This window comes from Cannabis sativa, chromosome X (assembly GCF_029168945.1).
Source record: "Cannabis sativa cultivar Pink pepper isolate KNU-18-1 chromosome X, ASM2916894v1, whole genome shotgun sequence".
In the NCBI taxonomy this organism is placed as follows: domain Eukaryota; kingdom Viridiplantae; phylum Streptophyta; class Magnoliopsida; order Rosales; family Cannabaceae; genus Cannabis; species Cannabis sativa.
In genome coordinates, this window is record NC_083610.1 from 6,826,520 (window position 1) to 6,898,608 (window position 72,089).

Consider the following 72,089-nt stretch of genomic DNA (forward strand, 5'->3'; position numbering starts at 1 on the left):
TTTTCATGTAGACTTCTTCATGAAGATCACCATGAAGAAATGCATTGTTGATGTCAACTTGATGGATATCCCAATTGTACATGGCAGCGAGAGCAAGGAATATTTTAAGAGTATTGAACTTAGCTACGGGGGCATAAGTTTGGATTTGAGCCTCAGTTTCATCATCCATGGCTTTGAGCCAATGAGTGAACTGTGATGCCTCGGAATATGAACGAGGTTCAACATGAGAATAGGCTGCAAGAGCAGCGGCACGGAATTGTGGACTAAGTTTAGCATAGGAGATGAACTTTTTGATTGGAAAAGCGGTGGAGGCAGTGTGGCAAATATAGTCCTTGAAATGTGATGGTTTATTGATGATTTGACCACTTTTGGACTGGTTTTTGATTAAGACCAGGTGTGGTAATTGTGAGATTGTTAATGCTCACATCAGGTTTTTTAGTGCTCATATCAGGTGGGGAATCAACTAGGATGTCAATTGATATATCAGATTGGCACTTGTTTGGGTTATTAACAACAATAGGTGCTGTAGTAATGTTGAATGGAGGGGCTGAAAAAGTATCAGCAACCACGGGATCTGGTGTGGTTTTGGAAGCAGCTGGTGTGGCACCAGGTGCTAATTTGGCAAGCGGAAATGCTGCTGTTGTGGGAGAATGGCCAGAACCACGATCTGTTGGGGTGTGTTGTTGGGATATACCAATTTTTTCTGATGTATTTTGTGTGTCTAGCCGTGGTAAAGATTGAGAGATAGGTAGACATGGTGTGTGGAAAAAATTATGAATGTGAGAATGAGATGTGTGACCAATTAGAGGAAAAATTTATTCATAAAATACAACATCTCGAGAATGATATATTTATTTTGTCTCAATATCAAGAAGGGTATATGCTTTCATTCCTTGGGGGTAACCAATGAAAATTGAAGCACGACTTCTAGGTGAAAATTTGTGCCTAGTAGACGGGAGAGTAAACACATAAGCTAGACATCCAAAACACCTTAGATGGTCATATTGAGGTGATTTGTTATGGAGTTTCTCATATGAGGTGCAACCTTGAAATATAGTAGAAGGAGTTCTATTCATTAAGTATGTTGCGGTATAAATGAGATATGACCAATAAGGAAGGGGTAAGTTGGATTGATAACAAAGAGTTCTAGCTATATTCAAAATGTGCTGGTATTTTCGTTCCACAACGGAATTTTGTTGTGGTCTTTCCACACAAGAATGGTAATGAACAATGCCTTTGGTAGCATAAAAAGAGTGCATATTGAGTTCTTTGGCATTGTCGGATCTAATAGCTTTTATGGATTTTGAATATTGTGTGCAAATCATGTTATAAAATGTGGGAATGATAGATTGGACATCAGATTTATTTTTAAGCATAAAAGTCCATGTAAAACGAGATTTGTCATCAACAATGGTGAGAAAATACTTATATCCTTCAATGCTTATGACATTGAAAGGTCCCCAAATATCCATATGGACAAGATCAAATATATCATTAGCAAAGTTATGGTTTGATATGAATGGCAACCTTTTTTGTTTTGCAATGTGACATATATGACAATGCTGATTTTTGGAAGCATTTGAACTAGAAAGAAACTTTTTATTGGTTGTATTTGAAAGATACATTGAGGGATGACCAAGGCATTTGTGCCATTGGTCTCCATTATTTGAAGAAAATAAAAAACAAGTAGAACTTGCAATAGGTATGAAATCTTGGAGAAGAACATAGAGCTTTCCAAGTCTTTTAGCAGTCCCAATCACCACATTCGGGGAAAGAGCCTGTAGAGTGCAAAAATCAGGGTGAAAATAGACCTTATTAGTCATATCACTAAGGAGAAATGTGGGAATAGACAATAGATTGATGTTAAAGGTTGGAACAAATAATACATCATAAAGAGTGAGATGTGAGTTTATTTGAACGGTTCCAATCCCTTTAACAGGTATTTTATTGCCATTAGGAAGAGTCACATATGAGGGAAAATCTTTGTTAGAAAAAGATAGAAAGAAAGATCTTGTAAAACACATATGGTGAGTAGCACCACTATCAATTATCCAAGAGTGAGTATAAAGAAAAGACTTTTTACCAGCCCTGTTAGAAGCGGCAGCAGCTGTATTAGGGTCCTCACGGGTCTGTCCTTGGCTTAATTGTTGGCTAAGGAGAGATATGAGTTGTTGGCATTGAGTGGAAAGGTCAATGGAGTTGTTGTTGGTTTCGGATGTGTTGACAGTAGCATTATTGGCAGCACTCTTTCCTTTTTCAGACTTCTTTTTATCGTCATATCCCGGAGGAAAACCATGAAGGAAATAGCATTTGTCAACATAGTGTCCCGGTTTACCACAATTTGTACAAGAAGGTCTTGGTTTCTTTGAACGATTGGGATTTGTAGATGATGAAGGGCGAGCGGATGCAGCCATGGAGGACAAATTCGAGGATGATGAACCAAGGATTCTTTGTCTCTCTTCTTGAACAATCATAACAAAAACCCGAGAGAGGTTGGGAATTGGTTCATAGAGAATAATTTGAGCCCTAACTGAGGAATAAGACTCATTTAGACCTGTGAGAAATTGTAAGACTTGATTTTGATTGTAGTAATCAAGAAATACTTTCATTGCACCACAAGAACAAGTGGTGTTGGGTTGAAATTCCTTAAGCTCATCCCATATAGACTTGAGCTTTGTGAAATATGTGGTGACAGATTGATCACCTTGCTGCAAACGAGTGAGTTGCGTTTGCAGCTGAAAGATTCTAGGGCCATTAGCCTCATTGAATCGTTCTTGAAGATCATGCCACATATCCGTGGCAAGATCGAAGTACATAATGCTCCGTGCAATCTCAGGAGACACAAAATTTACCAACTAAGACATTACCATGTTATTACATCTATTCCAAGAATTAAGCAAGGGATTACCAGAAATCGGCCGAAGAAGTGTGCCATCGATGAAGGCTGATTTGTTCTTGGCTGTCAACGCCATGGTGATGCCTCTCTTCCAAAATTGGTAGTTTGCACCGTTGAGCACAGTGGAGACAAGAACAAGCCCTGGGTGATCTTCCGTGCTGAGGAAAAAAGGGCTTGAAACATCCTCATGAGCTAGGCGATCAATGGAGGGTCTGCGAAGTGGAACAGTAGGAGGAGGAACGGGTTGGACAGGGGATGGCAAATCAGGATCGATGGTGGCTTCAACCTGGGGCGGACGGGATCTGGAAGTTGGAGCTCGACGAGTAGCCATGGACAGGTTGATGTTTTGCGCGGAAGTGGAGTCGGGATTGGACTCCGAGGTAGTCTGCTCTGCTGTGGGCGGCGGAAGACCGTCTTGCGAGCGAGTGGAGGGCCTTGCCATTGAAGCTTGAACAAGGTCTTCGTCTGATACCATATGAGGAGGAGCAACCTGAATCGGTTTGCAGATAGAAAAGAGAAGAACTCTGTTTTATTTGAAATGTTCTGAAATGTTCAATACAATAAGGAAAAGATACAGCAAGGTTTATATACCCAATAATAAGGGTGAAATAGTCAGAATAACTAATCAAGAATTAGTTATAACTAATATAGCCTAAATAACCACTTAACAACCTTAACTAATCTCCTAATCTTAATAGTTAGTGGTTAACTTTGGTTAACATGTTTTCAAGTCTTTACTGATTTTGGTTAGTGTATTGGCTAAGTGCCTTTGGTTCTTGTACTATATAAGTCTTGTATCAAGTGTGCTTAATCAATGAAGAGTTCTTTCTCTCTTTCTTCCTCTTTTTCTCTGTTCTTCTTTCTTTCTCTTTCTGTTACTTTCTCAATGCTTCAATGTTTAGAAGACTTAACCAATCCAACACAGTTGATTTTGATCTTTTTATATATTATATTATATTTCCATGCATTAGCAATGTGAAACTTTTTAACATTCTAATATAATTTTAATATTTTTTTTTTCTTAAAAAAAACAGATTTTTTTATTTGACTAATGTCATTATTTTAGTAACTGTAACATACAATATATTCACGTGATTTGCATGCGAAACTATTACATTAATTATATATATACACCATATGCCATGTATCATATTCTTCTCCTATATGTATGTATTATGTAACAGCCCATTGTTTAGTCCACAATAACAAAAAGTGTAAATATTAGATAAAAAAGAAACAAAAACTAAATTATTTTAAAAAAATATATTTATATATAAGTAAATTATTTTTAAAAAATCAGTAAATTGTAAGTGAATGGAAATATTTCCAACGATTTGTTTAATTCGAGGAAAATTTTGCAACAAAAAAAAAATTAAAGGACAAAATTCTATAGTTTAAAAAACAAAAATCATATTTAATCTTAAAATAAATTTCATTAATTATATATATTTTTTCAATATAAATGCGTATTATTAATTAGTATAATTTAATATTAAATCACATATATATTAGTATCATATAAATAGTTAATAATGCTAAAAATGCACTAGCACTGCCTAATAGTGTTTCCAATTTTTTAATATAATAACTATTAATATTATAACTACTCATAAGATACTTCCCTATGATGATATTGTTGGACATTCTTGATATCTAATAAATTTTAAATTAATTTTTAACACCAAATGAATGGTCATATTATTATATATTAGTGAAATTAGTTTTACATATTTTAATTTAATATGTAATAAAAAAAAAAACTAATGAAACACTCACTCATAAAGTTTCATTTTATGTTGTGTTACTTTTAAATACTTTAAATAACTTAAATTTTTAAATTAAAATATATGAGATACCATATTAAAATACAGTAAAATATATACCATGTACAGTGACACGGTTTTAAACAAATATTGACACGTTTCAATAATATTTAACGGAAAAATACCCTTTTATCACACATACCTAATTAAATTTATGTATAAATAATAGTACAAAGAAGACGAGAAAAGCACACTAAAAAGAGGAAAAAATATTTGGTAAGGAAGGTGAGGGAGTTGGTGAGGTTGTTGGCTGTAGTTGTGGTTATTCCCTTTGACGGTGGGGTGAATCATATTCTAAAGAAGTTCAGTAAGATTTCGAAGATGGAGCAAAATAACAAGATGGTGAACCAAGAAGCTTTCTCTAGAAAAAGGATCAAAGTAGAGAGTGAGCAAGTGAAAAAGCTGAGGAAAGAGAATCGCGAGAAGGAGTTAACCCAACTCATGTACTTCAATTTATCGGGTAAGGCTAATCTTGTTGGCTTATCTACTACAGATTTAAATGATCTCGTTTGTATCATTGACAAGAATTTGGAAGAAATTAATAAGTGGATAGATATTATTGCTGCCAAGAATAATAGTACCAACTCAACCACTCAAATGGTGGTTGCGGCTAAGGTTGAGGCTTCTACAACGAATGAGAATTTCAACGATGAAGATGTGAAAGTTAATGTCGTTAATGACAATAATACTAAAAACTAAGTGTTAATGGCATAATTTTGCAAAATGGGAACAAGATCTCCTTTAGATTTATGTCGTGATGAAATTTTAAGTTTTTATTAGTTTTAACTAAATAAAGTCGGTATTTTAATTTATCTTCTGTCATAATTATGTTTAAAATAATTTGGAGTATTAGATTTTATGGTTAAGAAATTGGATTTTGTTTTGTGTTTGGTTCAATAAAAATATCGAAAAATTGAGTAGTTCTAATATATTTTAAGGGTTTTTTTTTTAATCTTTTTACGGGGTAATATTTCAATTTTTTTCCAAAAAAAATCAAATAATTAGATATTTCGGTGGAAAAGTGACTTAAAAGCCACAAAATTTTAATCGGTACTTGAGTATAAATATTTTATACATTTGAAAAAAAAATACATTACTCATGTAAACTCTCCAAACGATGTTTAGTATTCATAAATTGTCTTTAAATTTTAAAATAATTTTAAACTTCATAGAATTTTTTTTATTACCCAAATATATATGATATTTATAATTTTTTTAAATATTTGTGGATATCGAAAATATTTCGACTATTTCCATAAATTTATAGTACCAAATATTTTCATTAACATTAATATTTTATTTATTTTGAGTGCCTCACTATAATAAACTTTCAAAGCACCAATTACTATAGTGAAAAAAATATATTACTTTTGCAAGTAATAATTATGATATATGGTTAAAATATAAAATTAGATAATAATAAAAAAATATATAGTAATTATAACTCTATACAGCTATGATACACATGGTAATCATGATAATAATAAAAATTATACAGTAAGCACCAGCTGTATTAGTCAAATATAGTCATATATCATAATTAATAAATATTTGTATATATTTAGGATAGTCTTTAGCTAAATAATTAATGATTTATTTTTATGTAGATATCTCTTTAAAAATGTAAATTCTATTCCTCTTATAACTGATAATATAATGCAATAAAAATGGCCAAAAAAAGATAATAGGGTTTGGATTTTCTTCTATTTGTGGACCAATTCCACTCTACACTTTAATTTTATTTGATTTTTTTTTTTTATATTTGACTCTTTTTTTTTCTCTCCTTTTTCTTTTTTTGCTTCTCCAAGATTTCTATTTGTTTTTCATATTTATTATGTAACGTTATACAAATATCTTTTATTACTTTTCTCTAAAAACCAATTGACCATTAATGTCTTATTATTCTAAATTTTGAAACATATGTTCTAACCGTTCTCATATAACCCATTAATAATAAAAAAGAAATTTAACTATTTACCATATATTAAACCCTAATACCACATTCCTCTATGAAATTTGTGAATAAATAGTACCACAAAGTGAACTAAGGAAGAGCACAAAATATTATTTGGGATATGTTGTCTCCCATTTTGCACACTAGCTAGTTTTTCTCCTTAGCTCTCGTTTTTTTTTTTTTCTTTGACTCAACAAGCCAAAATTATGACCAGAAAGAAGGTGAAGTTAGCTTACATCAACAACGACGCCTCTCGAAAAGCCACTTATAAGAAGAGAAAGAAAGGTCTGATAAAAAAAGTGAGCGAGCTGAGCACCTTGTGTGGTGTAGATGCGTGTGCAATCATCTATAGCCCTTACAACACTCAGCCTGAGGTGTACCCTTCTCCAGGAGGAGTACATCGTATAGTGAAAAAGTTCAAGAAAATGCCTGAGATCGAGCAGAGCAAGAAGATGATGAACCAAGAAGTTTTCCTAAAACAAAAAATTGGAAAGGTGAGTGAGCAGATGAAGAGGCTGAAGAAAGAGAATCGTGACAGAGAGCTGAATCGACTCTTGTATGGAAATCTCTCTGGTAAGATGAACCTTCAAGGCTTGACTGTTAAAGATTTAAATGATCTCACCTCGCTTATTGACCAAAATTTAAAGAATATTAATAAGAGAATGGAAGAAATAGCGAAAAAAACTAAGATTGCTCGAATGACAGCAGCTACTGCAGCAAAAGTGCCTCCATTCATAAATGGGGAAGTAAACGCTGCTTCCGCTACTACTATGGCGTATGACAATGATCGTGGCAGGGGCATAAGGAGGGATTTAAACGCTCAAAATTAAGCTAATAACAATAATTTGATGAAATTTGGGAAATCAGATGTGATGTTTTCATTGGGGAACAACAACATGAACTTTAATTAAATATTGTTTAGTTATGGCGATTATTCATGTTTATGAGTTATTTGTGTTAGTATGGTATTTTATTTTATTCTCTTGTTGTTGTTGGTCGAAATCATTGTTAATTTTATTTTATGTTGTTTTAATTAAGTAATATGAGTGTTATTGGTGTCGTTATGATGTAGTTTTCATTTCAATAAAGTTTTATTTTAGTTATTTATTGTTTTATGTTGTTGCTTGGGAATAATGAGGAATTTTGTTTAAATTTTATGGTTTTATTATTCTATTATAAACTTTTATAGGGTTATTTTTTACCATGTGTTTTATAAAAGTTGTTGATTAGATCTCTTATTTTATTAAATGATAAAATAAATCTTATAGGGTTCGTTTTGTACGTCGTATTGTATTGTACTGTGTTAAATTGTATTGTATTAGTATTATTTAATACAATACTATATTCGGTATTGACTTGTATTAATAGATTGTGTAAAGTTATAATATATTTTCAATACACTTGACCCCAACACCAACTATATGGGTTCGGGTCGCGGGTCTCAGGTCTAGGGTCCAAGTCATAGGTCTGGGTCCGGGTTCAGGTTTGGGTTTGGGTCCGGGTCTAGGTATACGACCCTTATACGGCATACTAAACGAGCCCATATTTTCTAAAATAGTACAAATAGGACCCTAAACTCAATTTTCGATAATTTTTTTAATATAACCAACTTAAAGATAGTTCCTAGTACGAACAAATGTAGAAAATATAACCAATTTTATCATAACACATCTAGATTGGGTTATTATTTAGTTTTATTTTGATAAAAAAAAATTAGTTTATAATAATATCTAGTACTACTTTGAAAGATACCGAGTCAGATTTATTATTTAATATAATAAATTGTTCAATCAATAAATTTTACAAAATATAGGTCTACAATAATATAAGCATATTTTTATATGAAATCAAATTTAACCACAATGTCATTATAAAAAATTAAATAAATAAAAATATTCTCTTTAATATTGATATCAATATACAAGAAATTTCGAGGAAGCACACTTTAAAAATTAATTTTTTCATTTTAAAATAATTAACATAATTATAATAATTAGATAAATGAATACATTTTAATACACATATATAATAACAACGTCAACATACTCACAATATATGGTAATTTTAAATTAGAAGTTATACCTATTTAATTGATTTTGTTAAATGTAAGATTAATTACGCTGTGACATATTATATTTTATCAAAATTTTAATAGATTTAATTGCTAATTCTTGTAACGGATTATATATTAAATAATTCATTGTTTAAGATTGTTATATGTATAGTTCATTGTTTATGATTGTTAAATAATTCAGAGGTGTGCCACATAAGCAGCTTCCGAAAGTAAGGCCATCCTAGATACTCTTTTAGGTTCGAGTCCAGGATGACCCCTAAAGGCATCCTCGTTAAGTTCCAACATTTCTTATCTCTTGGGTGAGAGATCAAAGATGACCTATCCTTTCGGAAACTCCAAAGACCCATAAGATAGAGTAGGATCCAAACATCTTGAGCACTAGATGGGTTGTGAGAGATCATATGTCATCTATTCTCAAAATAGATATAACAATATGATATATTTATCTTATTAATATGACCAATTTACGTATTAATAGTCTTAAATTGATTCTTTAAGTTATTGATTAGTGTGATTTTAATTGTTTATGATATTTTAAAGACTAATCATGCAATTAGAGTCATTTGGAGAGATAAATAGTGAAAGTCGGCAAGCTCGGTTTTACAAGGCGGAGCTTAATTACAAATTTTGACAACCTTAGAAGCAGAACTGGACTTAGAGCTCAACATGAAAGCTGTTTTAGATCCCGTTCTTAGTTTTCAGAACATCTTGAATCGTCTAATTCCGAGCTGTATTGAAGAATTTATGGCCAAAATACTAATCAGTAGCCCCGTACTTATTTTATTTTTTTTTTAAAAAAAAAAAAAATCCTATAATTCTAGAGGATTCATTTATCTTTTCAAGCACTATTTATAGAACATTTTAGGCTGTGAATTTCAAAATCCTAGAGCTACAAAATTGAGATATAAACTTAGAGAGAGAGCAAGGAAGAGATGGAGATCGCGACTTCGAATTGTTCTTCATCATAGTCTTTTCTTCTCCTTAAACTCTTACTATTTATTATTATTATCGTTATAATGTCTAATTCTAAGTAATTTCATTTTAGTAAAGATTATTTCAAAACCCGAGACATGAATTCTTAATTCTATTATTGAATGTTAATTTTTAATTTTCATTATATATCAAATTGTTTCTATTCTTCTACGTTATGATTATTGTTTTAATTTTATTTAGACGACCGCTAAATTAGATTTTACTTTAATATATCATCATCTTAGGATTACTATTCACCTAATAGTCTAGGATTCTAAGTGTTTGTGATAAATTGCAATTTTTACTATTGGCAAAGGTATTTTAATTGTGATGAAGAATATAACTTAGGTTAAATAAATTAGGCTAATTAGGATTTTTGCCCCTGAACTTTGACATGTACCAAATAATGCCCCCTGAACTTTTAAGGTCATTGAAAATGCCCCCTGAACTATTGAGATTGTTGGATTTAAGGACTTTTTTCTAATTTTAGTAAAAAAGTCTAAAATGGATGAAAGTTGAGGGAGCATAATTTAGTGCATGTCAAAGTTCGAAGGGCATGATTTGGTAGATATCAAAGTCTGAGGAACATGGTTTAGTACATAAACAATCATTGAAATAGTAAAATTGAATAAAATTAGACAAAAGTCCTTAAATCCAACAATCTCAATAGTTCAGGGGGCATTTTCAATGGCCTTAAAAGTTCAGGGGGCATGATTTGGTACATGTCAAAGTTCAGGGGGTAAAAATCCTAATTAGTCAATAAATTATATACTTCACTAATTTGCCGCCTATATTAATCTATCTTCATAAATCTTAAAGCTTTATCTAAGTTAAATATCTTACACGCTTCGTGAATTTACTACATAGGCAAAACAGTTAATTATTTAGCGCTTCGCCTTGATTACATGTAATAGATAGATTGAGATAATTGATTGCTTCAGCTTTATTTACGAGATTAAAAGTTTGATTGGGAATTGAAATTACATTCATTAATAGAAATTAAGAACGATTATTGAGTGTGACGAATAATCTTTAACTAGTTTCTCATATCGTAATCTCACTTTTAATTTGTTTTTATTTTATTTATGCTATTTTCTTCTAAACATAAAAACCTTTTGTTCTAACTTTTGTCACTAATTTTTAAGTAATTAATTAAATATAATCCTCATAAAATCGGATTTTACTTACAATTATACTAAAATAATTAGAGGTATTAAAAATAAATATTTACAAATTTATTGTAGCTTACAACAAACATCACAAAATAATATATATTTACATATGTATAAATTATATGATGTTAAAAACCCCAACCAAAAAAAAAAAAAAAAAGAAAAGAAAACGACCAACAACACTCTCAATCTTCCTAGGTAATAAATTACATATTTATTCTTTGATTCAAAGATAAACAATTTACACTTGAAAATAGTTACTAATATATTGTTTAGTTAGAGGTAATGAAATGGAACAAAAAAGAAATAATTTTTATTTTATTCTTTTATTTAGTTACATTTTAAAGTATTGAAATGTCATTCTAATAGAATGGTCTTTCTACCATTTAATGGAATGATTATTCCATTTTAAAATGAAAAGAAAGACCATTCAAATACAAGATTTAAAAAAATTAATAATTTTTTTTTATCAATTTTTTTAGGACATTTTACAATGCTGTATACATTATTTTAATTAATTACAAAATATGTGCAAAAAAACTTTTTGTTGACTTCGCTTTTAGCCAACGACAATGAGTCTTTTTGATAAGCGATAAACGATATGTCGTAATAAGAATTTGTAGTAAAGCAATAATAAGACACAAAAATTTTATAGAGGTTCAGCCCCGAGCAGTTCGGTAATAGCATAATCCTCGTTAGTTGTATTGACTTAAGAATAAGGAAGAAGATTCATTTTCTTATAGCTCTTACAATAATATCTCTGAATATATAATTCTTAGATAGCCTTAGCTTATAGCGTTTCGACGTATAATTTCTCGCTCTCTTGCCTAGTGAACATTCCTCACTATTTATAAGGCTGGAAACTTGAGGAGGAAGAGTTTCCTCTCTCGTTACCATGCACATAAACAGAAAGATCGTGTGATCAATGCTAAATGCAAGGATCGTGGGATTGAGACTGCATACACCGATGGTGGGATCGTGTGTATTCCACATCCACGTAAGTTGATCCCTGAGTTATAGGGATTGAGCTGGTGACTCACGATGCATTTAGTTGAATTCGCTAAGTGTTGCTCATTCTGCACGGCTCGTTGAGTATTCCATTTTGGATATGCCAGCGAGGCATCCTGCTCGGCATGTTGATCCGAACAGATACTCTAAGTAGAGTCCACGTATCACCATTCTCGTGATGCCACGTCAGAGTGCCAAATTTGGGATAACACTTATTATCATTTTCTCATACATTTTTATATATAACTAAAAACTTTTTTTCAATTTTTTTTGTAATATATATATATGATAATAATTATTGATTATTATATATATAGTAATATATTTTTTTTTTTGACAAAGTGATTTAAATCACTCATGAATTTACGACGCCCATGTCCGCCACCGGCGCTGGAACCTCCTCGAACCAGGATAGCTCATCGTCTAACCGCAGAGCATGCTTTGCCAACCATTGGCCGCTAAAATCTTAGAGCGAGACCCATGTGACAAAACTGCCGCCGGAAATTTAGACAATAAAGCTATAACATCTTCAAACAACGCTCCTCACTCAATAAATACTGAAGTTCCACCTGAAAAAAAAATATCAAAAAACAGCATAAAACTTTAATTAGAAAACTATTCAAATTGAAGAGAATCAACCAACCACCAAGACTAAGCAACTAGATCTCCCTATAAAATACTAGAACTAGCCAAAGGGTTACCCTTTGGCTAGTGACAACTAAATTATAGCATTCTACTTCATAACCTTCATAGGATCCTTATTCCTTACTCTTACTCTTTTAAAATCAAACATAAATAAAATTTTCCTTTTAATATCCATTATTCCTTAAATATTCAAAATATTATATACTAATTATTTCATTTTATCTCTTAAAAATATGACTTATTTAAAGAATAAAACATGTCAAAATTCTTTAGTAAGTCAAATTATTTATTATTTTATTTATAGCGTAAAACATGGTATTTATAATCTTTATTCAACCTAAATTAAACTAAAATTGTATTAATATCCTTAAAACTTAAGATTGCACTTTTCACATTCAAAAGTACCATTTTCCTAATACCACTTCATCATACATTTAATTAATAATATTAAATTAATATTAATTAATCCAATTCGGTATTATGACATAATGCTTCCTTATTTATTATTTAAATAGATAACCTCCTAATTATTATACCATTCAAATTATTATAAAACTATTCATATTAGTATCTTCCTATACAACTAATAAGGCAATAATCTCAATCTTCATTAGCATTTACTTCCTATTTATTTCGATATCTTCCCAAAAATAAAAAATAAAAAAAAAAACAAAGTATACTCAATTCACAATTAATGTCCCTACCTCTAATTTATTACAAAATCCCATATTTATAATTTTTTTTTTTTGAAAAGTCCCACATTTATAATTTATATACCAAATTAATATTATGTTATCTATAATAAATTCATATTTATAATTTATATACCCAAAATTAATATTATGTTATCTATAATAAACTAATAAGGCAATAATCTCATAATTATATACCATAATTGTTAGCTATTAAATTTTATAATATTTTTACAATTCATGATATCTTGTAATTTTAACCAATTACCCTAAATAATTAGGGATCAGCCATAAATCATGCGTGAAAACCTTAAAAGGCACCAAATCCATAAACAGTGGCGCAGCTCATCCATCAAATTTGTACTTCCATTTCTTCCATCAAAAAACTAATACCACTCATCCAGAATTTCTTTAAAAACACAAATAAATATAATAATTTTGGTACATTCCCAAAATATTGACAACAAACCAAATTTTTATAATAATTTGACTTCCCAAATATATCTGAACCAATATATTCTCATTAGACCATTAGTGTTTCCACCTCCCTTTATTACAAGATCCTCAAGATTCTTTTTCTTCAATTTACTTAATTAATTATAATATTAGAATCTCAATACTAAAATTCTAAACACTTTCCTTTTATGCTGAAAATTCCTAAAAAAATATAAACCAAAAGATAGCTAATAGGAATTAGCGTTTAAAGTAAACACTCTTAAACATTATTTCAATTAAAAATATTCTTTAAAACATACCTTAACGAAAATAATCCTTTTATTCCGACTAATAAATCTGTATAGTGCATAACTTATTAACTTTAAAATATTAATGTGTCAAAATTTTCTTATACATTCAATACCGAAAAACGTAAAAATGTAAACAAACTACCCTAAATAATTAGGGGCCCAACCATATAATAGGTGCTAAAGCCTTGTAAGGCGCCAAAGCCGTAAATAATGGCGCAAAATAGAACAAAATCAATATAAAACAAACCTATAACAAAAAAAAATATTGAACAAAGAAAGAATAAAGAAGGAGTTGTGAAACAAAAGAAAGAATAAAAAAAGAGTTGTGAAACAAAAGAAAGAAAAACATTGAACTCATTTACAGCAACAAACGATAGGCAAAGAAAATTGAAATAGAAAACTCTTAAGGTAACTTGAACAATGAATCTGATCAAGAGGTATTAAACTACAGAAAAGTTGCTTCAAAATCGTGATCACTGGTCCTTAATATAACCAATTCTTTCACGAATCACACAGATTATATCCAACAGTATATACACCAACTAAAACACTATCACAATTCACATAATATCGAAATACAGCTATATAAAATTGAATGAATTAAGTCTACGAAAAAGAAAATTAGAAATCAGAGAGAGATATTTACCGTGATAGTTTGTTGGAGGATCAAAACGATGGAGAAACAAGTACTGGGGATGCGATCACGAACAACGATGAAGAAATAGGAAGGTTGAAGTGTTGTGAGAGGTAAGAGTAATAAGAAGAGAGAGGAGAGTGGACTATATATATAGTAATATTGGCTATGTTTATTTTTATGTTTACAATTATAATAAACATACCAATAATAGAAAATATTTTATATATGTGTTTATTTTATTTTCTATTAATTACATACTAATTTAATAAACAAAGTAATAATATTCACATAGGTTTATTATATCACTCTATGTGTGTTATGTTTATTTTCTAGTAATCTTTTAAAAAATAAATAATATATATATAAAAATTGTTTATCTTTATCTTTTTCTTTGTTTATGGTGTCATGTTTATTTTTTCTAATTAAATAATTTTTGGAGTTTATAAAGTTATGTTTGTTTTTTTTTTTTTTTTTTTTTTTTTTTGATGTAAGAATTATATTTCAATAGAAAATTGGTTCACTAACTCATTAAAAAATAATTAATATATAAAAACAAGGCTAATTAGTAATTTTTTTCCCCGAACTTTGACATGTACTAAATTGCGCCCCCTGAACTTTTTTAGTTGTTAGAAATTGTTACGAAAATTCTGTTTATTACGCAAGTGTACGTATCAAGTAGTATCCCACGCAAGTGAGGTCGAACCATAGGGAATTGGACTAAGTACTACTAAACTATACTTATGATTCTATTCGGTAAAATAACAAGATTGCAATTTAAAAGTAAATAACTCAGAAATTAAAGAGAAAATAAACGAAGATTAATCACGATGAGAGATTAGGGAGGTGAATCCTGTTGATAAGCTACCTGTGTTAATACCTAATTGCTATCCTTATCTCAATGTGAAAGACAGATTATAAATTAACCTAACTCTTTTCAGATCTTTTAGGTTCTAAATAATATGTTCTCTAATTAACTTCTTAACTAGATCAACACAAAATCAGCATTAAGCAATAATCTATTAGTCACTAAGGCTATGTAAATACTTTCGTTTTACATCAAAACCTAGACTATCCAAATTTTAGCATTCTCAATTCTCACTTTTCAGATTTCGAATTGAGATCATTAAACATGTAAAAGGTGATCAAGCTTGCACATGGAATTAAACACAAATAAAGATAGTATTCACACACAAGATGAAGGAATGGCAATTATTTATTAACTAGGCATAAACTTAAACATCAATCATCATCCTCCCTTATTGGGAAATTTAGTTCATAATAACTCTAAAAACATCCATGATTAATTCAGAAATAAAAACAAACATAAAGAAGAATAAAAAGGGTAAAATAAAGAAACTAGAAGGTGGTATCGCTCCGGGTCTTCAAGATAGCTTCCTCTCCACTTGCCTCCACTATTAGGTCTGTTTTTGCTTTGTTCTGACCTTCAATGTCGTATTCATTATATAGGGATGAGTGGTGTGCCTCCAATTGAGTGAAAAATCAAAATTAGGTCAAATCTGCGATTTCCGTACCTAGTCGCGACCAGCATTTAAGCTGGTCGCGACTACAGGCAAAACTCGAAAAACCGAGTTTCTGCCAAACTCACGAAGTCGCGACTAGGTCGCGACTACTAATGCATTTGGAGCCGAATTTTCCAAGTTTGTCCCAGTTTTTCGCCATTTGACTGAATTCGAACTTTAACACCCCGGGAACCTGAAATAATGAAAATCAAGCGTAAAACTGCTCCAAAAGACACCAATAGACGAGATAATGCTAACTTTAAAGACCCGAAATATAAGTTAATTATAACCTAACAGAAATTCCCCCCGAACTATTGAGATTGTTAAATTTAAGGATGTTTGTCTAATTTCATTCAATTTTACTGTTTCAGTGATTGTTTATGTACAAAATCATGCTCCCCAGACTTTGATATCTACCAAATCACGCCCCTCAAATTTTAATATGTACTAAATCATGCCCCTTAAATTTTCATCCATGTTAAAATTTTTTACTAAAATTAGATAAAAGTCCTTAAATTTAACAATCTCAATAATTCGAGGGGAATTTTTAACAGCCAAAAAAGTTCAGGGGGCACGATTTAGTACATGTCAAAGTTCGGGGGGAAAAATTACTAATTAGCCTAAAAACAATAGAAAAAAATATACTTATTTTAGTATAGTATAATTTGGCTATATCTATTTTTATGTTTACAATTATAATAAACATACTAATAATATAAAATACTTTGTATATATATTTTTATTTTGTTTTCTATATACTAAACATATTAATTTAATAAACAAAATAATAATATTCACATATGTTTATTATATCACTCTATGTGTCATATTTATTTTTAGTAATTTTAAATATTAATTTATATTTATATACATTAGTGTTTATAATTTTAATATTGTATTTTATTAAAAAAAATCTTATTAAATTATAATAATTCATACTAAAATAGATAATAAATATTTATCTTTTAATAAAAAAATATTTAATTTGTTTATTTTTATAAAAATGTTTAATTAATTTTACGAAATTGTTTATTTTGAGTTTTAATAAACATATTTTATTATTTAATGATTAAAATTAATGTATGGTTTCATGTAATAAGTTTTCAAAATGTATAAGTTTTTAAAATAATTTTTTTTGCACATTTTTTATAATTATGTTATTTTTATTGTACATTTATGAAAAAAAACCTATTTTTTATGCATTTTAAATATTATTCTATTCCATTCTTATTTCAATTCCCATATTCATTCTTATTCTTATATTTTCATTCATTCCAACCTGAACACCACCTAAGAAATTTAAAATTAAATAAGTTTATAATAATATTCCAATAATATATAATACAACGATCCTAATTAAAAATTATAATGTTATCTAACTTAAAAATTAGCTTCTTTTTTTTTTCATATCCATTAATTAATTAATTGTATCTTTGAATTTGATTAATAATGTTGTGGTTGATACTAATTCTTTGGTTGTTGTTGTTGTTGGATTGGTTTCTTTTGTTGAGCTCAGCATACATTTCTTCAATCATTGGTTTCCATAGCCTAACTCTGGCATTTATAAACCAGTTTGATACCTGTTTAAACAAAAACGACAACCAATAAACCCCATTTACACATCAAAACGACAACAAACACAAAAAACGACAATCAAAATTGATAGAAAAACATACTTACTTGATTTTTTGTCAATCCACTCTTCATTGCTAGCACTTGCTTTTCTGTATCTTTAGGATATCTGAAAAAATAATCAAAACCCATCAAAGATACATATATTACTATTGTTATTATTATTATTAATCTTAATAATACTACTTATTTGAGATAAAAGGTCACACTCTCCATCTTCATTAGTTGGAAATTACAAATATACCTTTTTAATATATTATTATTAAAAAGTTTTGAATAAGAATAATATAATAATTTTATTAATAAATATTCTCTATCCATCTTTTTTATCAAACAACTTAATATATCTTTTAAATAATTTCAGATATATATTTTATAATACATAGTTTAGTAATTTTATTTTTCTTTTAATTTATTTAGTTTGGTAAATTTAATATTAAACTTCATACTTTTCACCAACATCAATATGTATATTTTAGAAAAATTATTAATTTACCATAACATTTTAACTAACTAGATTGGTTGGGAATCTGCATAAATTATTGTTTAATACTTTTGTAGATTCTCGACCAATAATTGTAGCTCGAAATTACTCGCTCAATTAAAATTTGTTATTTAAACATAATTTAATCAAGTTTAATAACAATAAAAAAAAAATATTTGCAATTCTATTAACATTTATAATTGTTACACATATTATACTATTCAAAAAAATACCGAGAATATATTTTATCTTATAATTTTATTACAGTTATACTCTTTTGTAATTGTTCAGTGACAATTAAATCCGTTAAGTAACAACTCAAAAACACGTAAAGATATATTTATTTAGTATATTTAATTACATAATCTAATAATATATCGTTACATGTTTTTGAGTTGACACTTAATGACTAAAAAATATATATCTGCAATAAAATTATAAAATAAAGTTTAAGTAGATAATATATATAACAAATTATAAATGTTAAAGAAATTTAGCCGCAAATATTCCTAATGAAAAAACAAAAATTAAGAAAGGGTTTATGTTTCTTACGGATGAAGGAAGTTCTGAAACATCCAAGCTTTAAGAACAGACACAGATCTCTCTGGTAAACCTCTTTGAGGTCTCCATAGAAGTTCCTTCTTCTTCTTCACTTCTTCAACTCCCCATTCATTCTCCGTAACACAACACTTGTTCTTCTCCATATCCATTTCCATGGCTACCCAATGCTTGCTTATCCTTTCTCTTAATCCTTTGTACAGTACAGACATTGTTTGCAGAGCAAAACGAGCGTGTATTTGGGGGTCTAACTCTGTTGCTGCGTGGAAAGCTGATACCACTGTGTGAATCTCATCCATACATTGGTTATAACGCTCATCAACCTGGTAAGTTCAGAATGAACTCTATGTATTTGTTAAAATGATTATGAGAGATATACTTGTTAGCTTAACAATTTACATTGCTTTTTGTAAATTTAATGAGATTTATTTTGTAAAAATTCATTCTATAGAGACAAAGAACTACTTACCATTTGGAGACCTTTAAGTGTTTGTTAAAATGACTATGGGAGATATACTTGTTAGCTAAACAAACTATATGGATTTTCAACAATTTCTAGAAAATCCCATCTCAAAAAAAGATTGCTTTTTGTAAATTCAATGAGGTTACTTTATAAAAACTCTTTCTTTAGTGTCAAAAAACTACTTACCATTTGGAGAGCTCTAAGTGTTTTTGTTAAAATGACTTTGAGAGAGATACTGGTTAGTAAAACAATCTATATGGCTTTTCAACAAAATCTAGAAAATTCCATCCCAAATAATATTGCTTTTTGTAAACTCAATGACTTTATTTTGTAAAAGTTCATTCTTTAGAGTACAAAAACTACTTGCCATTTGGAGACCATTAAGTGTTTTAAAATGACTATTAGAGAAATACTTGTTAGCTTAACAATCTATTATATGGATTTTCAACGATTTCTTGAAAATCCCATCTCAAAAAATATTGCTTTTTGTAAATTCAATGAGTTTATTTTGTAAGAAATTCATTATTTAGAGTCAAAAAACTACTTACCATTTGGAGTAAAGACAGCAACTTTGCTCTCTTTGTTTCGGTTACTCTTCTGCGAGTTTCGGATTCAGTTTCTCCTTCAAGTATGCTGCCACCATCAGATGTTGAATCCATTGGTGACATTGTTGAGAATGAGCAAGAGTTCATCAAGTAATTACCACTCAAATAATGATGATCATAACTGATGTTTTCGAGCGAAAAGCTTGCAATGTGAGCAAGTATTTCTTGAGCTGCAGACAGATATCTTGATCCTAATATCACTTGTGAGAGTTGCAGTGGTCTGTAAGAGCCGAAACTCGGCGAAAGATTTTCACCTCTGTTGTTACTACAAGAAGCTTGTTCAGAAACCAGCATTGTTTCGGTAGTGTTTCCAGTAGGCATAGCAGATGCAGAGCATTGGCCTGGAATTGTAGTAGTCATCCCTGTGATGACAGAGGGCTGAGATGTGGCCAGAGATAGAGAGAGTTCATTACTGAATTCTGAAGAACCAATGTGATTATTATTTCTATTACTATTCCATACATTTTGATCAAATGTTTGATGAAATGCTGAAGTCTGATCATTATAAGTAACATAACCATTGTTGTTGTTGTTGTAGTTTTCAGTGGAAACAAAACCAGACAAGACACCATTTGAGGAATACATTTGATGAGGAACCGAAATGGCTAAGTTGTTGAGATTTTCTTGAAGGCCATGATTATGGCCAGTGCTATTATTACATATGGCACTTGAACTATTGCCAACCCCACCAAGTGAGGAGGCCTCATCTGAGTCATCTCTTGTGTAATACTGAAGATCATATAGATAAGACTGAAGATCAAGGGAGGAGGAGTTTATGGCTGAAGAATGAGGTGAAATCCCATCTGTGAGCAGAGAGTTTCGGCTTGTCATGATCATTTGCTGTGGTATATTAAAGGTTTGATTATTATTACTCTCCATATCAGAAAGGAAAAAAAAAAACTCAGCCTTGAAACACTGTCATTGAATCAAACCCTTCACTCAAAACAAACAAAGTTGTTCACTTTTGACATATATACACCTGAAAAAGAAGTTGAAATGGTCAGAATCATCATGAACTAAGTGTTTTCAGGTAAAACCAAAGAAGAAGAGGAAGAATGATAGGCTCACTCACCTTTGTGTTTATAGAAGAATCAAACTGAGCTGACCCCCACAAAGGCAAAAAATGATGATGGAGATGGAGAGAGTTGGGAATGTTCAATGAAGGGAAGATTCATGGGATTGTCCCAAATCAGACCCTTGGAAAATTTCCAATCTTTCAAAAGATAAAGTGTTCTGTTTTTTGAGATACTACAGATTGACAACACAGTCATATAATAATAGATATAATGTATTTTGCTTTCTTTTGGGTACCAAAAATAGGTAAAATAAGCAGCACAAAGTTCAGACTTCAGAAGGTTATGCTTTGATTTATCTTTGTACGCAAAAGAAATAAATAAATAAATAAGTGATCTTTTTCAAAAAATTCAAAAAATAAAAATTCTTACTTTTAACCCCCCTCATGCATTATTATTCCCCACCTTACTCAAACTCATAACACCCAATCCAACCCAACTCAGAAAATCATGTAATAATACTAAAAACCATACAAGTAAACTTATTACTAATAGAGATTATGAAGAAGAAGATGATGATGAAATAAATGGGGTTTTAAAAGAAAGGAAAATTGAAAAAGAGAAAGTGAAGTGTGTTGCAGAGGCTGAGGCAGTGGCAGTGGCAGCACTCATTTGTGTTGCAGGCTTTAAATAGGGGCCCATGCCTTTGTCCTTGTTCTATATTTTATCTGTTTTTTCACTGCAATAAAATCATCATAAATAAATATATATCTGGGATTTTTATGCCAGGTCTCTTCACCATCATTTTACCAGACAAATTATGTTATATTTATATATATATATTGTAGAAAAAAATTAAAATAAAAAAAAGTACAAAGACAAGAAGAGAGAACAAATTAATAAAAGAGTAAAATCTTGCGAATCTAAAAGCCATTTAAAGAGCTTTAAAAGCTGATTCAATAGAACAAGAGAGAGTACTGTTGTGAACAGTATTTATTGTACTACTACTTCTACTACTACTACTACTAACTCTGTACTCTTCTGTGCTCACTTCTCATATAGAAAAATAAATAATTAAAATGAAAAAGAAAAAGGGGTTTTGTTTTGTTTTGATGATCAAGTTGTGAAGATGATGATGCAAGCACCTACTAAATACTTTCTCACTCATACCTAATGTCTACAAGTTAAAACAAATAAATAAAAGTAAAGTAAATCCTATGGACAAAAGAAATCTTATTTAGATTATCATCCAACTTTTTTAAAACCAAAAAAAAAATCTAAAATAATTTATAGTGTTACAATATGTTTATTTTGAAAATTTACATTATTATGTAAAGTTTTAAAATATTGTCGTTTTAGTTCTCTTGAGAGTTGAGACGACGTGCTCGGAAGATGAATTAGGTGTCATTTTAGTCTGCTCGAGAGTTAAGTTTATTGTCGTTTTAGCCCTCTTGAGATGACATGCTTGGAAAATGAGTTAGTCGTCATTTTTATCCACTCGGGAGGTAAGTTCATTTTCGTTTTAGCCATCTCGAGACAACAAGCCTGGGAGGTAAGTTCACTGTCGTTTTAGTTTTCTTGGGACGACAAACTCGAAAAGCAACCTTAAGGTTGGCCTTCGATATACTTGTTAGGCTTCGAATAAATTTTTCAAAGGCTTTAACTTTTGAAGAAAATTTCCTACTAGATGTCGTGCAGCGAGACCTACGGGAACACAAGCACATCACTAACTAATGGTTGTAGAGATTGTGTTGTTGGGTGTACATTCGCTATAAGACTATGCCTAAGACAATACAAAATTATGGGACCCTTAATATTATATAAACCTCGTTTTACATTTAATATTAAATAAAATTAATTTAATACAATGGTAAAAGTTTTAAACCTCCACCATTAGATTAGGGTTCAATTCTTGTTGTCGAAACTTTTTATTTTATATTAAACAATAAAAATTGATATAGAAAGTTAAGTATAAATGTCTATTATTTATTTATTACGTTATATTTGAAATAAAAGAATCTTTTTCGGGGCCTAGTAGGACGAGGGTCCTAGACATGAACTTATTCTGCCTCTTTTACACACCTTTTATGTAAAGGATAAGCGACCATTCTCCTCCAATTCTAACAACCGCGAGAAGCTATACAACGTACACTCTCGTGGACCACACAACTAAACTTACATCCAATTTATTGTAAGCTCTCAATTAGTGTGAATGGATTAGACTAATTAATGTGTTTTAAGGTTTAATTCATTAGATAAATAGAATTGAGGATCTGATTTTTGGTGTTTGCTAAAATGGTGTAAAAATTTATGCTTAATTAATAGAGTGGTCAAACTGAAAAGATATAACAAATAAATTAGAAGAGGCCGCAATTAAAAGTTACAATGTAGCATAGCTAGCTTTTTATTTTTTATAATTATTATTGTTATTATTACTACTTTGAATATTAGATTGAATCTCCAAATCCAATCATCATTATTATTTTACAATATCCACTTTCATTATTCTTATTTTCATTAACATTATTATTACTTATTGTTTTATCATTACTATTTTTTTTATTATTATTTGATATCTAAAATCTTCAATTAATTAACCTCTTTCTTGTCCCCCAATTCGGCAGGACACGTGTTACCATCGTAGAGGTGGCACTTGCGTGACGTGGCCAATAACAGACTTAAAATTTTTATTATGTGAGGGTGTAATTATCATAAAAAAAAAAACATTTAAGTCTATGTAATTTATTTAATTTTGTAGAAGTTATTTTACTTATTTTAGTATAATTATCAAAGGGAAATTTCAATTTTTGACCCTAATAAAATACCCCATTTCAAAATATATACCCTCCACTAATTTATACAAATTAATTCCACTATTACTCATTTGTACCCAAAATACCCCTCAAATTTAATTTTCCTATTCACACTCTCTTTCCGTCTTTCCCTCTCTTTCACTCTCTCTCTCTCTCTCTCTCTCTCTCTCTCTGTCGTTCCATCTCTCTCTCTGTCGTTCCCTATCCCTCTTCGACATCGACCCAACATCACGACCCACTCCGGCCATCCACCCACGTCCCCGACCCACTCCGGCCATCCACCCACGACCCCGACCCAACCACGAACCAGCACGGACCACCACCACGACCCAGTGACCACCACGAACCACCACGAACCACCACGGACCACAAAACGTCGCCACCACCACCACCCGTGATCGTCGACACCGAACAGAGGCCTTCGCCACCACGAGCAGCATGAGCAGTACCCGTCGCCACCACCACCCGTGATCATTAAAAGGTAATGTTTATGTTTTGAGAAAAAAATACATTTTTCATAGATTTGGATGCCAATTATTGCATGTTGTTGAGATTAGTGGATTTTGTGTAGCATTTGTGATCTTTAGGTGTAGTGTTTGAATGAGATCTGTGTAAATTACAGGGTTATCGATGACATGTCAATAGGTTATCGATAGGATGTCGATAGATTGAGTGTCTGTCTGAATGTTACTGTAATTTGTATGTCGATAGGATATCGCTTGTATGTCGATAGGATGTCGACTGGCATTTTAAAAGTATTTCTGCCCTATATTGTCGACTACTTATCGACAGTATGTCGATGGTATGTCGATTAAATGAACATGTTGATTGTTAGGTTGTATTGTCGACTGAATGTCGACTGTATGTCGACAGTATGTCGATATATTGTGTAATTGTTATTTGTTTGAATTGTCGACTACTTATCGACACTATGTCGATGGTATGTCGATTAAATGAACATGTTGATTGTTAGGTTGTATTGTCGATTGAATGTCGACTGTATGTCGACAGTATGTCGATATATTGTGTAATTGTTATTTGTTTGAATTGTCGACTGAATGTCGACAGGATGTCGACATTTTGTCGACATGAAAGTGTTTTCTCTGCTTTTGATAATGTCGACATAATGTCGAGGGTATGTCGACATAATGTCGACATGTTTGTGTTGAAATTTTTGTGTGCTTACTGTTAGAAAATGTCGACTGAATATCGACATGATGTCGATGTTATGTCGACAATTTTAAATTTTTTTAGCAGCTTTATTTATTTGTTTTTTTGTTTTTTCAGATGGCTCCCAGACTCATTATTCCAGCACCCGAGCATTTCACTGGCCGCGTCACATATAGGGGCACTGGAATTTTTGCAAAAATTAAAGCTCGGTTTGAGGAGTTCAACCTTAATAACACGGCGAAGGAAAGCCGTTTCGGGAGCTTCTGGAATGTCGTACCACTGACATTCTCCTCGGTGTTATTTCACCAGCTGATGCTCCACAAAATGAAAGTGGATGCTCAGGAGGAGTTGAGGATGAGGTTTTATGTTGGTCGGAAGGAGGTCCGATTCGGGGTGCTGGAGTTTGCACTCATTACGGGTTTGGACTTCTCCTCGGGGCAAACAGAAGAGGAGAAGGCTGCGCAGGTCGCGCGCTCGGGGTCAGACCGATTGATCAACAAATATTTCAACCGGTCTGATAGTGTGAAGACAGAAGCACTCCAACTTCAGTTCACAAACTGCCAGAACCCGGAAGACTTGTACAAGCTCGGCTTGTGCTTGTTTGTGGAGTCAGTGCTTCTGGGCCGCGAGGCCAACGCGCTGATCACGCCTCACATCATTAGATATGTGGAAGACCTCGAGTTCTTCTTCCGGATTCCTTGGGGGAAGCACTCATTCGCCAGACTCATGCACTCGCTTCAGAAAGACATGTTGAAACAGAAGGCCAACTACGAGAAGAAGCTGAGTTCGGATGTTCAGCACGAGTGCAAATACACAGCATATTGCTTCGCACCTGCAGTCCAATATTGGGCGTACGAGGCCATTTTGGAGGTTGGCAAGAGGTATGGCACGAACCACGGGATTCGGTTCCCCAGGATGCTTAGCTGGACGAGCAAAGGCGATATTGGGAAGAAAGACGTCAGCGCATTATTTTCTAGACGGGTATGATTTTCACTTATGTTCTGAATAATTATTTAACATAAATGCTTGTAATAAATGCTAAATGGTTTTATTTTGATATTTGTTAAACCATAAACGTAACTGGAAGTGGTGAAGGGGCTACTTCCACGGACAGAGGAGGAGGCATTTGTGAGGACAATATCTTACGATGGTGTGGAGAACCTGGTTGATGATGCTGTGGATGACACAGAGGCTGAGGCAGGTAGTCAGGTACCAGAGACTCAGGTCCCAGACACTCAGGAAAGAGACACTCAGGTACCAATTTCTGGAACTTTTTTTTATGTCTTTATTTTTTTTTTTTGATTTTTTTTTTTATATAAAGTGAGTGGTATATCGTATGCTTACCGTATTTTTTTGATATATATTTTTTCAGGCCACTGCTTCAGAACCTCAGCCCAGTGCACCATCTGCATCAGGCGTTCGGGGTGCCGAGTACACTGATTTAGTGGCTCGGTTGGATAGGATCGAGGGTGACACTCGTAGTACGTATGCGCTCATGTCGAGCTGAAGAAGGCATACGAGACCAGCCATGTAGAGCTGAAGGGTGGTCAGAACGTAATTATGGAGCAGCTCAGAGACATATTGGCCATGTTGAATCGTCCGCCAACGACAGCTTCAGCACCGGAGGCCCCAGCAGATCCATCTACCCCACCACCAGCTGCTTCACCCCCAGTAGAAGAGGATGAGGTCTTCCCCGACGATTACGATCCTTATGAGGGAGCTCCAGCGACTCCGATCGAGGCACAACCTCTTATCCATGTACATGACACCGAGTCGCAGGGTGAGATTCTGTCCATAGAGGCACAACCTGCAGTGGTTAAGAGTCGGAAGAGGAAGAGAAAGCCTCCTGTATGGTTCGGTGACTATACGGAGATGAAGAGGAGACATAGGCCATCTTCGACTTTTGATCCCCTGGAGCCACCGGATGAGAAATTGTTAACCACTTTCCGAAAGTGGTGTGTTGGACTCATTCCGAACCACCGACCTCGGGATTTGAGAAGTGGTGATTACGGTCCAGGATTCTTTTGGATAATGCTCACACCAAAGGAATGGCTTACAGATGACGTAAGTAAAGTATTTTATAATATTACTTCACTTTACAACTTTATGTGCAATTAATATATTTTTTTGTGTAACTGACATTTCCGTTTATATGCAGCATATAGATGCAGCAATGCATATGCTGAGGAGGCGACGCACCGACTATCCACTGACATTTCCTCAGAAGGGTATCATTCTCTCCACATTCGTGACCGCCATGATCAGCAGTGCATGGACGAGCCACAAGGGTCCGAGGAAAAACTTTAAATGGGAGGAATATATCCCGGACTATCGCACAGGGTTTCATAAGGTATTGTTTTAGTAATATTTTAAATGTTAATTGTTTGGGAAGATTATTATGGTTTGTTAATTGTTTCGTTGTTCTCTGTAATTACAGTCCCAAGTCTTTGAGAGATGGAGGGGTAACGAGTTTATTTACTTCGTTCTGCACCTTCCCACGGCAAGACACTGGGTCACAGTTGAAGTGGACATAGAGCTGTGGAAAATTAATGTCTACGACTGTGATTCCAGCGTCTGTCATTGGACCGCCATGGAACCCATCTTGAAGGTTTGGTCAGAACTGCTGCCCTCGCTAATCCTTGCAACCGGGGAATTTCCACATAACAACCGGATCATGGCGTTAGCTAACGGTGACATCACGGTGCTTCCAAAAATGCACGCGAGTCGAGCCACTCACGACTTAGTTCCGAAGTCGGCAAACTGTGTACATAGCGATAAAAAAGTACTATAGTATTAAAATATGTTTTACGTTAGACCGACTTTACATTTTATTTTGCATTTAGTGGTGATTGTGGCGTGTATTGCATTGAGTATGTGGAGCATCTCATGATGCGGCGTGGATTGACCGATGTGACGCTGCACCAGGATAGCCATGTTTCGTCAACGGTGGTGTGTCGATTTATTTTACCAAAATATCTACCGATTATATGTGTAATTATTGGGACATTGTATATTTTGTGTAATTAACATTACAGTTATGTATATATAGATTTTCTTTTCGTTCAAATTTTGATAATTATACGTGGTTTCAAATATAAAATATCAACATTATTCAACAAAAATAACTATTAAACCTAAAAATAATTAAAATATTTGAAAAATATTCAACCTCAACAAAAATAACTATGACAAAATATGCATCATTACAATATATCAAATTTCCCAACGAATACGTACAAGACGCCTCAGATGCGGGCTTTGCATGTTGCTCTGTTGTGGCTCGAAGCACCACGGCGGTGCGGTTTCGTGGTACGTAACCTTTTTTATCACTCGGACGGAAACGGTTCTCCCGTCTTCTTCCAGCGTTGCTTTTTCTTGGACGACCTACAGGCTTCTTTTCCACAGGTACCCCAACTTTCATATTCTTGATGTGTTCTGGGAGAACCCAATCATCCTCGTCACCAGCGAGATTGATGGTATCATCGTAAATCTTCCTCCACGTTTCTTTTGAATAATAAGGTGAGCAAAGCGTGTACACACTTGTGTTCGTTTTCAATGCCGCGCACATGCATGAAGGCAAGGGAGTTTCAATAACGTGAACACGCCGCAGTGCATGTTTTTTCAACTAGATTCACATCACCACCTCTTTCACCGTTAGGTCCCCTACCAACGTTATACAAATTGGCTCCATTTCGTTGGACGCGCCCGTACCTTGCATTTTCATGAATTTTTGCCAAGTTTTTTCGAAGAGCGTGGCCAAAGGGGTAGCACATTTGTCGGCATTTTCGAGGCGATCGCCGAACCACGATTGGAGTGTGAACCCGATAAATTCAACCAAAGTAGTTATTGGATATTTCCCGAACTCTTCGTGACACTATTGAAGCTTTCAGCAGCGTTGCTCGTCGTGATGTTGTATCTATCGCCCAAACAATAAGGGTGAGCCCACTTCTCAAACCCTATACTCTCCACATATGCAGCGATGGCCGGATTCATCTTTCTAAGCTTCTCGAACTCTCTATCGCATCTCGCCTTCGACCATGCGTAAGCAACATTATATATTTGGTTGTGAAAAGCATCAGTCTTGAATTTGGCGTTAACGTTCATAACAATGTGGTGATAGCATGCACAGTGGACTGCTTCGGGAAAAACGAGTTCAACAGCATGATCAATGCTTTGATGCCTATCTGACACAAACACTAAGTTCTCAACCACGCCAATTGCTACCCTCAACTTCTGTAAGAAATACGTCCAGAGTCGTTATTCTCACCGTCAACGATACCATAAGCAACCGGCAACAATTGGTTGTTCGCATCGTATGCCACGCAACTAACATTATACCGCCGTACTTCGTCTTCAAGAAGGTGCCATCGATACTCAAAACAGACGACAAAAAGAAAAGCCCCTTCTACATGCACCGAGTGATATAAAACAAAGATTTCGAACCGCTCATCCTCTAAGTACAAGTCGGTAATGGTACCCGGATTCTTCGTTCCGCATGTACAAGTACCCGGGAAGCTTCATGTATGAAAACTCGTGCGTACCCCTAGCATACGTAAGTCCCATCTCCCCGCACCTCCACGCCTTCACATAACTCATACCGATACCGTAGTTGTCAAACATGTCCCTCTCGTATGTCTGTAGCCTTGGACTTAGTTCCGTCTTGGGTGTACGTCCCCTTAATAAGGGGGCCAACTACCCATGGTGCTGCTTGACGGTGATCCGAACGTCTCGCATTCAAGTTACATGTGTGTTCATTGTGAAATACGGTGACCTCAAAGTTGTCGAATGCATCTTCTTCCTCCCCTCAATCTCCATTTACAATGCGGAGCCTTGCATGTAACGTACAACACATCGGGGGATGACTTCTTCACCATCCACTCGAATTTGTTATTAAGGGCAAACCTACCCACAACTTGTCTCAGTTCTTCCTTGTTTTCATAAAAATTACCAAGCTCTATCACCCACGCTTCCTTACTTTGTAAACAAGTAGTTAGCTCATGATTTTCCATTATATCTTCCTTTGTCCACATGGGAGCTTTGAACTTGGTACAAACTTCGAAAGAGGAGAACGTTGAGAACGTTGCATGACGAGCATGTTCTTCGCCCGCCCGGTCGACTACCGCTAGTTCCGGGTGTAGTGCGATTTTCACTACGAGGTTGTCGTTCTCGGCTTGTGTACCTTGGTTACTCGGTACACACTCTAACCTCAACAATGGTCCCGCTACGGGTTCATCGACTGCTAAATCATGGTCATCGTCCATATTCAAATCTACAATAGGATCATTATTGTAGAAGGGTGTATCGAACTCTTCAAACTGATGAAATCCTGTCGCTTCTTGTTCTTGCCCTACATTGGTCGGAACATCAAAATTGGTCGGAACCTCTAAATTGGCGGAACCTCCTCATTCACACCAATCCCAACATACTCGTTTCGGGAACGCAAGACCCTACCACACTCCGAGGGAGAGGATTAGTAGGCGGCGTAGGCTCCGAATTCCCAACTTTTCTCACCTTGGTCACGAATAATGGCATAAACTCTGTATTTGACATTGTTGCCCTCATCTCTAAAAACGTTCTCAGTTGGCGTTCTCTCTTAATAACCTCTGGCGCAACCATTTTTCCCTTCATGTACAAGGAACAAATCTCCAACTTTAAATCATACGCTACCGGATCAACTTCCAACTCTTCATATAAAATTTGTCGCAGTTCTTGTAGGGTTGTCTCGGTTGTAACTGTCAACGTCAAGCTGCTATTTGCTTTGTAGATCCAATTATAATTCTCACATAACCAAACACCATCGTACGATACAACAAGGAACACTTTGTCTCCTGCAATTGCAAACCAAAAAAACAAGGTGAGTAAAGGAAAAAACACCAAAAAAAAATAAAAATCGACATCCCATCGATATCTATAGACATAATGTCGAGAAGCACAACACCAGAAATTAGGGCACTGATTGTCGACATTGCGTCGACATATTATCGACATACAATCGACAACAACAACAACCATGCTCGTCATCGACATACTATCGACATACCATCGACATTCAATCGACAATTAAAAACGGTTGCACATTAAATGTTAATAAATTTTACATACGTTCCCAACGACCCTTCCCAACTGAAACGTTGCATGTCAGACACGTGTCCTATCGACAACATATCGACATGAAGTCGACATGTCGTCGACAAATGTGTTAGCAGTGACACTAAATTGGCATGTGGTCGATAAGATGTCGACATAGTATCGACATTCTGTCGATAAATACGCCATTTCATGCGTTTTTCCCTGTACAGTTACGCATTTAATGACCATTAAATTTTCATACATTCCCAACATTTTTACTGCTCTATAAAAGCAAAGGGAAATCTTATTCATAAGTGCTCTTGTATTCTACCTATCTCTTACTCTTAAAAATTTTCTCTTATTCTCTTAAGTTTGAAATATGGCCCCAAGAAAGAACGGCAAATTCCCCATCCTAACTCCTGAGGAGCTGAAGCAGGAGCCTGATGTTGGCATAGTTACTCCTGCAATGCAGAAAGTTTTGGACGCCGCTCGAGCTTTCGAAAGAGAGCGAAACGGTAACGAGTTCAGGTTCATGCAACTTGAAAGAGAATTTGCAAAAACTGGTGTATGGCCGGCTCCACCACCTGGGTTCCCCGAAGGATGCCGTCGTTGCAAACTGGGCATCTTCAACGGTAAACCGGTGAAGCCTGGAACATTATGCAAGTATTGCAAGGCTCACCCACAAGCCAAAGAATTTAAAAAAAAATAATTTCTTATGTTATGGTTTGTGGGTTTTATTTAATGTTTTTTTTTAATTTTTATGAACTTTAATTTTCTGTTTTTTTTTATGTTTTTTTTTTGTTATTTTTAATGAACTTTATTTTCTGTCAATGTTATGTTTATGTTTATGTTTTATCCACGGTATTTTTCTATTGCATCGATATTTTGTCGACATGATGTCGACAAAATATCGACAACTTCTCAAAAACAACAAAAATGCTTGTTGTCGACATTCTGTCGACAAACATGTCGACAAAATGTCGACAAATAGTTAATCCCAAAGTTGGTTGCATGATGTCGACAACATGTCGACATAACGTCGACATAACGTCGATAATGGTCGTCACTGACCTTTCCTTTATAATCATCGACAAACCATCGACATATCATCGACATATCATCGATAACACTGGAAAACCCAGAAATCAACTGAAAACCAGATCTGCCAGATCTCAACAATTTCAGACCAAAAAACAGCAGTTCCAACAATAAACACACGTATAACAATTTTAAACTACATAAAGTCAAACAAAATGCTTAAAATGCAACTTACCCATTATAATGGTGTAAGATTCTTGAGTGATGTTGTATTGTGCTTCGGTTTTCCACCAACACCCACCGAGAAAACAACCATGCAACAGCAAATAATTACGTGTGGGACGGATTTCAGCTTCGGTTTTTCATAAATTTTTCAATTTTTTCCTAGAGAGAGAGAGTGGTGCACGAGAGAGAGAGGGAAGAGGGAAGAGAGAGAGAGAGAAATACACTTTCAGATTTTAGCTTTTTTTTTTTTTTTTAAAAAAAAGGGTAAAATGGGAAGTTCATGTAATTAATGGACTAAATTTGTACAAATTATAAAGGGGTATAAATTTTGATATAGGTTGTATTATTAGGGTCAAAAATTGAAATTTCCCTTATCAAATTAAAAAGAAAATATTTAATTTTTTCAATGTAACTTTTTTTGTTGGGGCTACAGTCCCCACACCTTCATTAGTGAGTCCGCACACCGAGAGTGGGACCCTCGTAATTCTTCCGAATATTTCTAAGCACTCCATAATATTCTAACTTGTCTCTTTTGTACATAATGAAAATGTGAGACATTTACAAAATTTGAATAACATGAAGATACACACATTCAAATAAAAAGTATTAGTAATTATACCTTAATTTACACTATTTTTAATCTTATATTTTAACTATAAGATAAACATTAAACAACATGTGTATAAAATTGGTATGAATCCTATTATTTATTAATATTATGTGTGTTGAGCTTAAGTTAAGGCATACTTGCACCTAGGGTTTAAATTAAATATTTTTCTTTTGAAAGTATGTATAATTTTTAATACTTTTTAAGAAACCACTAATTTCTTTTGATAAAAGGTCTAATATTTTTTTTCTTTTCTTAAAACCCATCCAATCTCATAGTCGATCATTATATTCATAACACAATATAATTCTCTTCTTTCTAAACTAATATTATATTAATCTTTTTTTCAAAAAAAAAAAAAAAATATTATATTAATCTTTTTAAACAAATCGAACATAATAGAAAAATTTACAGTCAAACCTTCATCTATTTCATTTGTAATACACTTTACCTTTAATTTTTTTAGTAGAAAAACTACCTTAAGTCCTATTCTATTTGCAAATGCACTATTTGTTTTCCCTTTGACACCGTTAGTTGCTTATGTGTTCTCGACCAAGTCAATGTAAAAAGCCAACATGGCAAATTAGACGTCCATGTGGATTTGAGATATAAATATTTGGTACCTAAAAAAAACAAAAAAAAAAATCATTGTTAATGTCGTTTTGAGCAAATGAGTGTCGTTTGTAGTCATTATTTTACAAAACTATTACTTTTCTTATTTTACAAAAGTATGTGAGACTTTATTTATTTTTTCTCTTCTAAAACAATCCAGGGGCATTAATTTTAAGGATCTAAAAGAAAAAGAAAATGACAAAAACAAAAAGACAAAGAAGAGAATCTGGAGAAAGTTAAAAAAAATTAATAAATAAATAAAATAATAAAGAATACCAGCTTTAATATTATTTATTAATTAAATGTGGTAATGGAAGAAAATAGTGTTAATTAATTATTAACAAGTAATTAGGATCTAAGAAAACATATTATTATATATAGGGATGTATTTATAGTAAGACTATATCGATCATGTTGTACTTTTCATTTCCATTATTAGCATTAATAATTAATTTAATAAATAAATAAATAAGGAAGAGACAAAACACTAGAATCCATACATACCCAAACCATGCATGAATTTATTATTATAAATAATATACGATATCATGGCACACCTATTTCTTATAATAATATTAATTTCTTGATTAAATTTACTATTAAATAATTAAACAATATATACAAACCCATAAAAGAGTGTTTCCTACAATACAAACACAAAAATATATTAGAGTTATATATATACGCGTTACGTAGATATATATAACTGATTAGTGTCGTTATATATTCAGAATATACAGCTTACGTTGTCATTTTTTTAACTTATACATACACACAAAAATATCTCCTGACTTATATATATAATCCTAACTTGGAATTAGTTAGTAAATATATTAAGAAAACTATTTTCATATATAAATATGGTTGTTAGGTTGTTAATTTTTTTTGTCTCTGAATTATATATTGAGATTATTAAATTTGAAATTTTTTGTTTAATTCTATTTTATTTTACTAATGAGCAATTCTTTATCTATGTATTAAATTATTTTCCTGAATTTTAATATATCAAATCATAGCTCTTGTAGCTTTTATCTATGTAAAACTTTTCTTATGTAATTTTTATTTCAAATATTCAAATTTGTAACAACAACTCAATAAGACGATAACATATATAATTAAATTCACTCTTTTTGTTGATTGAATCAATAGTATTTTTTATTTTTATTTTTGTCTATTAATATTTTCTGTTTTCATAATTTTTTTTTTTTTGAATGTGAATAAAGATATTAAATAAAATAAAATAATTGAGAGAATTTTCCAGATACAGCCATACGTAGAAAGCTGTATATAATATCTGTTTTTTCTCACAATTTATATATATTAGTGTGAAAACAAAATATATATGAACTATATAATTACTGGCAGAAATACATATGTATATACATTATTAGAAAAAAAGTCAACAAGTGTTTGAAAAAATATTATTAATTTTATTAAATCATTTTGTATATAATAATATTGTTTTTATAACTTGGTGGCGTTTGGTTGGGAAGAATAAAAATATGAGAATGAGAATAGGAATAGAATAAATTAAATTTAAAATGCATAAAAAAAATTGATAAAAAATTATTAAATTTTTTCTGATCATGCATTAGAATGGTCTTTACTTCCATTTCAAAATGTAATTGTCATTCCACTAAAATGGTGGAAAGGTCATTCCATTGGAATGACATTCTAACACTTTAATATGCAACCAAACAAAAGAATAGAATGGAAATTATTTCCTTTCCTTTACATTCTATTTTATTACCTCCAACCAAACGCCACCTTAATTTTTACAAAGATAAAATTGTGTCGATATATGTATAGAAATTAAATTCCAAACACATTTCTCCGCACTTTATTTTGGAGAAAATTATAAAAAAAAAATAAATAAATTATAATTCTGCAAAGACACATTCTACAAATGCAATGCACCCTCTAAAATAGTTGTATCGATACACCTGTATTTGTTTTATCATCTAATTTTTTATTTAAATTTTTAATTTGATAGTTGTGTTCATTATAGTTATTTAAAATATCTTGTAAAATTTTGAGATATTCAGAATAATTTACATTATGGAAAATAATATTAAAATAAAACAATCTATTTCACACGAGTATAAAATAATAAAAGAGTGTTGCGTGTAATTTATAATTTGAACTTTATTAGCGTGTTAATTTTTTTCGAATTTCTTAAAATTTTGTAGGGTGTCTTAAATGATTATGATGTACACGACTATAAAAAAAAAATTAGACTAAAAAAATTTGTTGAAATAGATAAAAATATAGTACATTATTTTTAAGATTGCATGAATTTTCCAACACGAGTAATGTATAATTAATATGATATTATGTGTAACTAAAAGTAAAATATGCACAACCACTTGAGGCTAGCTCAAGTGGCCATAGAAGAGTGCGTGTGTGTCGGAGGTCCTGAGTTCGAGTCCTAAATTATATATGGTTGTAATATATAAAACGCTTAAATAAAAAAAAAGAGTAAAATATGCACCTAAACATATCATGTATACATATAATTACTCGTATATGATGGTATATATACAACATGAAATTGTGCATTGGTATGTTGATATTTTGATTATAATTAATAATATATAATATAATAAACTAATTAAAAATAAAAAAAATAAAAATGTATAGAATATAATATAGTTGATGGGGTTGGGAAAGGGATTGGAGTTATATGATCACATTCACAAGATAGTTTGTTAGGGTTATCACATGATCCACCAATAATCTCCACTTTTCAAAGATTGCGACTCCTGTATCTTCTTTTCTTTTCCATTTTACCCTTCTCTTTCTTATTTCTTTCACATATACACCCTTATCCATCTTAATATATCTACATACTACTATTTCTTTATTTTCAATGCCTCATAAAGTCAGCCATGTTATTATACAGTCAACACAACAATATAAATATAAAATATTTGTTTTCATCATTAATTATAATGAAGAAAATTATTATTATATTATTAAACATTTATAGCTCTTCCAAAAACATTATTAAATTGAAAACAATAAATTCAAATTTAGCTTATAGACAAAACACTTTCCCCATATAGTTACTCTCTATATCTATCTTGGTTTAAATAACAATTTTTCTTTTTATCCAAAAACTATTAAACGACAAATATCCCCACAATTCATGTATTATTTATTAAAAATTATTAAAATATAATATAATTTGATATTTTGCTTTGGAGTTCAAATTTGATTTTTGCTCATCAAAACAAACAAGGGTATTTTCGTCCAACTCAAAAAACGACAACCAATACATAATAAATATATATATGTATGTATATAATATATTTATATCTCTAGTTCTTCATGATTTTCCTCTCCTTCTCTTCATATCAATTAAATCTCTAAAAACTTTCATTTCTCTCTCTATATATCTACATACACATACATATAAGTATATATATACACATATATACATAAATATACATAGAGAGATCAAAAAATGGAGAACCGTAGTAACAATAATGGGCAATATGGGCTAAGCTTGGAGGAATACATGGAATTGGGCCCAGTAATAGAGAGATACCACAACTTTGAATCACAACCGAACACGTGTACATCAGTGATCACACAAAGAATCGATGCACCAGCCAGCGCTGTGTGGGCCCTAGTCCGTCGTTTCGACAATCCACAAAAATACAAACACTTCATCAAGAGTTGCAACATCATGACCGGAGACGGCGGTGTGGGGACTATGAGGGAAGTCACCGTCGTCTCCGGTCTGCCTGCCTCCACTTCGGTGGAGCGGCTCGAGATGTTGGACGAGGAAAAGCAGGTGCTCAGCTTCAGCGTAGTTGGAGGTGAGCACCGGCTTAATAACTATAGGTCAGTTACTTCAGTTAAGGAGTTTGTTAAGAATAAAAACGGAAACGACATTGAGTTGAATCAAAACGACAGTGAATTGAGTGGAAACGACAGTGGTGACGTGTACACTGTTGTGATAGAATCTTATGTTGTGGATATTCCTGATGGGAATACAACTGAAGATACTAAAATGTTTGTTGATACGGTCGTTAAGTTAAACCTTCAGAAACTTGCTCTACTCGCTATTACTTCTTTTAACGGCGCTAATGACGGACCTGACGGAACTAACGGCAACGGACGTCAGTAGTAGTGATGATATTATTTCATTAAGCGCTAAACGCTGCGTTTTATGCTTTTTTTTTTTACTGATTTGTTATTTGGTGTAATTCATCGATATGCAATATTTAATATTTAATATTTAAAGATATAATATATCTCTTTCTACGTAGGCTACTTCAATAACTTTTTTTTTGGCTTCTCTATAGAAAATATATATATAGAATTTTTATTTTATTTATGTTTATTTTTTATCATATAAATATGTAATAACTAGTTAAAAGTTATCTGGGGTGTATCCAAGCTTCATGGGCAAAAAATTTAATATCGATGCTTGTAATTTTTATAAGTTCTTCAATTAATTTTTGTTCAAATATGTTAAAGTTGAACTTATATTTTAGCTAAATATGTTTTGATTGCTATAATTAATATTAATGTGTGGTATGTATAGTTTGGATATCTTAATCGAATAATTAGATAAAGTAATATTTTTTTATAAAATTTTTACATTAAAGATTTTTTATTTATATTTTACGGTGTTATATAAATTAAAATTACAAAAAAATTACATTAAAATAACAAAAAAATATATATATATATAAATAACGTAAATTAACAAGAGTACAATATGGAATTACATTAAAATATTATTTTTTTTTAAATAAAATCATAAAAATATTTAAAATTCCGTACAACTGTATTTTTATTATTTTTGTATATATTTGTGAAATAATTCATATTCTAATTGTATGCCAGCTATCAATTATAAATTTTCTTTATCCCCAGGCCCAACTTGACTCCTTTTTGAGTTTTTTTGCAGATAAAAAGATGTGAAAAATCATATTTTTATTTATAACTTTTTGAAAGTTATGATATGAAATTGAAAAGTAGTTAATTATTCATAAATAGTTAGGGAAAGCTATATTATTATTTATTAAACCTGGTTATTAAATATTAATTGAATTAAAAAATTTCTTATATATATTTTCATCATGATTATTATTTGTGAGATTAATGGTAAGTCAATTAAAACCATCTAATTAATATATGAATGATATTTTAAAGATTAAATATTTCAGAAAATCCAACATAGCTCAAGCTTGATTAATTTATATTGTAAAATATGATCATAATGATAATATTTATGTACGTATATATACATATACATAGCTAGTTAAGATAATTTTTTATATAGAATCTTAACCCAAAACTAACACAATTTCCTATCACAGTTGGAACTACTAGCTATAGCTCTATGTTTTGAATTATATATGTAGAGACTTTATTATTATTATTATCAGTTTTTTTTTTTTTTAATTTCTTTTTATATATATGAGAAAGTTAATATGATAACAAATTAAAATGTATTGTATATTAAAAAACATTAAGTTATGTTATTATGTGCCAAAAAGAAATGTTATAATTAGAGAAATTATTTTTGGTATTTGAGAAATTATAATTGTATAGACGTAAGTATTCCACTAATATTCACAAAATTCTAAATAAATTATAATATTGAAAACATATAGTTCAAAATAAACAAATATTGTAAGAATATAAAAAAATAATAAATACATTATGAATAAATATTTAAATTTATTTTTAACATAATAAATTATTTTAATTTTTTTCAAAAACATGTAAAGTATCTTCTATAACTTTTGCATGTATATAAAAGTTTAATAAATTAGCATAATAAAGATTAAAAAAAGTTTAAATTATAAATATTTTTCTAAAGTGATAAAAATAAGGGTAAATACCATTTTGGACCCTGTGTTTTGCAAAAGTTACAGATTGGACCCTGTGTTTTGTTAAATGACAACATGGACCCTGTATTTTCTAAAATAGTAAAAATAGGACACTGAGCTTAATTTTTGACAACTTTTTTTTTTAATACAACTAACTTGAAGAAAATGCTTAATACGAACAGATACAAAAAATGTAAACAGTTTTGTCATAGTACTTTTAGATCGGATTATAATTAAACTTTATTTTGACAAAAAATCAATTCAGGGTCCTATTTGTACTATTTTAGAAAATACATGGTCCATTTTGTCATTTAACAAAACACAGGGTCCAATTGGTAACTTTTGTAAAACAGAGGGTCCAAAATGGTATTTACCCTAAAAATAAAGTTCTGCATAAAAGTAGAGTTGGAGCTTTTGCATGTAGACAATCTATATTTATATATATATATATATATAAATACTAGCAAAAAGTTACGTGCGAGGCACGAATACTAAATTTTATGCTAATTTTTTTTTTTACGTTATTAAAAAGTGATACAATTAAAAATTAAAAGAAAAAATATTTAGTTATTAGGTTCAACATCATTACCCTGTGTTCATTTTTAAGGAAAAAAAATATATTTATGAAATAATAATTTGTTGCAACGCGAGTACAGGCAAAATTCAGAAAATATAGCATTTATTAGTAGAGTATTGACAATTTCAACAGTAAATTAACTGATTGTATACTTTTTTGTCTGCTAACATTAAGCTTTTGATATTTGAGTGGTGAACTCTTATTTATCCGCTTTTCAAATTTTTCTAACACTCTCATTTTATTCTTCCAATTTTTTGTAGTTGGAGTGATGTCCTTAATTGTTGTATATAGTGTAGTCATTTATTTACCTGTTTTCAAATAAAATAATAGATATACAAAATAAAAAATATAATTAAGCTCATATTAAAATCAATCTCACCTTTCAATATAGTGAAAGGTTTTTAAATTGATTCATTCTCACTTAATAATTGTGACAGACCTAACGAATAATAATATTATGTTACCTAATAACAAAATAGGAATCCACCAAAAAACATTATCAAAATTTATTCCAAGTATAATTATATAAATCTATTACTCATTGAAGTCTATTAGAAACTCTAAAAAGCTCACAAAACGAAATTTCACATCAAAAATCTAAAAATGATCAACTATGTAGCAGGAATGATAATACAATAACTAAAATTGCCTAGTAATATACAGTCTTAAAACTTAAAAGAGTGGCATTATTCATTCAAGTTTCGACTAAGTGTTTCTGAGTTTGAGTTATAATATTGTGTCATGTGTTTATGTCAAAATATTGTGTGTGTCTGGCTAATCTAGTGAAGAAGATTGAAATTTTGATTCTCAATAAATAGAATGAATATAAGTGTATACTTTGTAGTAGGTCATTATTGTGTCATTTTTAAGTTAATGTGTCAACTTGAAAATAATTCATTTAATAAACGGAATGGAGTCAATCTAAAAATATTTTTCTACCTTAATAAGTAGAGCTATAGAAAACAAACCCGGTAACTTTTTGAGTGTTAAAAAATTATAAATGGTTATAAATTCAGAGTAAGTAACTTGTGTGTGGCGGCTGGTTAAAGAAGCCAAAATTGAAGTTTATGATTAGAAAGTAGAAGCACCGCTAGAACTTTCCTTTGTTTGAAGTAATAGTATAATAACTAATATTTTTTATTACATACTAATAATTAATTCAAGATGAACTTTCCAAAGTATTTTTGAAACATCGTGGGATATATAAATGCAATACTTTTGTATAATAGCATGTAGTATGTTGTCTTCATTAGTATTTTTTAAATTTTAAAATGAAAATTAAAATTATAAATATAGCTTAAGAAATTATAACTAAGGTTATAAACGGGTAAATGTTGTGTTGGAGGCTAGGGTTTTTGCTCTAGAAAGAGAAATTTGATAGATTAAATTTTGGTATGATTATTTAGCTAAAATTAATCGATTATAATTAACGTTTTTTAATCAGAATATTCTGTCAAATATTAGAATATTCTGTTAACATTTTGACAAAAAAATAAATAATAACATTAAACTAAGAATTCGGTTACATAGCCACATTTTATATAAAAAAAAATATATTTTAAAAAAAAGTCATCCAATAATTTCTCATAGACAAAGAATTCGCCACATTTTATATATTCAGATGTGGAGGCAAACAATTATAACCTGATCGAGCCAAAAAAAAAAAAAACAGATAGAAAAATTCTTTAGCAAAATATATAATATATATAGTAGTAAATACTTATTTAGAATAAAATCCAACTAAAATATATTTAGAAAAGTATGTACAATAGGAAAAACCCAATCGTATTTTTTTTAGATTTAATGAGATTTATTTTATTATTTATAAATAAAAAGTCATCCATGAATTTCTCATAAACCATTTTATTTTTATTAATAAATTATTTTATTTTTAATATAAATAAAAAGTCACCCATGAATTTCTCATACAAATTCTGTTATATAGGCACTTTATATAGAGAATAGATATAGTTTGGTGTACCTATGTAAGAGTATAAAAGCATACGTGTGGCTATAATGTCAACCCTAAATTGAAGGGCAATTAGGACTTGAAATAATAATGAAGATTTTGATTTTATTTCTTTTGAATGGGAAATCACTTGTGAACAACACACCACGTGAAAACCCACCCACCTCATTAAAACAACAAACTTCTTCTTAATTTTATTTTTTTCATCCATAATAATATTTCTATATATATAACTATATATCTATATGTTAAATTTCAGCCACTTATTTCACTTCTCTTTTTTGCTACATATATATAATATTCACCATTACAACCTTTGGTTATTAATTGTTAAAGATATCAAATTGGTAGTTATCGTGATTATTTATATTTATAAATAAATATTTTTAAACGATAATATATATGTATAGTGTGGGATATGGTTTATATATAATGTATTTACATTATAATTTGAGATGAAGGAAGGATTCATGCATGTTCTCTATCTTTTGTAACAAAAAAGAAAAGAAAGAAACATGAGGATAGAAATATATTATATTATGACTTAAATCAAATAATATATATTCAAAAAAAATATAGCCACATTGCATAATAAATTAATGGTTAAGTTTGCCGTGTAACTTTTAAAGGAGCGTTTCTGAAGATTTTTTATCTATTTTAGTATACAGGTTAACTTTTGTAGTCTATTTTTGTTATAATGGTGTACGGTTTAAGATTGCCTATAAATTTTTTTAAAAAATTAAATATAGTTTACAATGTCAAAAATAAAATTTATATATTTTGTTACACATGCGACTGTTTTTCTTATACGTATGGTAAGTAACTGTTTAAATCTTATTTTATTACCACTATAACTTATTCAGAATTTTTTAATAATTTACAAGTGTTATTAAATAGCTACAATATGATGTGGAAGCAAATAAAGGGTTTACAAGAACAACCTTTAAGGAGTCTACTACATAAATTTTTTAAACTAATTACTCATAAAATAATTCATGGGATAACTTTTTTATATAAGTTTAGAAAATTACCACTTTTATAAGATCTTTTGGTATGGATCTAATGTTAGACCATGGAGCCCAAAATTGACTTTACTTGGGTTTAGACCCAACCTAGCACTTAAGACGACTAACTCCACTGGGCCGCCCTCCATATATTAAAGGAATTTTACATGGTATACTAACTTTTACTATTTTTTTTTATATACTGTCAGGTAGTATTTTTGTACTTTTTTACTTAATTTTTTTTATAAGTTTCATACTGCAGTATATTGTGTTAAGTTTTCACTGTTGTTCTACTGATATTTTTTTAGTTGTTCTATTGTTGTTTTGAGTTGTTCTGTTTTGTGTTCTACTGGTGTTTTATAAAAACACAGTATTTTTAAAAAGATTTCCGTGTGACAGTATTTTTGTAAAAATTAACCGAAATTCCAATATTTTTGTAAGTTTCCTTATATTAAAACAAACAAAATTTCTTCAATAAAAAATTGGTAATATTAAAACTTTATGTTATGAACAAGATACAACAATTATTATTGAGGCAAATATGTAATCTTATTCATTAATTTTTTTTTTTACATTTTTATGGTATTCTATAAAAATAACAAAAAAACTATATAAAAGTAACAGGAAAATAACATTTAAACAACACCAAAACAACAATAAAAAATAACATACAAATAACAAAAAATCAACGATAAATTATCAAGCGTACAACATAAAAATATATAAAAATATTGTATTATCTGTAAATAAAATCATAAAAAAAGTAAAAATATTTAAAATTTCGTACAACCGTATTTTTATAATTTATTTTGTTATTTTTATGTATTTACGAAAGTTTGATTAGTTAAACAAAAAAAAGGTTGGAATTTATAGGAGGAGATCTCAAATAGGACAATGTACATTGTGGTTATACCACATAACATACTTTACCTGTTAACTACTTGTGGTTAGCTCAAGTAGCATAAGAGGTTTGAGAGGGTGCGTGTAGGGTTCCTCGAATCTCAGATTGTATAAGATATATAAACGCTTCAATCAAAAAAAAAAATATATATACCCTGCCCCCTTTAAAAAAAAAATAAAATAATAATTCTACAAGATTTAAGCTATTGTGGTGATGATACTTAAAAGTTTAACTAACTATATCATAACCTTTTATCTGGTAGGGTTTTATGCTTATCTCTAATGGCTATTAGTTAGTGTTGAGTTTATCTTAACAGTGTAATCCAATTCTTGTTTTGATACATTTTGACCTAATTAAAGGTTATGATATATATTGGTGATCACATGAGAATCACCTCTCAGAAAATTGAGAAAAAGAGAAGAAAAAGTTTGAGATTGAATAAGCCCACTTGACCAAAACAGGACAGTAAATACTATGTTAATCTTACAATGTAACAAATTGTCACTAATTAGTAAGTGAAGATCAAGAACCTGTCATATATAAGATATTAACCTGTGTAATGTTACTCTTGATTTGATACAATTCTACTTAATAATGCTCATTAATTAGAGCATGAACATATTTTAGATTATTCTATAACTATAACGAAAACCGTCATAAAAAAATTATTTTCGGGGACAACATTAAAGATTGACGGTAGCACATCTAAACTTTTAATTTGGTGTTCCTTTTTATTTTCTACAGCAACTATTTCCAACATAAATATGTAGCATGATCAATTATATACACTCATACCATTATAAGTTGAGGCAGAGTTCCATTATTACTAGCATAATCTAAGAGTTGTGATTCTCTCTTGAGTCTTGTTTTGGGCAAGTAAGCTCTACAGCTGAGATAACAACAGTTTCTTGATCAGTTGGCTGTGTACCATTTTGCTTTTGAGAAGACAATTCTTGCTCCCACTTCATTCTATTTAAAAGTGTGCGAGCTGAGATCCCTTTCGTTGAATATTTTAAAAATAGCGATAATTCTCCTCCAAATAGATGGCTCTGTGTTAGAGTTCATCGATGTCTTTGCTCGTAGATGAACATAGCCGCATATATGACTAGAGCCAAGGATGAAGCCACACCCGCCATAAGGAAGAGTCCCCAAAAGCTTTCGAGACCAAGACTATTGGATGAAAACATACAATTGGTGTCTTTCTTGAACCATGCTTCTTCCAAATCCTTCATTTTCTTTCCCTCAGTCACTTTCAATATTGCCCTTGAAATATCAGGAACAAGAGGAGAGCCTTTCGGAAAAGCCTAGGATAAACATGTTGAGAATATTAGTTATATTGGAACTTTTAACAAAGTTCAAGTGATATGAAGAGAGTAAGCTTACAAAAGCAAAGCCGTCGGCTTTGAATATCGGTTCAACCAAAGTAAACTTGGAGCAATATTTTGCTAGAAAAACTTTTATATAAGGTGTTTCATCAAAAGCAGCAGAAATCCTATTTTTTTTACTCCCATTTTCAAAGAGTTGGTATAAGTCTTCTGGAGTGTTATAGATCATAAATTGGTGATCTTCAAACCCCATTTGTTTCAATATTTCTTCTATAAAAGAACCCTTTTGAAAAGCAACTTTCTCCTTGTTCTTCAAGAGTTGGTTAACATCAGTAATAGTTGGTTGGAGCTTTTGGACTGTTAAAAGTGAGGTCAAACTAGCTGTGTAACTTTGACTGAGTATGAGTACCACAAAACACCATATGATCACTACAAATCTTCCCAAGTTACTCACAACTTTTTCCTCTGTAAATTTATTAAAACACAACATGTTAAGTTGTTATGTAATAATTTCTCAAAGAAATGTGCTGTTTTCTCAGTTTGTTCAAAACATTGACAAAAAACTTACTATGAGCAAAAATCATGGTTGAAAATGAGTACCAAAAGCTTGTTCCAATTTGATGGTGTGGAGGTCCACGAAATTCTTCATTTACTCTGTGTTCAAGAACCCATACTACAAACCCAATAAAAATGAAGAAACAACCACTTGTCACCCAAAGATCCCAAGTTAAAGGCTTCAAGAATGCCCAAGCATTATAGCTTCTATCATCCTTGATTGGTACTATCATGTACACACCAGACTCAGTGTAAGGCAATGTGAAATCCACATACAAGGACCTATTTGCTCTAATGGTTATGTCCCCAACTGCAGCATCCAGTTTCTGCTAAAACAAAAAAAAAACACGACACAATTGTCTCTATTATGTTTCTCAAGTAAAATGATTTCATGCAATTTAGTGTGAAAGAAAAAGAATACCCCATCAAACACTTGATAAAGAAGGTGATTGTAATTGCCAGAAGCATCAGCAAAAGGAACAAACTCAAAGGAAACAGGGTACGACAAAGCCTCCATAACAGCCTTGAATACATCTATACTATACCCTGAAACGGTATCGTTTGAGAAAGGAAAAGACACATTCACAAACTCCTTGTATCCCTCTTTCACCGGAACCCCAATTCTCAATTTCTTCCCATTCACTGGAATTTGCCATCCTTTAGGAGCTGAGGTAGAATCACCCGGCCATATTATAGGCCCCAAACTGGTATTCAAAGCAGAGTATTTGCTCTTCTTCTTATTACCCAAAACTCTCTCCAATCCATTCTCAACTGTCCAAAATCCAATCTTTCTTTCTCCATTTCCATTCACATTAATAATCTCAAAAGTCGGAGTTTGTAACTGCCCATTAACCAATTTAAACTCACCCGAAAGCCCTTTAAATCTCGTTTTCGATAACGCTTGAGCAAGCTTCGAACCACTTCGAGAAACACCAAAAGATCCTAAATCAGTAGAAGAGTTAACTAAATTCACACTTTCGAAGCTAAAGTTCGAAGCTTTACCAATCTCCTCAACCGATTCAGCCAATCCGAAAACGGCGTCGTATGCCCAAAGCCCGAAAGTCACCAAAGGATAGTTAACATTGGTGGGATTTTCACGTTCAAATTAGGGTCTCCATCGAGCTGTAAAATTCTGAAGCTCTTTCGTTTTGGGTACATGGATTTTTAACCCTAAAACTCCTTGCATCGAATCAAGAACCGTAGAATTAGCCGACCCAAGAAAATCAGCAATCCCATCAGTCACTATCCAAACGTAATCATTACCCATCATACTAATCTTCTCTGCTATGGCGAAAACTCGGTGCCCAAGATCAGCCAACATATGAAGGACGAAAATTCTAGTCTGCATTGTCATGAGCTTGTAAAGCTCGCCGTAAATGTGGTCATCGGTGGCGGTCGGAGGAATTACACTCCGGTAAGGTACTTGGGCATCGACGTTTTGTAAAGCATCGGTTAAGTAAGGGATGATTCCTTCGCCGTACTCGTTGTCGACGTAGATGGGGACTACTTGTTTCCATCCGAAAGCTTTGACAATGGCGGCAATGGCTTCCACCTGAGATGAGTCGTTTGCGGCTATTCGGAAAAAATATGGGCTTCGGAGTGACGTCAGAGATGGGCTTTTTGCTGAGAATGTTATGATTGGAATTTAGGCTTTGTTTCCCAGTTCGATTATGAAATGGGCCTGCATTGATGTTTCTGGGCCTATAATTGCCTGGACTTTAACGTTTTTTATTAGATCCAAAGCTGTTTCAATAAAAAAAAATTATGAGGATAATATAAATTTACATTTCAACTTGATTTATCATGCATAGCCAAATTTGTATCTCTATATTTTTTTATTTGAATTATTTATAGTTCAAACAGTAATTACTTATAAAATTTTGAAGGTTTTCAAACTTCATCATTTACCATTCTTAGGTAGACTTAAATCAGAACCATATAAATATATATAATATATATCATTATACAAAAAGACAAATATCAATATTATTATTGAAAAATTATATAATGATAACAAGTGTCTATCTCAAATATGAATTCCAAATTTTAACTAATATATATAGATATATATATCATCATATTTTTAAAACAAATATAGGAAGAAAAATAAAATAAAAACAATAGTAAATAATTAATTGAACTACTCTGGAGTAGGTATTATAATACACCCACCATATATATACACAAAGAAAAAGAAATTATTTTTATACATTATATCATGTATTCTATTAAAAAGAACAAGATACTATATTATTTAATATTTATATAGATATGAATTAAAAAAAAAAGAATTAATAATGTTAAAATTAAGTACTTGAAGCAGCAGCTTGAACGACATCGAATTTAGAGTCTCTAGTAAAGAGAATAAGCCTAGTTTTATAAGTAGGATTAGAGGTATAAAAATCTCTTAAAGCCATTTTTATACAACTCAAACCTAATTTCCCAAAATCACTCTCCAAATTTTGAATTACCCCAACTTTTACTTTTATTTGGCCCAATAATTTATTTGGACAATAACAAAGAACCAAAAAAAACACACACAAAACGACACTTCTTGAGATGTCGTTTTTTCTGATCATCATCTTCTTTGTTTGGGTTTTTTGAGGTATAATTAGATGAAGAGAAAAAATAAAGGAATGTTTTGGTTTTTTGCATGTAGAGAATTAGACTTATAATATAATATATATTTTATACATAATATATAGTTATTATTATATGAATATTATTCAATATATATTTATTATAGCTAGGCTGCGGTTGGTTGCTATAAGGATAGGTACGTATAACTGTGTTGTTTTTAACTATATATAGGACCATGCAGATCGACCATATATATCTTTAAGAGCTATGTTAATTCTATTTTTGGCATATTTAATTGACAAAAATATTTTATTATTTAATGTGTATTTCGGCTGGAGTGTTTAATATGGTTACCCTATTTGTGTATATCTAAACTTGGAAGGAAAGTTGACTAGCTTTCCTATTTATGGAAATTGAGGTAAAAATGGTAAGTTTTGATTACACATTGATTCTTTGCTAGCCAGCTGTTATTCTGATCTTGTGTTGAGTTTCCCATTTTCTAAGATCAGGTTTCTTGAAGAGAAAACTGGAGCTAAACTTTCCTTTTCTATAAAAGGAAAGTTGTAGTTACTGCCCACGATTCTGTAGGTACAGAAACGGAAATTCCTGGACTGATTGAAGAATTATTTTAGGGAAGTTTCTAGTGGGTTGAGGTCTTGTTCAGACCGAATGTAAGTTGTCTATGAGATGTATATTCATTATAAATACATCCTATAGCTGCTAGGTTTTGTATCTCTTTCACACACTTAGAATTATATTCATATCTTAAGGAAAGAGTGTCTTTGTTATGTTAACTCTTTTATTCACTTTCATATCATAAGAAAAGAGTGTCTTTGTTTTGTAGAGAAGAGTTGTTCTACTCTTACTCTGTTTATTTGTTGTTTGTATTGTCTTGAGTCTGTATTCAAGTCTACAACGAAGAAGAACATCAGTGCACCTTCGGGAGAAGGGTATTTACAAGCTTTCGGGAGATTGCTTTTGAAGTCTTGCATCGGGAGGATACAAGCACACCTTCGGGAGAAGGGTATTTACAAGCTTTCGGGAGATTGCTTTTGAAGTCTTGCATCGGGAGGATACAAGCACACAACCTTCGGGAGATGGTTGTATAGGCTTTCGGGAGATAGCCTTTAAGCCTTGAATCGGGAGGATTCAAGCACTCTTCAAGGTGATCGAAGGGAGTTCGAGCTCTTGGAGTTTTATCAAGATTCGGTTAGTAGGTGGAATACATCAAGCTTGCGGCATACAATAAGAGGGAGTCTATTTATGCATAAGTCAATTACTTTGTATTTTTGATACCGATCTAATGAATCTTATCTCTGGGCGTGGCCCCGTGGACTAGTAACAATCTGAAAGGATTGTTGAAACCACGTACAAAAATCTTGTGTGTTTTTACTTTTATGCACTGTTTGTTTTTCTGGGTTTCTCTGGAGTTACAGAGTTGTATTCTGTAACTGCAGAAAACTGTTTTCAGTACCAGTTTCATTATTCCGCATTTAATTAATCACTTAATTAAATAATCAAACTGGGAATATTAAAATACGGAATTTCAATTGGTATCAGAGCAAGTCACTAAATTCTTAGTGAGATCTTGAGGTTATTCCGTTTAACTTGTTTTGTGTGAGATGTCTTTATTTGCAGAAGGAAGCTCTATCTCTCGACCTCCTCTGTTAAATGAGTCGAATTATACTTATTGGAAGGTCAGGATGAGAGCATTCATCAAATCGCAAGATGAGAAGGCATGGAGAGCTATTCTTACAGGCTGGTCTCAACCTACTGAAAATGATGAAAAAGGTAATACTCAGGTAAAATCTGAACTCAGTTGGACCACTGAAGATGAAAAATTGTCTGGTTATAATAATAAGGCTTTACATGCTATTTTTAATGGTGTTGGTGAAGGCTTTATTAAATTAATCTCATCTTGTGAATCTGCAAAGGAAGCATGGGAAATCCTTCAAATTCAATTTGAAGGTACTGCTGATGTAAAGAGATCACGATTTACCATGTTGCAAACTAGATTTGATGAATTGAGAATGTCAGAAACTGAAACTTTAAATGATTTTTATGAAAGATTATCTGATATTTCTAATGAGTTTTTTGCCTTGGGAGAAAAATTAGATGAATCTGTCTTGGTTCGAAAGATTGTTCGAGTTCTTCCTGACAGGTTTGACACAAAATTGCTTGAAATGGAAGAGGCAAAAGACTTTGGCAAAATGAAGGTTGAGGAACTCATGGGGTCTTTAAGAACTTTTGAGTTGAATCAACAGATCAAGAAAAAGAGTAAGCAAAGTCTCTCGAATGAGAAAATCAAAGGTATTGCTTTCAATGATTCTGAAAATATTGTTTCTGATGATGGAAATGATGATGAAATGGCCTTGTTAGCAAAAAATTTCCAAAGATACATGAAATCTGTTGGAAATAAAATGAACTTTTCAAAGAACTCAAATGGTAACACTTCAGGTAACAATCCTTCTAAACCTCTTTCATCTAACAAAGATATTCGTTGCAGAGAGTGTGAAGGGTATGGTCATATTCAATCTGAATGTGCCAATACCTTAAAGAAAAATAAGAAGGGATTGAATGTTACTTGGAGTGATGATTCTGAAAGTAGAGAAGATGAAAAAGAAAAAGTTGCTCTAACAAGTGTTTTGTCAAGAAATTTGCAGGAAAAAGGAAAATTCATGTGCATGAATAATACCTCGATCGATGACAACAAGGAAGAATCTAGATCCGAATCAGATGAGTCAGAAATTGATGAGAATTCTATGGTTGAATCCTACAAGGTAATATTTGGTAAGTTGATGGAAACATGTGCTGAAAATCACTCCCTGGTTAAAGATAATAAAGTCTTGTGTAACAACATTAATGAGTTGGAAGATAAACTTAAATGTTGTGAATCTGAACTATCTTTAAAAGAGTCTAAAATTATTTCTTTAACCAAGGAACTTGATAACATTATAAAGAATGTGAAAATGCTAAATCCAGGTTCCACCATCTTTGAAAAAATTCAAAAATCTGGCCAAACCAATCATGTTGGTCTGGGTTATGTTTCTAATCAACCTAATTCTAATACCACTTTTGTTAAATCTAATAGTTTTGTTTCTGGAAGAACTGTTTCTACCTCGCAGGTTTCTGTCTCTACAGCAAAGCACTCTGCTGTTACAGAATAGAAGCACCACGGTAAGTTTGACAATTCTAAAGGGAATGGAAGACGTTTCATCCCTATTTGCCATTTTTGTGGGAGAAAAGGTCACATTCGACCTAAATGCATCACTATGCAAAACATGTTTAAATCTAATTACCTTGGAAATAAACATGTTTTACAAAAACAAAAATGGGTTGTCAAAAATAAATGCTTGGTAGGTTCTTCTTGTTTTAAAACTATTGCTACTAACATGTGGTACTTTGATAGTGGGTGTTCTAGACACATGACAGGTGAAAAAGAATATCTTGAGAACATCAGACCAATGCAGTGTGAAGAAGTTACTTTTGGTAAATCTGCCTTGTTGGAAAAGTCATAGGGATAGGAACTCTCAATTTCGAAGGGCTTCCTAGATTGAAGAATGTCATGTTGGTTGATGGACTAAAAGCTAATCTTCTTAGCATTAGTCAAATTTGTGATCAGGGTTATACTGTGAGCTTTGATAGTAATCATTGTTATGTGTATAATATTCTTGGTAAAATTGTCTTGCAAGGGTTCAGATCTAATGATAACTGTTACACCATCACTACCTATGCTACTTGTCACTCTGTTATTAACACCACTGATTTATGGCATGAAAAACTTGGTCATATTCATTTTAAAAATCTGAGGAGATTGTCTAATGCAGGAATTGTTCGAGGATTACCTAAATTAGGTAAGGAGTCCTTGGGAAAATGTAGACCATGTCAGCTTGGTAAGCAACTGAAAATTTCTCATAAGAGTGTTTCTGATGTGAATACTTCCAGAGTTCTCGAACTCCTGCATATGGACTTAATGGGTCCAATCCAGGTTGAAAGCTTGAATGGTAAGAGGTATATTTTTGTGTGTGTTGATGATTTCTCTTGGTTTTCATGGGTAGAATTTTTTAGAGAAAACATTGATACTTTTGATGTTTTTAAGTATCTTTGCTTGAAATTAAAAGTTCAAAAAGATTGCAACATTGGTAAGATAGTTCGTGGTAAGAGTAATCATGGAAAAGATTTTGAAAATACTGTGTATGGTAAATTCTGTAAATCTTATAGTATTTTTCATAATCTTTCTGCTCCTAAAACCCCACAACAAAATGGAGCGATTAAGGATTCCCACCTTCTTGATCATGTTTTAGACGAGGCTTTGTATGGCTTGAAACAAGCACCCTGGGCGTGGTATGAGCGTCTATCTGAGTGTTTACACTCTCATGATTATAGAGGAAGTGTTCTTAAAACACAGTTCATCACACACATTCAATTTCATATTATTTTTTCATATGTTGATGATCTTGTTTTTGGATCTACTTCTAACTCTGAAGTGCAGGTTTTTGTTTCCCAAATGCAAAAGGAGTTTGAAATGAGCATGGTAGGTGAACTCACTTATTTTCTGGGTTTTCAAGTGAAGCAATCAGATGAGGGAACGTTTGTCTCTCAAAGCAAGTATGCAAAGAACTTGGTGAAAAAGTTTGGTCTTGAGAAAGCCAAACATACCAACACTCCCATGAGCACAACTTTGAAATTAAGCAAAGATGAACAAGGAGTAAAGGTAGATCAAACTTTGTATCAAAGTATGATAGGTAGTTTGCTTTATCTTACTGCTAGTCGTCCTGACATTTGTTATAGTGTTGGTGTTTGTGCTCGATATCAGGCAAATCCCATGGAATCCCATCTTTCTGCTGTGAAAAGAATCATTCGCTATGTAAATAGCACTATTGATTTTGGGATTTGGTTTTCAAAAGACACTAATTCTAACCTTGTTTGCTTTAGTGATGCTGATTGGGCAGGTAATGCAGATGATAGAAAAAGTACTAGTGGTGGATGTTTCTATCTTGGAAACAATCTGGTTTCATGGCATAGCAAAAAGCAAAACTCAATCTCTCTGTCCACAGCGGAGGCTGAGTACATTGCTGCGGGTAGTTGTTGTACCCAATTGTTATGGATGAAACAAATGATGGCAGATTATGGGTTTGATTTGAAAACTTTAACCATCTTTTGTGATAACACTAGTGCTATAAACATTTCTAAGAATCCTGTTCAACACTCTCGCACAAAGCACATAGACATTCGTCATCACTTTATTAGAGAGCTTGTGGAAAATAAAATTCTTGTCTTAGAATATGTTGAAACTAGCAAACAAATTGCAGATATTTTTACTAAAGCTCTTGACTCGGTCCTATTTATTTCTCTAAGGAAATCCTTAGGGGTTTGTACTGTTTAATGCTTTTATTTTTTCATAATCCTTGATATTTAAGTTGTCTTAGAGTTCATAATGTCTTGTCTTTGTCCTAGAAGAAAATTTCAACCTTATAAGAATTTCAGTCATTATTTTATTGCTAATGTTGTAATATTATGATGTCATACAGGTTTGTCAGGAAAATTGTTCACTCCTCACAGGAATATTCAGGTTCATCAAACAGTGTTATGTAAGCTACCATTTTCGAATAATGTTGTTCAAAAACTGTGTGTTCAAGCTCCATTGGATGAATAGAGCTACCTATCTCAATGTGTGAAAGCCATCTCTGAGTAAGTTGGAACTATGTAATTAGGAGTTATGTAGAAGATACGCTACCATTGAAAAGGGCTACCATTGAGGTAGTGTGACAGCGTCTCCTATGGGTACAATTTTTCAGAAAAAGTCTTTTTGACAAATTGGGCAATGTTCCCTGCTTACACTTTCACACACTAATGCTTGACACAGTTTGTGGTAAAATTTGTTTATTCTCGAAAATGGTGTTATAAAGCTGTTACATACTGTTTGATGTGCTTTAATATTCTTGGTGATGGAGTCAATTTTTCCTGTGAACCGGTATGACCTCATTCTATTACTTCATTAGCTTGATAAAATAATTTCTGATTATTCTTATGAGTTTGATTTTTTCATCAGGGACAAAGACAAATGAACATTGTGAATTCTAGTTGCAAAAATATCAAGGTTATTTTATTTTTCTGTCTTTTAATCATAAAATAAAAAAAAATAAAAAAAAGGGAAATGAGTGATCGAGTTTGTCAATTGAGCTTTCTTAAAAATTCTTGTTATTTTTCCTTGTTATGTTTCATTCTGTTCTTAGACACAATTTTTTTTGCTCTTAAGTGGTGATTAGTGCCTTTTTGTGTCTTTGTGTGTTCTCTTGTTCATTATTTGCAATTTTTCTTTGGGGGGGCATTTTTTGAAAAAATAAAAGAAAAAGGGGGGCATATTTTTTTTTCTTTTCGATTTTTTTTTTCGAATCCTTGTAAATTTTTTTTCCTTTATTTTTTATTTTATGGAAACATGTGTTAATTGTATACTCTATTTTGTGTTTCCTTTATTTGTGGAGATTTGGTCTTATTTTAGGAAACTTGTTCTTAAATATTTAATTATTTTTGGTTTCTTTTTTGGTGGCAATTTCGGTTTTGGTGGGGTTTTTATTTCTTAGATTTTGTGGGAATATTTGGTTTCCTTTTTCCATTTAAGGAAACTTTGACTATATTTGAAAAACCTTTTTTGGTTTCCTCTTTTTCCTCTTCCCACGTGGTAAGTAAGGTAAGTAAGTTACTTTCCTTTTTACAATTTTTTTTCTTATTGGGTAATTAAAATTGAAATGTTATATATGCTTAACCACCCATTCACCCACGATCACCACTCTCTTCTCCTTTCATTCTTTTTTCTCTCAAAGGTCTAATTTTTTTCAAAGTGAAAGAGTGTTGTGTTCTAGGGTTTCAAAGAAAAATGGCCAAAACTAAGAATGCTCAACCGTCCAAGAAGCCCTCTCGTGGCTCTGTCTTTGCTTCTCCGGTCACCCCGCCTGCGCCGCCTGCACCAGCAACCGGAGCTTCTGGTTCGTCTTCTGCTCCGACGAAGTCTGCCAAGAAATCGAAGACCCAAGCTCGAAAATCAGTGGCAAATTTCTCCTCTCCACTTGTTGGTCCCTCTCCTATTGCTTCTCCAACACCTGGGTTGGGTGATCATGATGAATCCCATTCATCCGATCACACATTGTCGAAGTCCTCTTCTTCGAATGGTGCTCCTAATGTCGACCAAACTTTGGTGACCTTGCCCACGGTGAGTTCTCGAACTAGGTCCAAGGTTTCCACTCCTAAAAAGCCTGAAGTGGTTAAACCTAAAATTGCATCCAAAGGGAAAAAGGTGGTTTCTTCATCTTCAAAGGGCAAAAATCTCAAGGAGAATCCCCCTTTGGCCTCTTCCTCGGATTCTGAACCAGAAGAAAGTGAGGAGGATCATGATTCAGAGAGCTTGTCCGATTCAAGTGAAGAATTTGTGCCCAAAGATCTTCCTGCTGTTGATGATTCTGGATCCGAGAGTGAAGAACCAGAAACTGAGCCTGTCACTACAGAATCTGTTCCAGTCCCTCCTGCTGTTCCAAAGAAGGACAAAGGAAAAAGGCCCATTGTCTCTCCAAATCCTGTTCTTCCACAGAAAAGAAAGAGGCCCTTTGGTATTTCTCTTGATAACTTCAAGCCCCACTCTCATTATTTTTTTTATAATGATCATGCTAGAGATATGAAATTCTATGAGAATAGGAATTTTACTGTGGAGAAAAATTTTAATGTTATTGCTCATAAGCCTTTTGGAGTGTATAACATGTTGAAAGAAAGACAATGGGTAGATACCTTGATCGGTTTTGATGGGTATGTGGATAGAATTGTGAAGGAATTTTATGCTAACATCACTGATGAGTTTCTCGATGAGGACTCTTTCATGTTTGGCAAAGTTTTTGTCAGAGGTCACTGGTATTCCTTTACTGTGAAGAATGTTGCTGAGGCTCTCAATTTGCCTATGGGAATTGAGACAACTGATGTGGAGTTTGATCGTCAAAAGGTGTTCGGTTATCTCTCTGGTGATAATGAAATTGAACTCTCCGACACCATGCATATGTCTCAACTCACCTATCAACATGCTGCTCTCATGAGGTTTGCCCTATCCAATTGGTTTCCTTGCTCCAATCCGGTAAATGTTTCAAATGAACTTGCTTTCTTTTTGTATAAAGTTTCAATTGGTGCTAAAATTGATTTGGCTGACATGATTTGGGAGCAAATTGTTTCTCTTCGAAAGGGTAAGAAACCTAGGCTCAATCTCATTTTTCCTCACTTAATCTATAAAATTTTATCTGATCAAGAGGAATTGATTCTTGAGAATGAATCAATTGAGATGCCTGCTGTTGGAACCACTTTCAAAATTCCTGAGAAGCCTCCTCAAGGAAAAGCTGCTCAAAGAAAGGCTCGGTCTGCTTCCCCTGGTCTTACAAATGATCCTGCTGCAGCATCTGCTTCCACTTTTGCTCCTACAGAAATGGCAGAATTCAACTTGCGTTTGGGAAAAATGGAGACAAGTCAGGCCTTGCTTCTTAGGAAGATGGACAGCATCATGAAATTCTTCCGACCCAATGATGATGAATAAGTGGTTCAATTTTTTATCTTTTGCTTTTTATTAATGTTTATTTTAACTTATGACTTTGTCCATGTTTGTTTTTATTATCTTTGGCTCCTTGATAGACAAAAAGGGGGAGTAGTATTATTTTTTTTGGGATTCATTGAACTCTTTGTTACAACTCTGGACCCTTGGTTTTAGGGGGAGTTACTTGTTTGTGGTTTAACACTTTTCCGTTTAAAAAGTTGTGTTCTTCGGTTTGCAAGCTTTTCCGTCCAAAAAAAAGTTATATGTTTTATGTGTTAGAGAGCTTTCATTCAGGGGGAGTATTTTCTATACTCTTGTATCTTTAAAAAGCTATTTGCTTTGGTTTCTAACACTTGATGCAGGTTTTCTCATAATAAAATGTTTTGTCAATCAAAGTGCCAAAGGGGGAGATTGTTAATTCCATTTTTGGCATATTTAATTGACAAAAATATTTTATTATTTAATGTGTATTTCGGCTGGAGTGTTTAATATGGTTACCCTATTTGTGTATATCTAAACTTGGAAGGAAAGTTGACTAGCTTTCCTATTTATGGAAATTGAGGTAAAAATGGTAAGTTTTGACACATTGATTCTTTGCTAACCAGCTGTTATTCTGATCTTGTGTTGAGTTTCCCATTTTCTAAGATCAGGTTTCTTGAAGAGAAAACCGGAGCTAAACTTTCCTTTTCTATAAAAGGAAAGTTGTAGTTACTGCCCACGATTCTGTGGGTACAGAAACGGAAATTCCTGGACTGATTGAAGAATTATTTTAGGGAAGTTTCTAGTGGGTTGAGGTCTTGTTCAGACCGAATGTAAGCTGTTTATGAGATGTATATTCATTATAAATACATCCTATAGCTGCTAGGTTTTGTATCTCTTTCACACACTTAGAATTATATTCATATCTTAAGGAAAGAGTGTCTTTGTTATGTTAACTCTTTTATTCACTTTCATATCATAAGAAAAGAGTGTCTTTGTTTTGTAGAGAAGAGTTGTTCTACTCTTACTCTGTTTATTTGTTGTTTGTATTGTCTTGAGTCTGTATTCAAGTCTACAACGAAGAAGAACATCAGTGCACCTTCGGGAGAAGGGTATTTACAAGCTTTCGGGAGATTGCTTTTGAAGTCTTGCATCGGGAGGATACAAGCACACCTTCGGGAGAAGGGTATTTACAAGCTTTCGGGAGATTGCTTTTGAAGTCTTGCATCGGGAGGATACAAGCACACAACCTTCGGGAGATGGTTGTATAGGCTTTCGGGAGTTAGCCTTTAAGCCTTGAATCGGGAGGATTCAAGCACTCTTCAAGGTGATCGAAGGGAGTTCGAGCTCTTGGAGTTTTATCAAGATTCGGTTAGTAGGTGGAATACATCAAGCTTGCGGCATACAATAAGAGGGAGTCTATTTATGCATAAGTCAATTACTTTGTATTTTTGATATCGATCTAATGAATCTTATCTCTGGGCGTGGCCCCGTGGACTAGTAACAATCTGAAAGGATTGTTGAAACCACGTACAAAAATCTTGTGTGTTTTTACTTTTATGCACTGTTTGTTTTTCTGGGTCTCTCTGGAGTTACAGAGTTGTATTCTGTAACTGCAGAAAACTGTTTTCAGTACCAGTTTCATTATTCCGCATTTAATTAATCACTTAATTAAATAATCAAACTGGGAATATTAAAATACAGAATTTCAGGCTCGTTTGGAATGTCGTATTAGGTCGTATTGTATTGTATTGTATTATATTGAATTGGATTATATATCATATTTTTATATAATACTATGTTAAACTTTAATTTATACTAAAATATTATATATTTAGGTGTCCATAAAAGTTAATACCACATATAGTTTTACATAAAAATATTGTATAAAATATAATTCAATATAATACGATACAATACAATACGACCTAATACGTCGTTCCAAACGAGCTCTAAAATATTATATATTTAGGTGTCCATAAAAGTTAATATCACATATAGTTTTACATAAAAAATATTGTATAAAATAGAATTCAATATAATACAATACAATACAATACGACCTAATACGGCGTTCCAAACGAGCTCTAAATCTAGTCTTTTTTCTCTCTTCATGAACCTCACAAGTCAAAAATACATGTTTTTTATACTGTTCGATATATACAAATTAATGAAAAGTGTATTGTGGTATAGTTACTAAAAACTCTACATGTATTCGATTTTTTAATTTAATTTATAAAAATAATATTATAACTATAATGAATATTATTATGTGTTGACCGAGATTTTCGGCAACTATTAAAATATGATTATAATGAAGAGCTGTAAGAAAGTGAGATGAAGATTTTTTACGTGGTTGGGGCGTTAATGAGCCTTAGTCCACGAGTCTCTGTTATTAATGGATGTATTTAATACAGATTCTACACTTGAAAGAATGTCTTTCTCTTAAATACAGAGAATGTTCTTGGTGAGTATTTTCTCTTCTTGCTCTTTTGCAAACCAAGATTCTCGACCCCATTAAATGGGCTTTGAGGGGGTATTTATAGTGTTTTGGTGGGGTAATCCCTAGAATTGTTCTTACACATGTATCTGTAAGTATCCATAAAGTTGGGCATTTCCAATGAATATACCATGGGTGATGCATGGTCAAATCCCTAGGTGCTATAGGGTTTTTATGAAGAATGTCCTTTTTGCCTTGTGATTGACGTGACTCTTCGCAGAGTAGCCGTCGCTAGACTTAAATGATCATTACTGTAGCGCTGCTGTTCGGGGGTTGTGCCGTCAGACTTTATTGCGTGTTACAGTCTCAACACGCTTCCTCCCATGCAGCATTAAATGCGACTTGATTGCTCGGGAGAGACCTGACATATCCCGGAGAGCCTTCACGCTATACTAGCTTCCTGGAGTACCTTGTACTCCGGGTGCCTCCTCCGGGACCCATGCTAACAGCGCTTCCTTGCGGCGCACAAAGACTTAGTAAATGTTTACAAGTTATCTGATCCACGTGTCCCCTCTCGACTGGTCCACGTATTTTGGGCGAATTCTGGAGCAACATTTACCCCCCAAGCCTTGTTTACTTAGTAAAAATAAACCAAGGCTTGTTCAAGTGTCTCCGGTCGACTCCTCGTTTCCCTAGCTCAAGCCTCGAGCGCGTGGGGGCAAATTAAATGATGTCATTTAATGCAGCGATTTGCTTTTTGCAGGAATGTCTCCAGCCGCCTCCTCGGTCTTCTGATACGAACTCGGGGCGCGTGGAGGTGCGTCTGATAATGGCATTAAATGCAGCGATTCGCTTTTGCAGAGGTCGATTCGTTTCACGCCCCATGATTGATGCGGCGCATTAATGGTGTCAGACGGATACTCAAACGTTTCCACCGCCTTAATGGTAGATTGATCTGATCCGTTGATTTTCGGGAATTCAAATCGTGCGTCTCCCCCACCGTGCGATTGGTAGGTGATGACGCCTGTTCCTCATGCGTTTTTGCCTATAAAAGCCACCACCTTTCCTTCATTTCGGTTACTTTCCATTCCTTGCCATTTCTGCTCGAATTTCCCAGAGAGAAAATTCCTCAAAGTAGCACGAACTGTCTTAATACTTAGACACTTCATTCAGTTTTCCAGTGTTTGACTTCGCCAGTTCTCCTCAACTTTCACTCAACCACATTCAGTACCCCCAGTTTAACGATCTACTGTAAGTTTCTTGCATCCTTAGATAATAACATGCTTATATTTACTTCGTTCGTTTTCTGGGTTCGTACTTAGAGGCTTCTGGGTGTGTGAGTGTTTAAGTTCTTCGAGTTCTGCTTTATGTTTACTGCGTTAGTTGTAGAATCGCCATTATCATGCCCCTGTTGTAGTCATACAGCTTTGTTTGAAGAGGGCCATGTGTTCTTCGTTTAATAGTTGCTTAGGGCATAGGATGGCTTTTCTCTTTTCTTTTTGCAAAACCACTTTCTGCGATTTCACTGCACCCGAAACTTGTTCAGGGATTCTCTCCAGAGTTTCTCATGTGACACGTGTCCGGAGGCCTCTTTCCAACGGTTAGGGGACCCCCACTCCCTTTTTCGATTTAGGGTTTGGTATGGGACCTAACTGCTGGACTTTTCTTTTTCCCTTTTTGTTTTTCTCAGAACACAAAATGTCTGCTTCTGGCTCAAAATCTTCGAAGAAGAAAGGGAAAGGTATGGCCACGCTGGAGGAGGTTTCTCTGGGACCCGTTGCCCAGGAGGGGTATAAATCCCGCGCAACCGGTTGGGAAGCGGCCGAGCTTCGATCAACCCTGACTTGTCCTCACCAGCTGGAGAACATTATTAATGTGGCTGGGATCAAACCCTCCACCTCAGGGACCTTCCACCGGCCTCCTCGTGACTCGGAGACGCCTAATCATAACTATGACGGCTTCGGGGCTTGGAGTCAGACCCATTTGATGACCGGTGCCATGCTCCCGCTCCAAGATTACTTTGTTAATTTTCTTGTATTTGTCGGCCTTGCGCCATACCAACTTATTCCTCAAGCTTACCGCCTGCTCTCAGGCTTATTTATTTTTTACACCGCCCGTGGCTGGGGGTCTCCCAGCCCGGCGGAAATTTTATATTTTTATGAACTTGTATCCGTCCCCAAGAAAGGGGACAAACTTAAGGATGGTTTTTATGGGTTCCGGATCCACCCTGCTAACGAGGGGGTGGTTCCGTATAATAGGCAGACTCACGTTAAGGAGTACCGCCACCGTTTTTTCTTTTCTTCCGGGTTCAGGGCCGTGGACCACCCGGAGCTTCTCACGGAGTGGGTGCGGATCCCACCTTACCAGCGGACGCTTCCCACTCAGGCTTTCCTTCGAAGGGCCCAAGCCTTCGCCTCCTATGACCACGCCGATCTTGATGTCGGGGGCCTGGTTACCACGGAGAATTGCAGAAAGGCCAAACTTATCCTTTCTCATCAATCCGTGGATGACTCCAACCTCTCACGGGTCATTTGCCCCAATGTGAGGGCGCCTGTTGCGGAGAAGGCCTTCCGGGACGAGCTCATTGCCACGGCAGAGAAGAAGTACCAAGATTATCTCTACCGGAAGGCCCAGGAGAAAGCGTACTCTAAGGCCCAGGCTGCCTCGGGGAGAGGACTTCGCGTGGGGAGTCCGGTGGAGCGAAGGAGCCAAGCCATTGCTGGGAAGTCCGAAGCTAAATTTTTTGACAAGATACTTCAAGAAGAGATTGGGGATCGTTCTGCCAGGCGGCCCCTTCGTATTGAAGATTCTTCCGAGAAGCAAACTTCCCGGCCACAGCCTTCGGCCCCCGAACCAAACTCGGGTGCTCCCGGTGCTAGCACCTCCGGTGCCGGCGGTAAGTCTCCCTTGATAATTCGCTATGTTCCTTCCGTTGATGAATACACCAGTCATAGGCCCGTAGGGTTCGACGAGCGTCTTCGTAGATTTAAGATGCCGTTGACCCGGTGGGGGGATCATTTGAAGGAGTTTTACTTTTCGAACTTAGGAGATTACCTAGGTCGGTCCCGGATGGGCTCCGACCCTCCGGAACCTATTCCCTTAGGTCCATCAGCTTACATAACGTCCAGCTGGTTTCGGCCCTCGGACAGTTATCTCGGAGATGACGCCGCCAGCATTAAAGTACAGGACTTTGCTAGGGCCGAATTAGGAAGTTCGGGTAGGAGTAGCTTATTAGCTGTATCTTGTATAAGCGGTTCCTTGCGGACTTCTAACACTTGCTTATTTTTTGAAACAGATATCTCCATGGATGCCATCCTGGAACAGCTTGCCGGGGTTCATACTCCCGTGGCTCCTCCGGCCTTCACCTCTTCTCCCCCAGCCCCTTCCTTGAAGGTTTCTTCCAGCGCTCCCCCCGACACTATTGACTTAGTGGATGACGAGGAGGTGCTTCCGGGAGAAGGCCAAGGGAAAGGATGGGACTTCTCGGAGGAAGCCGTTGAGGGTGCAGGAGAGCCTCAAGCTCTTCCGGAGGTAGCAGAGGAGGACGAGGAGGAGCCTGAAGTGGCTCTGATTCGCAAGCGTAAGGGCAAGATGGTTGCCCAGGATGAGCCGAAGAGGCCTCGGAGAGCCGACACTCCTGCCCATGGCCTAGACGGCGGGGTCTCCCCGATGGAGGAAAATCCTGCTCCTCCCCACATCGAGCTTACCCCGATTCCGGGGGACGAGGTGAGGCAGGAGCTTCGCATAGCCAAACACAACTATGCTATGGATGAGTACTCCCGGGGGCATGCCGAAGTGGAGGCCCTTAGGAGGATTCTGCGAGCTGAGGTTGAGGCGAGCATCAACCACCCGGAATACCAGGATCCGTGGGACCTTAACCTGGACCCCTTATCGGACTGGTTCCGTCGCTTCCTAGGGCCTACCTTGGCTCCTTTCGCCGCGGAGATGACCGGTGAGTTCGCTTCTCAGCTCACACGCTGCGCGCCCAAGCGGTTTGCCACTTGCGCTTCCCTGAACTCCATCTTCCAGGTCCAGGACCTCAGCCATTCTCTCACGGTGGTAAGTACTTTGCAATTTTTGCGTTTCCTTTTGTTGTTTGTATTTTGTTTTTCTTTTTTCTTATACTTTGTTATGGCTCAGCTTGCTGCTGAGGCTGGCCGTCTCTCCAAGAACATCATAAACCATGGCTTCACTCTGTCCGACTTTGGAGACATGAATGACGTCAGGAAGGTCCTCCAAGACCTCACAGCGGAGAGGCAGATCTACCAGGAGGCTGCTGAGCGCCAGGAGGCAGCGGCCAAGGCCAAGGAAGAGGAGGCCAAACGGAGGGAGGCTCAGGCGGAGGCCATGATCCGGGATGAGGCTCAGCGGAGAGACAGGATGGAGGCCCAGCACCAGGAGGAACTAAGGGCTCAAACCGAGGCTGCTGAGAAGGCCAGGCGAGATCTCCGGGAGGCCAGGGAGGCTTTGGATGAAATGGTCGTCAAGGTTAGATCTCTAGAGGAGACTCACCAGTCGGACATTGAATCCAAGGCCGCTCTAGCTGCGGAGTTGAAGGAGCTTAGGGATTTCAAAGAACAGTCCACTAGGAAGGCCAAGAGGGCCGAGCTCCTTTCTCCTGTTTCCTGCGCCCGATGCCCGAAGCGCTTTGATGATGGTGTCTATATGGCTTGGGCCACCAATGATCAGAGTATCAAGCTTACTTTTTATCCCAAACCCGAGGAGATGATTGCCAGATTTCGAGAAAAGAAGAAGAAGCTTGATGCTGCGCTTGAGGCACGGATTGGACCTCGTCTTCCTCCGCGGGCTGACTGAGCTGCCGTATTATTGACCCAGATTATACCCATTTCTTTTATAACTCTTTTTTTTTTTTGTACATATTTGCTGCTACCTTAGAACAATTTACATATAGGCGGCAGCTTTCATTTGAAGGGGAGACAATTATATTTTAAGGCCTGTCCCCGGGCCATTTATATGTATATGACCTGCCCTTTGGGCCAGGATATTTATTTTTTTTTTATGCGATCTTTATTCGTCACACTTATATATTTTAACCTGTCCTTTGGCTCAGGGTTTTTATACTTATGCTTTTTATTTTTGTGCATACTTTTTGACCTGCCCTTTGGGTCAGGATATTTTACTTAGTTTGTTTTTGTTTGTCCGTGCGTATACCCTAGTACCCCCCGAGTGGCATAGAAACTTTGTTTTTAAGGCACTCGCTTTATTTAATATAGAGGAGGTATACATTTGGACGGTACAAACCCTTTGAACAAAATCTAAGTTTGATTCGCTACCGGTAATATTTTCCGAGGTGATCGGCGTTCCAGGCTCTTGGGACGGTGGTTCCGTCCATTCTTTTTAGTTTGTAAGTGCCAGAACCGATTTCGTCCTCGATCTCATATGGTCCTTCCCAATTTGGTCCAAGTACCCCCACTCCGGGTTCTTGGGTGGCTGGAAAAACCCTTCTTAGGACCATATCCCCAATAGCGAATTTTCTGTTTTTAACCTTGGAGTTAAAATACTTGGTCACCTTCTTTTGATAAGCAGCCATCCGTATTTGAGACTCATCCCGGAGTTCTTCGACTTGATCCAAAGCCTCTTGGAGCAGTGCCTGATTGGTGGCCGGATCATAAGTCGTCCTCCTGTGGGATGGGAATAATGTTTCCACCGGGACCATCGCTTCACAACCGTACGCCATTGAGAACGGCGAGTGACCGGTTGTGGTTTTGGGGGTCGTCCGGTAGGCCCACAATACCCTTGGCAATTCTTCGTGCCGCTATTTTTACAGCGTAGCTTCTTTTTCAAAGTGACCTTTAGGATTTTATTGATCGCTTCCGCCCGGCCGTTTGTTTCGAGGCCGGCTACCGCGAGAAGCTTTTTACCACTCCGTGCTCGGTTGCAAAAGTCGCAAATTCCTCGCAATCAAATTGCTTTCCATTGTCTGAGACTATTTTGTGAGGCAAGCCGTATCGACACACTATGTTTTTGATAACAAAGTCCAATGCCTTCTTAGCAGTTATTGTCTTCATAGGCTCAGCCTCTGTCCACTTGGTGAAGTAGTCCACTGCCACTATTGCATACTTTACCCCTCCTTTTCCCGTAGGTAGAGACCCGATGAGATCTATTCCCGTACCGCGAAGGGCTGTGGGCTGGTCATCAAAGTGATCTCATTTGGAGGGGCTCTCGGTATGTTCGCGTACCTTTGGCACGAGTCACACTTTTGGACATAGTCTATACAATCTTTTTTCATTGTTGGCCAGAAGTACCCTTGCCTCAATATTTTCTTTGAGAGGTTGGGTCCTCCCGTATGATCTCCACAGAACCCTTCATGGACCTCTAGCATGATTTGTCTAGCTTCAGGGTCCGATACACACCTTAAATAAGGCATGCTGAGTCCTCTCCGGTAGAGAATGTGGTCCATCATTACATAACGATGACCTTGATACTGAATCTTTCGAGACAAGTGCCCTCTCTTGGGGCAACTCACCCGTGGTTATGTACTTTATGATGGGGACCATCCAAACCGGGTTCTTGCCCAACCGTTTGTGTGGTCTCTTTATTTTGATGCTTGGCTCGCCAAGCGTTCCACCGGTACTACCCCTGCTCTTCGATTTCGCCGTCCGAGGCTAACTTAGCCGCATGTCCGCATGAGCATTCTTCTCTCGGGGATTCTTTCTACTTTGTAGTCCGTGAACTCGTGGAGCAAGCTTCTCGGACTATTGCTACGTACGCGGCCATCCGTTCGCCGCGAGTTTGGTATCCTCCGAAACTTGGTTTACGACCACTCGAGAATCACCGTAGACTTCCACTCTCTTGGCTCCTACAGCTTTAGCCAATTTTAGCCCTGCTAGCAGGGCCTCATATTCGGCTTCATTATTCGAAGCTGTGAAGTTGAATCGGAGTGCCGCCTGGAGCCGCAATCCAGTAGGTGATATCATAGCCACTCCGGCTCCTAAACCGTTCTCATTAGAAGCTCCGTCCACAAATACTCTCCAAGTGGGGAATGGTGGTTCCGGTGTATTGGCTGTTGCCTCGGCTTCATTGCATTCGGTGATGAAGTCTGCCAAGGCTTGGCCTTTTATGGAAATCCGGGGCACGTAATGTAAGTCGAACCGACTCGCCTCCATCGCCCACTCGAGGAGTCTTCCGGATGCTTCAGTGCTTCGGAGAACTTGCTGGAGCAGATGATTGGTCAAGATTCTGATCGGATGGGCTTGGAAGTATGGTCTCAACTTCCTTGATGCCATCAGGAGGCAGAATCACTAATTTTTCAATGACCGGTACCTTGTCTCGGCCCCTACCATGCGCTTACTAACATAGTACACGGGTGCTGAATTTTTCTTCCTCCCGACCCGTGCAGCGCTTGATCGCATGCTCGGAGACGGCCAAGTAAAGGAACAAGTCTTCTCCAAGGACGGTTTTGATAGGATAGGAGGTTTGGCCATGTGGTCTTTTAACCTTTTGAATGCCTCCTCGCATTCATCTGACCATTCGAACTTTTGGCATTTCTTCGCATGTTGAAGAAGGGTATGCACTTGTCCGTGGATCGTGAGATAAAGCGGCTCGGTGCGGCTACCTTCCGGTCAAGCTCGCACGTCCTTATGTTTCTTGGGGGATGGCATGTCCAGGAGAGCTTGGATTTTCTCCGGGTTCGCTTCGATCCCCCTTTGGCTGACTATGAAGCCCAGGAATTTTCCCGACTTGACCCCGAAGGTGCATTTTTTCGGATTGAGCTTCATGCCGTATCTCCGGACGACTTCGAAACATTCTTCTAAGTCGCTTGCATGGCTGTTGCATGCTTTGGATTTGACGAGCATGTCGTCTACATATACCTCCATGTTTCGTCCCAGGAGGCTTTTAAACATCCGGTTAACCATTCTTTGATAGGTTGCTCCGGCGTTTTTCAGTCCGAAAGGCATGACTAGGTAACAGTATACCCCCTTATCTGGCCCCGAAGCTAGTGCACTCCCGGTCCGCCGTATGCATTTTTATTTGGTTGTACCCGCATAGGCATCCATGAAAGACGGAAGCTTAAATCCGACGTGGCGTCTACCATCTGGTCGATCCTGGGCAGCGAAAAGCAGTCCTTTGGGCAGGCTTTGTTTAGATCTGTGAAATCTATACAAACCCGCCAAGTCCCGTTCGGCTTGGGCACCAGGACCGGATTGGCCAGCCATTCCGGATAATACACGTCGCGGATCATGCCATTGGACAAGAGTTTGTCCACCTCTTTCTCTAAGGCCTCGGCCACCGAGTCGAGCGGCGTCTCTTCTGTATAGGGGGCATGTCCGGGTTGACATTGAGTACATGGGTGATGACATGAGGTCGATGCCGGTCATGTCTTCTTGGCGCCATGCAAAGATGTCGATGGCGCCCTTCAGTGTTTTTATTATTTTATCTTTTTCCTCCGGATCCAGGCTCTTCCCTATCCGGAGTACTTTGGTGGAGTCGTCGTCGCACACTGGTATTTCTTCGACGTCCTCCATTGGTTCCACGACCCTTTCGGACCCTATGCGAGGATCCAACTCATCCTCTTCAGCCTTCTCTATCTCAGGGGGCCCTGACCATGAGTACCGGTAAGTGGGTGGCAACATTGTAACATTGCTCCGGCCTCTCCCCGATTTCCCCTCACCGTTCCGACTCCGCTTCCCGGGTAGGGAATTTTAGGCATAGATGTCGGATTGAAGTAATTGCACCAAAGTCGACGAGGGTCGGTCGGCCTAGGATTGCGTTGTAGGTCGTTGGACGCCTACCACCACGAAGGTGCAATACTTAAATGTGCTCGGGGGTATCCGGCATAGGGTAACCGGGAGCCCGACTTTTCCCATCGGGATTAGCGTCGTCCCGTTAAACCCCGTGAGCCGTGATCCACTAGGCGAGAGGTCCCGCCTGGCCAACCCTATCACAAGAAGGCTTCTTTGAAGAGCAAGTTCACGGAACTCCCATTGTCAATCAGGACCCTAGCCACCACCTTATTTGCGATGGGGGTCTCTATGACCAGCGGGTCGTGGTGAGGAAAACGCACCGTCTTGGCGTCTTCTTCCGTGAACGTTATGGGCTGGTCCATTAGTCGAGGCCTTTGAGCCGGGAGTTGAGTAACCTCCCACACCTCACTGTGTCTTGCGGCCTCGGCATATCTTTTTCGCTCCTTGCGAGTGTTTCCTCCGATATGGGGACCTCCGGAGATCATGGCTACCCGTCCATTAGGCCGGGGCGGTAGCCCGGGGATATGCTGGGTGTCACCTGCGGGAGCAGCTGGAGGCAATACTCCCGCCGTACCCCCCGGCGTTCCTGCAGAGGCATACCCCCGCCACCGCCCCGGATTAAGGTGGGGCAACCTATTTTTGATCCACTCATAGAGGTGGCCCAAACGGATCAAATTTTCAATCTCGTCTTTGAGATTTTTACACTCATTGGTGCTATGACCAATGTCGTTGTGGTACTCGCATCTTTTACTCGGATCTCTCCGGGAGCTATCTTTGTACAACGGCTGGGGCCTCCGATAGTGTGTATTTTGCCTAGTGGCAAAATATACACGTTCCTGGGAGTCCGTGAGCTCCGTGTACTGAGTATATTGGGGTGTGTACCCCTTCTTTTGGCGCTTCTCTCCCGTTCGGGTGCTGCCCTTGGAGGACCTTTTGCTCCTCGACCCCTGGGTAGGGCCTGTTAAGCTATCAGTCGGGGCAGCCTGTGAAGGAGTTCGTCCATTCAGCCCGGACGGGTTGCCGTAATGGGAAGATGCTGGTGCCAAAGCTTGACCCTGGCTGTATCCGGGAGTAGCGGAGAACTGTATGCCACTTACCGGTGGAGTTGCGGTTGGGACAGTACCCGAGGGTGACACTCCTGGCATGTATCCCGCTATCCCGGTGGGATAGTAGCCTCCGTAAGCCACGATCTGGGCTTCTTCGAGGTTAATATATTTTTGGACTCGCTTCTGGAAGTCCTGAAGGCTAGCGCCCGCCTTCTTCGCAACTCGTTCCAGAAGCGGAGTCCCAGTGCGGATTCCCGCTTGGAGAAGCGCAAGCCGTTGTCCGTCGTCGACCTTCTTGGTCTTCGAGGCTTCCTCTCGAACCTCTTGATGTAATTCTTCAAGGTCTCGGTGGGCGTTGCTTGATGTTGGTCAAGGCACTAACCTCCAAGTTGACCTTCCCGGCAGCCGACAAATTGTCTCCGAAGTTGGTTTGGAGTTTGTTCCAAAGAACTCCACCGATCCCGGTTCCAATTTTTTGAACCATTCCTCCGCCGATCCGCTCGTGTGAGGGGGAAGCACAAGCATTTGGCGTCATTGCCGACCCGCATGATCGTCATGACACGGTTGAACCGTGACAAGTGATCACCGGGCCTGAGTTCCCGCATATGCCGCCATTTCGGCATCTTGAAGTTTTTAGGGAGCTCCGCCTCCAGGATATGTTTGGCACAAGGCTCCCGATCCTCACCGTCCGAGCTCCGAGTCGTCTCCCTTCGTCTCCGGGAGACTCGAGTAATATCTTTTCGAAGTATGGCAAGTTCCGCCATAATCCCTTCGTTTACAGTGCCCGAGGAGACTACGGGCCTGTATCTTTTTTGGTCAAGGTGATCCCGGAGGTCACCTTGATTCCCATTGATTTGATTTCTCAGATCAATGGGAGGACATCTCTGTCCTCTTCTTCCTCTACCTCCTGGTTCCTGGTGCACGGAAACGCTTTTCCGGTCCCCTCGATCCTGAGGGCCAAGACTCCCTCTTTGGGGCTTGCCCCTCTGCGGACCTTTCCCTTTAGGGAAATCCGAGCGGACCCTTCGCGGATCCCGCACCTTTTTCTTTCGCCTGTGGGTAGAAGTAGGGTTTTTTGTTTGGTTTTCCTCGGCCAGGTGCCTTATAGGGCTAGGTTCCATAGGTCTTTGCTGCTGGGAGTTAGGCGAAGACATCGCTGGCTCCCCGTCGAGCCCAACTGCCATCGCCTTGGGGTGTACGTGAATACCAGCTGCCTCCATGGCTTTCTCGCATGGCTAGCATCACTTCCGCATTTTTTGATTTTGCACTTTCCGAGCTTCGATCTCGCCATGATCGATAGCTTTTTGTCTAAGGAGCACCAACTCCGAGTAGCTTCCTCCATCATAGGCATACTCGTCGAGGTGTTCCTCGTAGTTCTCGTCGGGAACTATCTCTTCTTCTTCTTCTTCCTCGGACTCCTCTGCTGCCCTTGAGGCTACATCTTCCTCATTGGGATCTTGAGCGTCTTCTAGAGGGCGAGGATGACGTGTAGCTCTTGTCTCCACCATTGTCGTGAAGTCAAATGCTTGTTATGTAGCAGCTTTCCTCAGCTCTCAATGAAAGCACCAAAATGTTGACCGAGATTTTCGGCAACTATTAAAATATGATTATAATGAAGAGCTGTAAGAAAGTGAGATGAAGATTTTTTACGTGGTTGGGGCGTTAATGAGCCTTAGTCCACGAGTCTCTGTTATTAATGGATGTATTTAATACAGATTCTACACTTGAAAGAATGTCTTTCTCTTAAATACAGAGAATGTTCTTGGTGAGTATTTTCTCTTCTTGCTCTTTTGCAAACCAAGATTCTCGACCCCATTAAATGAGCTTTGAGGGGGTATTTATAGTGTTTTGGTGGGGTAATCCCTAGAATTGTTCTTACACATGTATCTGTAAGTATCCATAAAGTTTGGCATTTCCAATGAATATACCATGGGTGATGCATGGTCAAATCCCTAGGTGCTATAGGGTTTTTATGAAGAATGTCCTTTTTGCCTTGTGATTGACGTGACTCTTCGCAGAGTAGCCGTCGCTAGACTTAAATGATCATTACTGTAGCGCTGTTGTTCGGGGGTTGTGCCGTCAGACTTTATTGCGTGTTACAGTCTCAACACGCTTCCTCCCATGCAGCATTAAATGCGACTTGATTGCTCGGGAGAGACCTGACATATCCCGGAGAGCCTTCACGCTATACTAGCTTCCTGGAGTACCTTGTACTCCGGGTGCCTCCTCCGGGACCCATGCTAACAGCGCTTCCTTGCGGCGCACAAAGACTTAGTAAATGTTTACAAGTTATCTGATCCACGTGTCCCCTCTCGACTGGTCCACGTATTTTGGGCGAATTCTGGAGCAACATTATGAAAAAAAATTAAAAAAAAAAATATATGTCAACATATATTTTTAAATATAAATATTAATTAAAAAATTGTAATAAAAAGTTCATACTAACCCTTGTTTAAAATTTTTAAAGAAGGTTGGTGCATTACAATTGTCATGAAGTTGAGGCCATTGAAATAAAAGAGGCTTTGAGTTGGATTAAAGATAAAGATTGATAAGTGTGATCGTGGAGTTTGATTGTCTTAGAGTTAAGGTTGCGTATGCTTTGGCGCGATCTTCTCTTATGGACGCTGACCGTACTTTTAGTAGTGTTGAGTTATCTACTGTAATTGCTTTCTTAGTTTTGGAAGATAATTTGAATTAATAAATTCTCGTTATTATTAAAAAAAATAGAGTAATTTGCGATATAAATACCTAAATTTAACTCACAGTTACAAATAAATACCTAAATTTAATTTTTGGCGGTAATAATACCTGAGTTATAATTTTGGAACTTTTGTAGGTACTTGAGTGTTAATTGTTAAGTAAATTGCTATGTGGCAGTTCCTAATTGGTCCAAGTCATTAAATTTTTATTTTTTTAAAAAAAATTAATTAAAATATATCAATAAGAAAATGACACGTGGATAATAACATAATATTTTAACAGTTAGGCACCTACAAAGTTCTAAAAATATAACTTAGGTATTATTACCGCTAAAAATTAAACTTAGGTATTTATTTACAAGTGCGAGTTAAACTTAGGTATTTATGCCGCAAATTACTCAAAAAAAATAATACAAAGTTAATACGTAGTAATTTTAAAAGGCTAATTAGGATTTTTGTCCCCTAA

General features: G+C 35.0%; 5 protein-coding genes, 1 long non-coding RNA gene and 1 pseudogene across 6 annotated transcripts; 5 read left to right on the forward strand and 2 right to left on the reverse strand.

Annotated features, from left to right (window-relative positions):
* The first annotated feature begins 4,780 nt into the window (after positions 1-4,780).
* Positions 4,781-5,650, forward strand: LOC115718544 (agamous-like MADS-box protein AGL90). The gene is made up of 2 exons (XM_030647345.2): positions 4,781-4,787; positions 4,889-5,650. Exons 1-2 carry the CDS (start codon positions 4,781-4,783, stop codon positions 5,416-5,418), a joined length of 537 nt encoding a protein of 178 aa, XP_030503205.2. The 3' UTR covers positions 5,419-5,650.
* Positions 5,651-6,709: 1,059 nt separating this feature from the next.
* LOC115718553 (agamous-like MADS-box protein AGL80) lies at positions 6,710-8,399 on the forward strand. Its single transcript, XM_030647356.2, has one exon. It carries the CDS (start codon positions 6,880-6,882, stop codon positions 7,501-7,503), a length of 624 nt encoding a protein of 207 aa, XP_030503216.2. The 5' UTR covers positions 6,710-6,879; the 3' UTR covers positions 7,504-8,399.
* Positions 8,400-17,432: 9,033 nt separating this feature from the next.
* Positions 17,433-20,760, reverse strand: LOC115707291 (homeobox protein ATH1). Its single transcript, XM_030635205.2, has 4 exons — positions 19,825-20,760; positions 18,808-19,136; positions 17,820-17,880; positions 17,433-17,719 (listed from the first exon to the last, which is right to left on the reverse strand). Exons 1-4 carry the CDS (start codon positions 20,758-20,760, stop codon positions 17,561-17,563), a joined length of 1,485 nt encoding a protein of 494 aa, XP_030491065.2. The 3' UTR covers positions 17,433-17,560.
* Positions 20,174-21,182, forward strand: LOC133031754 (uncharacterized). Its single transcript, XR_009684836.1, has 2 exons — positions 20,174-20,313; positions 20,420-21,182. It is a non-coding gene; the product is annotated as an uncharacterized LOC133031754 (long non-coding RNA).
* A 15,561-nt stretch (positions 21,183-36,743) lies between these two features.
* Positions 36,744-37,715, forward strand: LOC115702425 (abscisic acid receptor PYL2). Its single transcript, XM_030629888.2, has one exon. The coding sequence runs from the start codon at positions 36,895-36,897 to the stop codon at positions 37,561-37,563; it is 669 nt and encodes a 222-aa protein (XP_030485748.2). The 5' UTR covers positions 36,744-36,894; the 3' UTR covers positions 37,564-37,715.
* Positions 37,716-44,252: 6,537 nt separating this feature from the next.
* On the reverse strand, positions 44,253-48,190 carry LOC115717756 (glutamate receptor 2.7-like; annotated as a pseudogene).
* A 12,617-nt stretch (positions 48,191-60,807) lies between these two features.
* LOC133032515 (uncharacterized) lies at positions 60,808-64,192 on the forward strand. The gene is made up of 2 exons (XM_061106487.1): positions 60,808-62,069; positions 62,469-64,192. The coding sequence occupies exons 1-2, from the start codon at positions 60,815-60,817 to the stop codon at positions 63,986-63,988; spliced, it is 2,775 nt and encodes a 924-aa protein (XP_060962470.1). The 5' UTR covers positions 60,808-60,814; the 3' UTR covers positions 63,989-64,192.
* Positions 64,193-72,089: the final 7,897 nt, after the last annotated feature.

Coding starts and splice junctions, on each gene's coding strand:
- LOC115718553 (XM_030647356.2), top strand. CDS start 6,880: ATGACCAGAAAGAAGGTGAAGTTAGCTTACATCAACAACGACGCCTCT.
- LOC115707291 (XM_030635205.2), bottom strand. CDS start 20,760: ATGGAGAGTAATAATAATCAAACCTTTAATATACCACAGCAAATGATC. Junction 19,137..19,824: donor TGCTGTCTTTACTCCAAATG/GTAAGTAGTTTT, acceptor TGAACTTACCAG/GTTGATGAGCGTTATAACCA. Junction 17,881..18,807: donor TTTCAGAACTTCCTTCATCC/GTAAGAAACATA, acceptor TTATTTTTTCAG/ATATCCTAAAGATACAGAAA.
- LOC115702425 (XM_030629888.2), top strand. CDS start 36,895: ATGGAGAACCGTAGTAACAATAATGGGCAATATGGGCTAAGCTTGGAG.
- LOC133032515 (XM_061106487.1), top strand. CDS start 60,815: ATGGGACCTAACTGCTGGACTTTTCTTTTTCCCTTTTTGTTTTTCTCA. Junction 62,070..62,468: donor TAGCACCTCCGGTGCCGGCG/GTAAGTCTCCCT, acceptor TTTTTGAAACAG/ATATCTCCATGGATGCCATC.